This window comes from Lycium barbarum, chromosome 8 (genome assembly GCF_019175385.1).
Source record: "Lycium barbarum isolate Lr01 chromosome 8, ASM1917538v2, whole genome shotgun sequence".
NCBI classification, from domain to species: Eukaryota; Viridiplantae; Streptophyta; class Magnoliopsida; order Solanales; family Solanaceae; genus Lycium; species Lycium barbarum.
In genome coordinates, this window is record NC_083344.1 from 92,870,741 (window position 1) to 92,942,829 (window position 72,089).

The 72,089-nt window shown below is 38.5% G+C and overlaps 3 protein-coding genes across 3 annotated transcripts; 1 reads left to right on the top strand and 2 right to left on the bottom strand.

Annotated features, from left to right (window-relative positions):
• Positions 1-30,473: 30,473 nt before the first annotated feature.
• On the bottom strand, positions 30,474-31,411 carry LOC132607961 (uncharacterized). Its single transcript, XM_060322042.1, has 2 exons — positions 30,662-31,411; positions 30,474-30,578 (listed from the first exon to the last, which is right to left on the bottom strand). The coding sequence occupies exons 1-2, from the start codon at positions 31,409-31,411 to the stop codon at positions 30,474-30,476; spliced, it is 855 nt and encodes a 284-aa protein (XP_060178025.1).
• Positions 31,412-32,505: 1,094 nt separating this feature from the next.
• LOC132607962 (uncharacterized) lies at positions 32,506-33,432 on the bottom strand. Its single transcript, XM_060322043.1, has one exon. It carries the CDS (start codon positions 33,430-33,432, stop codon positions 32,506-32,508), a length of 927 nt encoding a protein of 308 aa, XP_060178026.1.
• Positions 33,433-34,794: 1,362 nt separating this feature from the next.
• Positions 34,795-37,955, top strand: LOC132606308 (5'-adenylylsulfate reductase 3, chloroplastic-like). Its single transcript, XM_060319751.1, has 5 exons — positions 34,795-34,950; positions 35,077-35,232; positions 35,449-35,578; positions 36,295-37,105; positions 37,458-37,955. Exons 1-5 carry the CDS (start codon positions 34,902-34,904, stop codon positions 37,686-37,688), a joined length of 1,377 nt encoding a protein of 458 aa, XP_060175734.1. The 5' UTR covers positions 34,795-34,901; the 3' UTR covers positions 37,689-37,955.
• Positions 37,956-72,089: the final 34,134 nt, after the last annotated feature.

Genomic DNA, 72,089 nt, shown 5'->3' on the forward strand with positions numbered 1-72,089 from the left:
TTTCATCTACTTGAAGGGAGATGCATTTAGGCTTTGGGTTCCACTTCTCGGGAAATGGAAGTTGATCGGAGGGGATGAGGTCATCGGCCTTTACTCGGACGAACCTGCCCTGCCATTCTCGATCCCTATCCTCGTTGATGCACGAGAAAGAGGCCTTCTTAGCTCGTCGGGTGAGCTTAATTAAACCACCCCGGAATACTCGGGGACTGTATAATCAGACAAGGTGGTCAACGGTGAAGGGCTGCTTCGTCGTGGCCGTGAAGTAATAGAGGAGCGTTACAATTCTCCAAAAGGAAGGGTGAATCTGACCGAGGCAGAGGTCATACCTCTTGCAAAATTCTACGACCACCAAATCAAGGGGGCCAAACGTGAAAGGATAAGTGTAAACACTTAGATATCCTTTCACGTTCATTGTGATATCCTCCTCAGGGACGAGAATGACGATGTCTTTCCCTTTCCAGTCACAATCTTCCCGGACCCTTTCGAGTTTGTCCGGGGTAATGGTGCATTTCCACGATTCTTCACCCCAATCTCCTTGCGTCAAGGGTTTTTCGACCTTAAAATCATTATCCGATGAATATTTATTGGGAATAAAATCCGACATGGGCGGTTCCGGTTTAGTAGTCGAGGAAGTTCCCTCGGTACTGGAGGCCGGAGCAACATCTTGGGGTTTGGTTTTTGAAGTGTCGCCATTTTTCTAAAAATAACAAGGATTGGAGATTGGAAGATGAAGATATGAAGATCTGGAGAAGACTTGATGAAGATATGAAGAAGATCTGGGCGAAGAGAATGAATGTATGAAGGTATGAAGACTTGAAGGCTTTAGGAATGGATTGAAAAATGATGGTAAATTGGAAGAGTTTGAGATCAATAGTGAAAAGGTGGAAGTGAAAATTTCAAACTTTTATACAGTGGAACCAAGACGGTTCACATTTAGTAGCCGTCGAGGTAACCTATCAGAGTTTGACACTTGTCCAGTGTCAGAACGATGTGATTGATGTGACGTTTGGACTTATCAACTTGCGTAAAGCTTACAGAGGAAGGAACCGAATCGGGTCAACAGTACTCGAGCCCTCATACTTCGGCCTTCAGTACTAGGGGACTATCTGTATACGGGCAAAATCGAGGGCAAATGTATCCTCGATTTCCCGTCAAGAAACTTAAGATTATAATGGTCATTACTGGATCGGACGAGTCCCAATCGGGATCAAGATCAATCGATGGATCGTAGCAAGATCGAGCACATCTGATCCCGGGTCACTGAGTTTGGTTGGAACTAGATACCGAGATAGGACGGGAAGGCAGTTAACAATGATAAACAAGGGTCCGAAATATCCGCTATCAGCCAGCTATGGCGGCGCCGATTTCTCTTATCAGTAATTGAAGATTTTGTACCTTATTTAGATTTGTACTAGGGTTAGGACTCCTCTACTACATAAAGAGGAGGCCCCCTTTTACTTTTGGCTGGTTCTTTTACATGCACAAATATACTAAGCAATACAATTTGATTCTAAGTGTTTATCAATCTCTCTAAGTGTTCTATAATTGTTCATTCATTCACCACTGTGACACAAGCCTGGTTCCGAAGACCCGAGCCAACCGGTCGGTCGAGTCTAAGGAACAATCGTTGTTATATCTTGGTTTGACTGTTCTTATTCAACTTTACACTATTATTTATTGCTCTGTAATCATTCGTATTAAATTAAACCGCATATCCTTTGAACCGCGTACAAATTTAATTGTTATCTAATTTTTAGGGTAAACACTTATAAGTATTAAAAATCTATTGTGTACATCCAAGAATACAAATAAATCCTGTAAACAAAGTTTTTTTTTACTACAACACTAATTCTAAACAAAATTTGGCAAACTGCACTAAATAGTTATGCATGAAATCAACATCCAAAGTACTGTCCGCCCAAAATACCAGGGATTGACATACGCATATGCTTATAACTCAAATCTATGCCATAAAGAATTTTCTGAATTACCAAATTTCACTTGAGAAGTTTGAACATCCATTCTTGAAATCTTCTCCTTCAACTCATCTGGCAAACCAATTTGCAGTATTGGTTCAATCTTACTCCTCTTTTTCTCCCTATCTTCCCACTTACTCTGTTCTTCACAAGAAGTAAATGTACGAAGAGTATAACCTACACATGAAATTTACTACGTCCAATTATATTCAACTTAAAGTGAGTTAACTTATTTAATTAGCTAACATTTTACACCTAATTAACTAACTAATTATGAGATCACACTCTAAAGTTTAAATATCGAGCTAAACTATCCTAATTATTTACTAAATGTGCTAAGTAATCAAAATCAAAACTCTAGCTAAACGTAGCAACTATAAAAATATCACCGACGACAAGTGAATAAATAATATCCACCCGACACCCCAAAAGTAAAGTTTTTTACTATGTTTTAGGCTTATACAATTTTAAGAACGTAAAAATAAGTACAAACGGAGAATCCAAGAAGATCTTTGAGCTTCTTTCAAGCGTATTCTTCGGAAAGTAATTCCGGATACCTGCATAAGACTTAGTAAAAATGCTAGTAGCGGAATAAATATTTATCAAAACGAATTATGAAATGATAATAAATAAATGTTGCAATTAAGATAAAAATCCGTCTTATGTGAGGGGAGGCCTCGAAAATCGACGAAAATTTCTTCATCTGCCAAAAGTGTAGTATTTGCTTGAATAAGTTGAAATATCCAAAAGGCAATAAAAATAACAGTAGCGAAAACAGATATAACAAAGCAACAAAGATTGCCGGAGTTTGGCTGATTGCAATAACCAATGCTCGGAGGAAGATGGCAGTTCACAAGTAAAACACCAGATCCGAAAAAACTCCCCTGATGGTGAGAGTAAAATTAATGGAAGAAGTGTGGTGCTAGAAAAGATTAAATGAGATGGTAAAAGACAGATGAAGATGGGAATGGAGCTTTGGTTGAAGTTTTTTTTTTTTTAGGGATATGAAGAAAAGGAGAGGTAAGAGCCAGAAGGTTGGAGTTAGAAAGAGTATATAAGGAAGAAAAAGAGTAGAGAAAGGTTGGCAAAATTTTTAGAACAAAAAAGTCCAAGATGGGGGCCTTTTGGAGATGAACGTGAGAGAGGTAAAAAGTATGGTGTTCATGGTTCGGTTTGGGTCGGTTATTAATTAAAATCATAATTAAATTAATTTAGTCGGTTTTTAAATGTCTAAAATCATAACCAAACCAAATAAAATAATAACCACCGGTTTGGTTATTGTCGATTTGGTTCGGTTTGGTTCGATTTTTCGGTTTATGACTAGCAGCCATGAGACTTATCAGTAAAACATTAAAAAGTTAAAAAAGACATGTTTTTTTTTTTGTTCAAACGATAACTTTTATTTATAGTTTAAGGTAGAACATACATCATAGAAACACTTTCACTATTAGTGATAATGTAGTACTCAAGTTATCCAAAGTTGCTAAACTATTACATATAGAGCTAAAACTAACTTAGTAGTGACTGCACCATTTTTGTCATCTTAATACACATACATAGAAATAAAGTAGAGCATAAGAGTTTTTAGTTGTTGTTACAAACATACATAATAATTAAACATAAAGACTACCTAAAATTAAAATGAAAATATATGAAATAAAAAAACTTTGTGTAATGATCACAAACTTTGGGGCAGTACTTTCATTTTTGCCCTCAATTCTCCCATTTTATTAAAAAAACTTTGTGTAATGATCCAAACTTTATATGTTTTTCTACCATTATCCCCAAGGCTAGGGTCTCGATTACAAGGAGTTATTCTTTTCTGCTTTTTAGGAGGATTACCCACGGAAGAAGTAGTAGGGCATTACCACGTGCTTGAGTTGCAGCAAATGCTGATGTTACTGAAGTATCTTCTATAATCTCCAAATCTACAACCTCTGTCCTTTTCATAAGAAAAGTATTAGAAGTTTAGGACTCATTCAGACAAGAAAAAAGAAAGGTATAAATTCGAAAAAGAAAAAGAAACAATCTAAAATCAAATGGCTGACAAAGAAAGACTAAAAATTTAAGTTAAAGATATTAGACTCTAACGTGAGCTTCTGTTAGTAGGTTTACACTTAACACTTAAAAGAGTTAAAAGACTTAAAAACATGGGCTTGGACATATTCTTAACAACATGGGGCCTTAAACAATCATATGAAATAAGTAGATCAAAAATCAAATTAATGATTGAAAGGTATAAAATATTTATAATTATTTATGAAAAACTAATATTATAGATATAAATAATTATAAAATTTATGTATATAATTTATCGGTTTGGTTTGGTTATTTATTCGATTATTTTTTAATAGAACTATAACCAAACCAAATATAATCGGCTTTTAAAATTTAAAACCAAATCAAACCAAACCAAACTAAATGTCGATTTTTTTTAATCAATTTGGTTAAATTTTCGATTTGGTTTTGATTTTAACCAAAACTGTGAACAACCCTAGTAAAAAGAACATGTGCATTAAATTGAAGTTCTGAAGAAGGGGAAACAAATCCCTTCAAATCTGCCCTCCCCCCAAAATGTCAAACATTGTTTTAAAAGGCAGTGTCAGGACTCGCCCCGAGGCTCGCCTCGGGGCAGGACAGTGGCAAAATGCCTTAGGACTAACGTGCAGGGCTTAGTTCCTATAAGGCTTACGCCCTAAGCGCCCAACCGTACGCCCTAAACACGCCTAACGCCTAACGCCCAAGGCTCGCCTAACAGTTCTTACACAAATTATATTTTAAATTCCTTAATTAAAATCATTCACCCTCATAATTGTTTAACAAAATAATGCTACTTAATAGTTTTTCATCTATAGAAATAGAAGATTGGGTGTAACTCATATAACAAGTTGTAGTATTGGATATTTACTATTTGAGAACGTTGTGAGGGTGAATATCACTTAATTTTTTTTAAAAAGACACATAGCGGAATTGTACATTTTCACTTGTCATTGATCATAAGTGTTATGTATCAGAATTATCATATAATTTTATTTTTTGTTCATGAAGAAGTTATGTTTTGATTGTAATATTGATAAATTTTATTGATTATTTGCTTATAGGGAGATAAAATGAATAGTATGATAGTAATAGTGTTTTAAGAAACTGTGTTTTTTTCCGTGTTTGAAAGTTAAAATGTTAGAATTGTTTTGCATTTCATAATAGCTTTTATTTCATTGTATTGTTTATACTTGTAAAATTAAGTTATATATAATTACAAGTTATAAGCGGTGTATAAAGGATTGCTTTGATCATTTTTTTGTGAGGATCAAGCGCGCGCGCGCGCGTTCACACACACACATATACATACATACATACATACATACACACACACACACACATATATATATATACATATATATATATATATATATATATATATATATATATATATATATATATTTCATTTATTTACAGTTTTCTTTTATTTTTTTATGTAATTTTACCTATTTAAAAATATTTATTGTAATTATATTATTTTAAGAAATACTAAAAATTAAATACCCGTGGGACTTACGCCCCGTGCCTCGAGGCTTACGCCTCCGCCTTTTAAAACATTAATGTCAAAAGAAATGTAGTAAATTTAGGAAAATAGGTAGGAAAAGTCAAAAAAGAAAAGGAGTGGGGCTGCGGAAGATAAAGAGGGAATAGAAAGAATGGGATGGGTAATAATTGACTGTACACATAGCAATATTTGGATAATTTGTGCATGGTGAATTTTGAAATATCAGCTAAAGTAATTTTGAACTATACATGTGAGTTCCCTTCGCCTAGGTTGATGACGTGGCATCAAGAGATTGACTACTCAGAGTTATTTTAGGCCTTTTGACATAATTTGATCCGTGCTTGAAATAATTCCTTCTGACCTTCATGTATTGGTATATAAGGCTAAAATATTATATATAAAATATTTACAGCTTAAAATAGATAAAGTAATAAAAATACCGATATAAATACGAAAAAAAAATGTCCAATATAATAGTATTGTATAAAATTAAAATAATTTAATATATTTACTAAATGACAATAAATTGATAAGAATCTCGGTATTTACAAAAATGGAAATAAATTGCTTCAAGTTTTTTTTAAAAATGTGTAAAAATAGTGCATTGCGTTATCAATGACTTTGAATCACACAGAAGTTAATTTTTAAGCACGGTGAGTCAAAATTGGGTGTCAACATTATTAACTCTAAGAAGCTTATATAAATTAATAATAGACTAGCAATCAAAGCAAATTAAAAACATACTAAATTTGTTCAAATTGATGACTTCATAATAAATTAAAAATATCAATTAAATCATGAGTCTGAAACTAGAATGACCCAAAAACTAAGATAGTGAACCAAAATAACTCCTAATCATCATCAGAATAGAAGTCCTCAAAATCGTCCTCAGAAAAGTGTTTTGGGTTTCTTAAGACGTATCTTCTTTCTGTAGATATTAGTTCTTTACTTGTTGATGATGTTTATTCTTCGGCCAACTTTAGCATGTAAAATCTACGTCTCGCTAGCATTCTATTGTTTTCTTTTCTAATCTTTTGTACGCAGCCTCGCAAGAATTAGTTCGAGGCATGGTCATTGAGAACCTTGTTGGGATTTGAGCGTTGAGATTTTTCAAGTCACGAACAAGACGTTCTGACTCGGTATGCCGATATGCCCATTCTCGGCATAACCCGCAATAATATTCTCATGGATCTGAATATTTCACATTGCAAAAATCATCATTACGCTCTGTAAGAAGGTGAGGCTTCAAATCGTCTATCTTGAATTCATTGTTATCAAGAAAACTTGATTCATAGGAATAGCTGCTATGATTTGAGCTATCATCACCACTGTTATTCGAATCATTTGGAGGAAATACCGACCAATCTACGTTTCTACTACTCGACATTGAATATGTTGTAGTTTAATAACAACATATTAAAAATAGGTAACTGTCCCATTACAATTAACTCCTTTAGCGCAGGAATTTACTGCGCAAAAGGTAGTTTTGTCACTTTTTGTTTAGTGGGTATTTATGTTTCAATTAAGTTGCGGACTCAGACTATACGTACATTTAACAAGAAGAACTGCAAATGAGTTATGAAACAGAGAGAAAAGTATTTGTAAAATGCTCTGATCTGATGTAGTAATAGTATATGGTAATTGTGGAATAGAAGTAAGGTGAATATTTAGAGTGTTTTGCTTGTCCGAAGGGGGCTTGTTGTTGTCTAATCAAAATTTACGAGGGCTTAAGAAACAGGGATTTTTTTAACGTTGGGGTTTCAAGAAAGTGTTTCTTGATTTCTTGGACTTAAATTAGCATTTAGCCCGGTGGTGGACTGGTGGTAATGTGTACAGTATATCCAAATGTGGAAATAAGATATATTAAAAAAATAAATTAAAATTATACATTTTTTTATGTATTTATTTTGCATAAAAGTTTAGAAAGAGGAAAAATATTTTTGTTGAAAATTTTTATTCACGCTTTTGATTAAAAAAGAGTACAAATATTTTCTGGATAATACATCTTTGAAACACTAGGAATTGGAATTGGTGTAATTATTACTAGGGTAGTAATTACACACTCTAATAACTACGACGACCTGTTTATTTGTCATAATATAATTACTGTGTAATTATAAACGTATTGTTTGGTTGTACAAATGTAATTTTTGGGCCGATCTTAGCTCAATCCATTTATTGATTCAGTCCATTTTAACTTGTCTAATCTCAGCTCAACCCACCCATTTGACACCCCTACTATTACGAATAAGAGCTTATAGTTAAGTCCTCAAATTTGCATTATTAGCTATAGCCACTACAATATTTCCAGTATGAAACTTCAAATGCAGAGTAGCACTATGCTGCCAGAAGCATCACTAATCAGCAACACATTGTGCTTGGATTTAATGAAGAAGGCATGAACATTCTTGTCTCCAAATTGCATTTAAATCAATTTCTTCCCGCTATGAAATGTTGCCAATTCATATTGATGTTATCACTTGTGAGAGAAACGGATACAAAAGTTTCCCTTGTATTAAATTTGAAGGGAGACGTCTGATATTTCCCTTGAATTAAAGCTCAATGGCCGTTAAAAGTTATCGTTAAGAATCAATTTCAAAGGATTTTAAGAACAGATAATTCAAAAGACTTCAAGGAACATCTGTTTAAAAACAAAAGATTTAAGGACAACGTGACTACAAGGCGAACAATGTGAGTTTCTACAGACACTTGTAAAAGTCGACAAAAAGTTATTTTGATTAGCTAAAGGGGATTACTAAAGTGTTCTAATAACCAAGAAAAAATCACTTAATTTTGAATGCTAACCTAATAGAAAATGCAGCAATCAAATAATACAATCCTCATTAAAATTATCATTAGTTTAACCGAAATTAAAAAAAGCCTATTATTAGTTCGAAATGATACATAAATAACGAAGAATTCCAAATTCGAAAAGAGCAAAAAAAAGGGGTCAAAATCAGACCTTGTACTATATTCAAAATCAACATTTTGTTGCCGTTAAACTTTTGGTATAATATTATTCGTTGTCCCAAAAACAATCTTGTACACCTTCCATTTTAAAATAAATGAATTTTTGAGATGTGGTACAACCTTTAAAAAGGTTAATGATGAAATTAATCAAAGGATTATTTGTCAATTTTATCCTTTTACATTTCCCAAACTTTTCTTAAAAGTAAGTTGATAGCAGCCAAGCAGCTTTTGTCCTTGGAAGGGTAATAACTGATTGTATACGGTAAAATGCGGTCTCAAGAGTTGGGCGATTTAGGAAGCGACACGTGGCAAGGATGGTTAGTCAGTGGTGACTCAACCTTGATGACACCGGATACAAACCTGTGGCCGGATAAGAAGCAGTTCAAGATGTGATCGTTATAGAAACGTTACAAAAGACTCCAAGATTCCTCCAGCCTTTATTAGCTTTTATTAGGCTTTATTACCCTTTATTATCCGTAATCACATTTTAATCACCTTTTATTGCAGCTTAATATTGGTAATTAAGGGGACATGATATGTGGATCATGCACCCCGTAGCTCTAGTATAAGTAGAGGTTCTCATTCTATTGTAAGACATCAGAATCCTATAGCAATACAACATACTTACTTTGTTCTCTATTTTCTTTTGTTTCGGATTTGAAGTGTTCCTAAAGGCAAAGTGTTCAACCGGAGTCATCCTCATTGAGAGATTCCTTCGAGTTCCAAAGGCCCGGACTTATTTTATTATATTCTTGCTTTATATTTACTTAATTTCATTACTAATTGCTACTCCATCCGTTCCAAAAAGATTGTCTTGGTTTGACTTGGCACAAAGTTTAAGAAACAAAGGAAGAATTTTGAAATGTGTGGTCCAAAACAAGTTTTAGTTATTTGTGTAGCTGTAAATCATCTCATAAAGTTAAATTATTTCTAAATATAGAAAGGTGCTAATATTTTTAGGACAGACTAAAAAATAAAGGAAGACAATCTTTTTGGGACGGAAGGAGTATTATGTTCTACTTACTTATAACAAATCAATTCACGTATCCTTTAAACTACTAACAAATTCAATTGTTAGTGGGACGGTGGGAGTATTATGTTCTACTTACTTATAACAAATCTTTTTGGGACGGAGGGAGTATTATGTTCTACTTACTTATAACAAATCAATTCACGTATCCTTTAAACCACTAACAAATTCAATTGTACCTTTTTTGGGGTAAACAGTTTGGCGCCCACCGTGGAGTTATGGATAATTGTGATATTATTTTGTTGCTCCAATCACCTTACTAATCACTCGTAAATTCGTGAAATCAGGTAATTTGAAATTATAGCAGACATTGGAAATCAAACCAACACTGCTAACAAAGAGTTGTTGAACAACACATCTGCTCCAATGGTTGATCCGGCTACAGGAGAAATTCGAGCAATGAGTGAATCTATGATTTCAGCTCGAGCGTCTAAGCGCATCGAGGATGATTTGACCTTAAATGATGATGGTGATGCTGAAGGCGAAATAAGGGTCGTCGGGTCAGATTTGATGAAAATCTTGGACTTGTTGCAAAAAAAAAAAAAAAAAAAAAAAAACAGAAGGCAATTGCGGATTTGCAAAAGAAATGTGGAACCGGTGCAAGCTTGGCTAGTGGTAACGCAGCAATCAGGACCGAGGATCAAGGAGAAGGTAGCGGAAGTGGTTCCGGTAACAATGAAGCACCAGAAATCATGAAGTATCTTCAAGCTTTATCTAGTCGGTTGAAAAAAAAGGACTTAACCAGCCGACTAGATCGCGACAAGAAAGAATTAAAGGCATTCAATACTCAGATAGACCAAATCCCGGGGGCTCTGCTAGTGCTAAAAGGACCGGACTCAAAAAGATACGTCCAGATGCTGTCCCCACCAAGTGCAGCGCCAAAATTGATCCCCAAGAGGTTCAAAATGCCAGATCTACCCAAATATGATGGAACCACGGATCCCCAAGAGCATGTGACATCGTACACTTGCGCTATGAAGGGAAATGACATGCAATCGGATGAAATTGAATCGGTTCTACTTAAAACGTTCGGTGAAACATTGTCCAAAGAGGCAATGACTTGGTATCATTTACTTCCTGAACATTCTAAAAACTCTTTTGAAATGCTGGCAGATACTTTTATCAAGGCACACGCCAGAGTGAAAAAGGTGTCAATAAGAAAAACGGATATCTTCAAAATAGCTCAGGAAGACACGGAGTTGTTGCGGGAATTTGTCATAAGATTTCAAAAGGAATGCATGATGTTTCCCTCAGTATCGGATGAATGGGCAGTGGAGGCTTTCACTAAGGGTTTGAACCCAAAAAGCTCAAGTGCTTCCTTAAAATTAAAGGAAACCTTGTTGGGGTTTCCCGCGACAACTTGGATGGATGTTCACAATATGTAAGAGTTAAAGATTTGCTTAGAAGATAATCTGGTAGATATATCGGCATCCTTTACAATCCGGAATCAAGATCAATTGAAATTTGATCGGAAGCATTCTAGACACCGGTTTGAACCATACCCATCAGGACCACGGACTGACGGGAGGCAGAAGTGTTTCTGAAGCGAGTCTCCAGAAACAACTTAGATGGAAAACAATTATGTCTATGAACACTGGAGACTGTTACATCAAAGTAGATGGAACCATAACAATAAGTACCGGAAGCATCTGAAGATGGCTCCGGAACGGAATTAAATGAGGGCATTATGCCCGAATCGTCATACTTCATGCTCTCGAAAAGATGCCGAAGACAACCCTAACTGGCTCCGGAATAAAGACTGGGGATTGCCAGAGCAGTCCTGGGGGGAAAAATATATAGAAGGACTTAGAATCAAGATCCGACTAGACCCAATAGATGTCAGCACGGCCGCAATTCTCTTGCAATCTATTTTTGTTCATTTCTCATAAACTGTCATATATGCAAAGTTGTAAACACTTGTGTACGTTCAAGGAATGGAATGAATCAAACCTACACCTTCTAAACATTTTTGTATATGTTAGAATGAACAAAATCATTCTTAAAATTGCTCTCAATTAGAAGCAAATAAGCATTACGAATTCGAACAATTATGCCCAGATGAACAGGAGACGTCCTATTCATAAGCACCATAAACATAAGAGAGCCCTCTCTTATAAAGCCATCCAATTAAATGTCTAAAAGGCCAGATGCTTTCTTTCCCGATCATGAAGTTAACCGGAGTAATATATTCTCGGACTTCACAATAACAAGAAGTTGAAAATTCCTGATCATAAACATCCCTGGTCTATGAGGTTATAAAAATTTCGGGTAGAACTAAAAACCCAAGAGTTAGAACTCAAAGAAAAGTTTTGGGTACAACTAAAAATTCAAGAGTTATAATCCAAAGAAAGGTTTCGGGTTCAACTAAAAATCCTAGACTCAAAACTCTAAAATTGTAAGTTTCGGGTACACTTAAAAACCTAAGAGTAAATATTATTGTTTTTTGGGGAAAACTAAAACCCAAGAATCAAGATTCAAAGTTTAAAAGTTTTTGGGAAATCTAATAACCCAATGGTCAAATCTCAACGATTAAAAGTTCCGGGTGAACACTAAAAACCTGATATCAAGCTTTATGTAGCGGTGGTGCTTTTTTAGCACCAACTGGCTGTTGATGGTAGAAAAACTAGTAGGGGAGTTGTCATCTGAATCCCTAAGTCCTGCACACTTTTTTCCTTGGCCCAGTTTTTGTCCCAATTGTGTTTTTCCGATAAGGTTTTTAATGAGACAGTCGCGAGGGTGATTACATGACTTTATAAAAAGAAGAAGAAAATCTTCCACTTCCCGGTCACATCTCAGTGAGTATCTGTATACGGTAAAATTCGATCCTAAGAGTTGGGCGATTTAGGAAGCAACATGTGGCAAGGATGGCCAGTTACTAGTGACTTAACCTTGATGACACTGGATACAAACCTGTGGCTAGATAAGAAATAGTTCAAGATGTGACCGTTATAGAAACGTTACAAAAGACTCCAAGATTCCTCCAGCCTTTATTAGGCTTTATTACCTTTTATTATCTGTAATCACATTTTAATTACCTTTTATTGCAGCATTAATATTGATAATTAAGGGGGCATGATTTGTGAATCATGCACTCTATAGGTCTAGTATAAGTAGAGGGACATCTTGGAATGGTCAATTCTGCGAAGGTGTGTACATAACCAAGCCAATTTTGCCGCCGTTTTATGATAGTGAGACCCTTCTCACTCTATTGTAAGACATCAGAAATCATTTAGCAATACAACATACTTACTTAGTTCTCTATATTCTTTTGTTCCGGATTCGAAGTGTTCTTAAAGTCAGAGTGTTCAACCGGAGTCATCCTCATTGAGAGATTCCTCTGGGTTCCAAAAGCCCAGGCTTATTTTATTATATTCTTGCTTTATATTTACTTGATTTCATTACTAATTGCTATTATATTCTACTTACTTATAATAAATCAATTCATGTATCCTTTAAACTACTAACAAATTCAACTGTACCTTTTTTGGGGTAAACACTGATAACATCCTTTTGAGTCAAGAATTGGTAAGGGGCTATGGTAGGAAGGGTATTTCTCCAAGATGCATGCTTAAGATTGATATGAAAAAAGCATATGACTCTGTGGAGTAGACCTTTGTTGACCAAGTGTTAATTGGTTTTAACTTCCCTAGTGTATTTGTGGGTTGGTGAATGGCATGTCTTAGGGCAGTGTCATTTTCTATCATCATAAATTAGAAGCCTTCTAAACCTTTTGATGCAAAAAAAGAGCCCGAGACAAGGGGATCATGTTTCCCCCTTCTTGTTTGTTCCAGTGATCGAATATTTTAGTAGACTTCTGAAACAACTTGGGCACAATCCTGGCTTCAATTTCCATCCTAAGTGTGCAAAGCTGAATATAATACAGTTGGTGTTTTCAGATGACTTACTCCTTTATCAGCTGTTTCTAGGTTCATATCTAATTGTCACACCCCAATCCTGATAGGGCATGACGGGGCACCCGACTCTCATCAAAGTCGAGCGAACCCTCAGACATTCGTTCTATCAAAACCTGTCATTTCAAAAACTTTTAAGAACATAAAACTTTTCCAAATAGAAATCATCTAAAATACATACTCTTTTAAGTACACAATGACTCAACCGACATCACTTTGTCGACATCTCGACAAACATACCACTGGACACTGTCTGCAGAAGTCTCTAAGAAGTAAACTGAACATTATGAGTCAGGACAGGGCCCTGAGATACCTATAATCATACATATATATGCATGACTCAGCACAGCTCTAGAATGAGGTGGAACTTGCCAATCCCAACTGACGTCCGAGCATCCTAGCTATACACTTAACCTGCCAAACAATCTAGGGCTGTGGGCATGAACGCAGCGTGCCCAGGCAAAAGGACTTCAGTACGGAAAATGTACTGAGTATGTAAGGTGGTAACAAGTCATAATCATAATTTGACTTAGGAGAGAAGAAATCACAATCTAACTCAACACCTGTAGCCTTCGCTAGAAGAAACATAAATGTGCACACGAAGTCTCAACACAATCTTTAAGTAAATAATGCAATTCAACACATATGCTGCTTCCGACATGTTAACAGAATGGTCCCTTCGGACAGCCGCTTCCGGTTAGTATCACAATAGTCCCTTCGGACGGCTGCTTCCAGCATAATAATGATAGCCCCTTCAGGCATCCGCTTTCGGCTTCATAATGATGGCCCCTTCGGGCAGCCGCTTCCGGCTTCATAATGATGGCCCCTTCGGGCAGCCGCTTCCGGCTTAATATCACAATCATGTCAACACAAACTCAATCTATAAGTATCAATTTCAATCATATCATAAGTCGCTAATCCATTCATCACAATCCAGTTATTAGCCTTAGCCTTATCAAATTTGTATCTCACTAGACTCAGGAGGACGTACTTCCAGGTTTGAGGGTAGAATATTCTACTCAATTTCATCTTGTTTCCTTACCCAAAGAATAAATGATCATATCAATACAAACGGATGATACTATGGAATGTAAACATCAATCGTAAATGAAATGAAGTAGTAAAATCTCGCACCCCCTTCGGAGTGGTTTTGAAAATCAAGCTTTATGTTTCCTTTAGTATAAAACTCATTTCCTCGAAATCGTTAGTAGAACTATATACACAACTCAACTTGGCACCTTATGGGTGTTCTCTTCGGAACAGAATAGGAGTACAATATCAATAAGCCATCATAAGAAGCATTTAGACCTTACTTGTCTAAGAATGGAATCATATGGGGTACATATAGAATGAATAACAACAAGGATCATGCCAAAAGAAGAAAGGTTTGCCTTACATACCTGGAAGCTTACATTTCACTTTCCAACTTACTTCTTGCCTTGCAATCTACGTAAGATCATTCATAGTCTCGTAATCTACATATAAAGCCATTCATACTATTGTTAGGCCCATTGTTATATACTTATCCTAAGCCTCCAAATAAATATATTTAGAATCTGTCAAAATTTCGGCAGCATCTCCTCTGTTTATATGCCTAGCCCGAAATTACAATTCAGTAACCAATAGAATTATTATACAGCTATTTAACGTTCTATCTCCGTAAATAAACCAAAATTAACATTAATAATAGGAGATTCATACCTTAATCCTAATAACATCGTTATATCTTCATTTTTTTCCCCTTAAACCTGAACCACACGCGTCGCCATATGATTCTATACTCGCAACTATACGTTGCCTGGACCGGAATTCGAGAATTATAGTCGATTTAGGCTTGAAATTTGGGTTTAGGAGTTGGGGAACTTTCTAGAGGATTTTAGAGTTGTGTGGAAGAGGTTTTGGCTGAAAAAAGAGGGGGCAAGCCCCTTTTATATTGGTTCAAATTCGAGTCAGGTCACTGTAACAGTACTGTAGCAGGTCGAGTACTGTAGTAGTTACTGTAGCACGCGTTTCTGTTTTGTCAGCCGAACTTGTAACATCCATAATTCTCTACTCCGATGTCCTATCGACGAGCGGTTTGTTGCATTAGAAAATAAACTCGAAGAACTTTATTTTAGGCTTTTACTTTGCTTCATAACACCTCATCTACTAAGATATATTCTTTCTCCAAGTTGGGCCAAAATTACCCCTCATATTTTCTTCCAAGTTCCAACAAATTTAATTTTCTTAATTCACTTGCCCTTCAATCCTTCCATAGCTTGACATGCTTACGTTCAAATTTAACAAGTGCTTCTCTGAAAGTACGGGGTGTAACACTAACCCCTCTAAAAGTTGCATTTTATTTTAGAGGCATGACTGATGAACTGCAACAAGAGATCTTATAGTTGCTTGGTTTCACTAAAGGTGACCTCTCTTTCAGATATTTAGGGGTACCCCTTGTCTCCAAAAGAGTCTCTTGTGTCCAATGCAAGCCCTTAATGGATAAGATTCTCGTAATAATCAAATCCTGGACTATCAAATTCTTATTATATGCTGGTAGAGCACAACTTATCAAGTCTACCCTACTTTCTATTCAAGTTTTCTGGGCACAGATCTTTGTTCTTCCTAAGAAGGTTGTGAAGTAATAGAAGCCAGTGACGGAGCCAGGATTTCAGCCGAGGGGGTTCAAAATATAAAAGAGTAAACATATGAAGAAGCCTAAGGGGGTTCAACTGCTACTATATATACATAAAAAATAATTTTAACCTTATAAAAATAGTGTTTTTCTCTGCCGAGGGGGTTCGGATGAACACCCTCGGCATAGTGTGGCTCCGCCACTGATAGAAGCTACATGTAGAAGCTTTTTACGGACTGGTAGTGTTGAATCTCCAAGAAGGTTTTGCTGGCCTAGGACAGAATATGTCAACCTACAACTACTTTGGGCCGAAAAATTCTAGATCTCACATCTTGGAACAAAATAGCCATTAGCAAATTGCTTTGGAACCTATGCCAAAAGAAGGACAAGCTTTGGGTGAAGTGGATACATTGCTATGGGCAGAACATAAATTTCCTCGTGGACATTCCAAAACAGACCTCATGGATCATATAGAAGATTATGAAAGCATCAAAGTACTATACAAAAGAAGGTTATGAGTTGATAGATATCCACACCATGGAGCAATTCCCATCAAGACTGTTTTATCAAAGGATTAAAGGAGAATTTCCAAATGCGAACTGGAGAAATTGGTATATAAAAATCTTGGCCCGCCCAAATGGATTTTCATGTTAAGTCTTGTTGCTCATGGAAATCTCTATACAAGGGTAAGCTAAGCAAATGGGTGTAACTAATTCTGTGATGAGCCTTTTGTGTGAAAAGAACTAGAAATCCACTCCCATTTGTTCTTCTCATGTGAATTGTCTACCCAACGTTGCGAGAGGCTTCTCAAGTGGCAAGAAATTAACAGGAGGCCTAGGGACTGGGATGCAAAGATACGATGGTTGATCAATTTTGCTAAAGGAAAGAGTGCCAGAGATGAGGTGTATAAAATGGTTCTTGTAGTTGTAGTATACTTTCTATAGAAGGAAAGGAACATGAGAGTTTTTCAGGATAAAAAGCAGCATGTGGATGTGATGATCAATCTTATAATTCAAGAGGTGTGCTTTAAAGGCAATCTGAGATCTAAAGTAGCTAGATGGTTGGCTGATTTTAATTTCTATCGTACCGAAGATTTTAATTTCTATCCTACTTAAGTATTAGTAGTTTGTCTGTTAGTTAGCATGTAGTTTGATCGTTAGTCTGTTTGAAGTGTTGAGACTTTTTGTCCAACTCTTAGTCACCAATGTTTTCCAATTCAACATTCATTTTGGTAATAAAAGATTTATTTACCAATTAAAAAAAATTATCTTAAAACTAGAGATAATCAATGTTGGGAGTTTGAATTTCAAAACCAGAGTAAATTCCATAAAAGATCACTCATGTATTGAGAATTGCCTACAAATATCACTTTTATTTCTTTTAGGACTAGAATATCACACAACTATCACTATTTTCCTCAGAATATACTAAATACACAAAACTCTCCTTCTCTCCTAGTTGGCATGCCATGTCATATCAATTTTTTTTTTAAAATAATAATGGGATAATTTCAGAGACTACTCTCACATTTAACCTTATAATACTTACTTCCCATTTGGTTTAAGATATTGCTCACCTCCCTTATTTTTAATTTTTTGTATCCAAACTTGTTTAAATGGTAATCTTACAATAATGTTCCAAAAATACCCTTTTGTGGCACTAATATAATTATTTAATAGTACTCCTACATTTTTTTTAATTAATTATGCCCATTTGGGATTTTTATTTATTTAAAAGAAAAAGGTCCAACAAAGAAAATAAAAGAGCAAATGACCAGCCCAAAATTGGCTCGATCCAAATAGGTTACATTTGACCCCCGTTTCTAAATTGGGGATATCTGAAAAGTGTTGCCCTATTTTCATGCCGTTTTGTCTGAAACTTGTTGCAACTCACTGAAACTGATCTGGAAATGGCCCTTCTCCTCGTCTTCTTTCCTTTTCTGGTACGTGTTCTGAGTGAATTTCGGCCCTTTTGTTCCATTGTTGTTTGTTGTTCCATTAATTGCATGTTGTTGAAACTGACTTAATCCCCCTCTTTCTCTGTTGGCTCGTTTGATACGAGTTGAGGATTCGACTTGATTCGTGTTTCTGATGACTCCATGCTCCCGCAACCAGCTGGATCTGAGCTTCCGCAACCAGCTGGATCTGAACTTCATTTCACCTGTAAGCTTTGTAAACTCTATTTGGTTCCCTCCTTGATTTGTCCTATGTATCTTTCTCTGATGTACCTCTCCTTCTAGCCGTGACTTATACTTGTGTAGATTTAGATTCTGCCTACTTGAATGAGCATCATATAATGCTAATGCAAATAAGGCATTAATCAAATCCGTTTTGTATATGTCATAACTTAGAATTTGACTGTGTACTCTTTCACTCTGATGAAACTGTTGTATCTGCAGTGACTTTGTACGCTCTATTTTTTCCCCATTTTGCTGTATCATATATACCTGTATCTGTTGTAAATCTCCTTCTAACCATGGCTTATACTTGTATAGATTTAATTTCTGCCCACTTGACTGAGCATCATAAGATGCTAATACCACAAATAAGGCATCCATAAAATCTCTTTGGTATAGGTCATGACTTAGAATTTGATTGTGTACTCTTCCCCTCTGTTGAACCTGTTGTATCTGTATGACACTAGCTTTGCCTTGTATATATGTGCCTTTCCTATGTTGTGACTTTTCTGATTGTTGTGGCCTGTGGTTTTCCTTGCATGATATGCCTTCCCTTGACATTGATACAAATAGATGTAGTGTGTATCCCTTTGACTGAGTACCATCTGGTACTAATACCACAAAGCAGACCCACACCATCTCTATTTGATCCCTGTCATTGTTGTACCTTCTGTGCTTGTATTGCTGTCCAGTACCTGACTTGTTGTTTCTAAGATCTAGTACACAGCAGTTGCCATTTCCTCTGTATTGTTTAGTCCTATAACATAAACCTGCAAAAATAAACAAACAGTTAGTTAAAAAAACAGTCTCATTCTCCTCCTCCAGGATTTGAATGAAATGATCTCCTAGTGTCCATTCTCGTTTTTCCTCCATCCCCTTCAGTATCTCATAATTCTTAGATATGGAATTTGACTCTTATCACTATTTAGGATCCTTCTCATCTGCACATTCAACTCCTCAAACAAGTAGCACTGCAAAGGACCTTCATCTAAAGCAAAGTTGGCTAAAGCATCAGCCAACTTATTTGCTTCCCTTAAGGTATGATTGAATATGACATCCAAATCCCTTTTATATTCCTCCACCTCTTCCATCCAACCTGCAATATTCCATGGAGGCTTCCATTCTTCAGACAAAATTTTCTGAATAGTTTGAGAATCTGTCTGAAAAATGATGTTATGAAGCCCCTGTTGCTTGCAGTACTTCAAGGCCTCCAAAAGAGCCACAATTTCTGCTTCTATATTTGTGGCATAACCAATCTCCTCAGCTTGTGCATATATTAAATTCCCTTTAGAATCTCCCAAACAAAAACCATAGGCACTCCTCCCTGGGTTACCTCTAGAAGCACTATCTGTGTTGCAAGCACACCACCCAAGTGGAGGTAAATTCCATCTAACTTGTGTTACCTTCACTCTTGACTTGCCTCTCTCCAACATTTGAATCAAATCCTTCCATCCAGCAGGAATATTTCTAATAGAGGGATTCCTGCATAATACTAGTCTTTGAATAGAGAGTAAGACTAGATAAATAACTGAACTATTAACCTTCCTATGCCCATGTTTAATACCATTTCTTCTCTTCCAAAGTTCCCACATTATAATTGATGGCACTGCAGCATATATCTATTTCAATCTGCCAGTTACTGGTGCCTTCCACCAGTTCACAATCAATTGTTGCAGCTGCACTCCTTCCATGCTTATTCCTGTAGTATTGCAGAAAAAGGACCATGTCCTTTTAGCTGTATCTGATGTTAGAAACAAATGGTGCATAGTCTCCTCCCTATGACTTATACAACACCAGCACCTAGACACCAAATTGATATTCATCTTCTTTAACACATCATCTGTAGGAATTTTGTATTTCCAGCATCTCCAAAGAAAAAAAGAAATCTTAAAAGGCAACCCCTTTATCCACATGAACCTGTAACTGTCCACTTGTGGACCCCTCAGCCTAATAAAATCCCAAGTTGATTTAATTGTAAATTACCCACTTGTGTCTAGTATTCACCATGATCTATCAATATCTCTTTCCTCCCTGGGTGGGGTTATATTCTCTATTATATGATCAATAATGTCTTCAGTGAGTACTTCCATCAATTTTCCTCTATTCCACCTCCCCTCTACTACCATTTCTTTCACATTCTGAATTCTCTCATCATAAGTATCCCCTGGATTTACATAGTATAAAGCTCCCAATCCAGTCCAATTGTCAAACCAGAACTGTGAATCCCCTTTCCTAACTTGCCACCAAATTTGATGTTCTATTAAGTCCCTGGCTTCTAACATTCTTTTCCAGGTCTGTGACCCCTGTTTCCATTGTACCACTATAGCATGTTCTTTCCTACAATATTTGTTGGTCATATAAGCACTCCACAAGGTAGGTTTTGTCTTGAAATTCCACCAGAGCTTACAAAAAAGTGTCAAAGACACATCATGAAGGGATCTAAAACCTAGGCCCCCCTCTGTAGTTGGAACACACAAATTATTCCAAGCCACCCAATGTCTGCTCTTGCCCCCAATAGTATTGCTCCAAAAAAACTGAGCAAACATCTTGTGAATTTGCCTGATGATCCCACTAGGAGGGTTAACAGCTGATAACATGTGTATTGGCATGCTTTAAAGCACATGTTTAATAAGAATTGCCCTTCCTCCAAAAGATAACATTTTACCCTTCCATCCTTGTAATCTATTCATGATTTTAAGGATCAAAAAATTAAAGAATTCCTTCTTCCTCCTACAATGATAAATAGGGCAGCCCAAATACATAAAAAGAAATTCTTTTCTATTAATGCCAGTTACAATCTCAACTGTGATACTAATGTCCCCTGGGACATTATTATGCATATAAATAGCACTTTTGTCCATATTAATCTTTTGACCAAAAGTCTGCTCGTAATTCTTCAAAATCCCCATTATCTTTTGCAAAGATACCACATCTGCTGAAGTAAAGATGATCATGTCATCAGCATAGGCAAGATGAGTTACTTTTGGACTCTATTTAGGCATAACAAAACCCTTAAACTGAATATTCTGATGAAGTGCATTCAGACTCCTAGATAAGACCTCAGCTGCTAGGATAAATAAAGTAGGGGAAAGAGGGTCCCCTTGCTTTACTCCTCTGGTAGATTGGAAGTGTCACGACCCAGCTAGGGGCCACGACGGGTACCCGGAGCAATTACCGAGCACCGCTCACTCTACTGCTTGTCTTGCTCATTTAATACTCTTTTATCAATTTTACACATCAGTTATAGGAAAATCATATTTAATCAAAACATAAATACTTTATATACATTTGCCTCTTGGCCATCAAAATAATATACATACATATGAAAACATCTTGTGAGACCATCTAACCCACACTGCGTATCTACGAGCCTCTAGAAACATAATGAGTACATAGACGGAACAAGATTCCGTCATGCCCAAAATATGCATATATGAATGTACATCAAAAGAATAGCCATAAGCACCTCCGAACAATGGAGTGCTATCTATCAGCCGACAGCTACTGAGGACCTGGGCCAAGCTCTCCTCCCTGTCTACCTGTGGGCATGAACACAGCGTCCGAAGAAAGGACGTCAGTACGAATATTGTACCGAGTATGAGAGGCATACATAATGAAAAGAGACATCAATAATATGAGAATAACATCAACATGAGACATCTGGATCTGACCGATAATCATAAATGAAGTAATGCATGCTATCTTACTCATACTCATCATCATAACATGTATGCATCATATGCAAGCTGCCCGTCCATGTCGGAACGGTGTGATAATCAATAATATTAGCCCGCGTCCAGGCCTCCCGCGTCCGGGGTACCATCTCATGCCGCCCACTAGTGGTGTCTGCCCACGCCCGTAGGTCGTGGTGTATCCGTATCACCGCCCGCCGAAGCGGTGTCTGCCTGGCCAACTAGGCCCGGTGTGAATGCAATCATGACATGCTTAACGTAAATACTCATAGTAATATGCTTATCATAAAATACTTATCTTATCATAATGCGTATACAAGACTCATGATCAACTTTACTCTATCGGGGTGACGTAAGGTCGTGATCCCCCGGTTACATTATGGAACCATTACGAACATTCTGCCTCACCTTGAAAGGACTAGTACATAAGGTGAGTGTAGGCAAGAAATAACATCATCATAATTCTAGTGTCATCGTATCGTATAACTTATCTCATATAGACATTCATAGGTATAAGCTTTTAACTTCTTAGAATATAAGAACTCATGAAAGGAGTAGGGATTCAAGATAAAAGATTCATGCCATTAGAAAGAAGGACTTGCCTCACATACCTTGGTCGTTTAGCTAAGATATCGCTCACTTGTTCTCCATCGATATCACGTCGTTACCTTCATAAGAGAATTCGTATCAACATTAGTAAACTAACTAGAAGAACGCATCGCTAATTCTAGGAAAAGTCGGACAACGCTTCCTTCGCTAATACTACTTTTCTCATGTTTTATATCAACTCCCAATATTCATAATATTATTCGCAATATCATAATCGACAATCGTCATTTACGTACATTTGGCAAAATCCACCATTTTCCTCCAATTTTCCCTTATTTCTACTTCTAGCTCATCCTTGCGTTTTCATGCATTTAATGCTTGTTTCATGATATAAACATCAGTTATAACGTATTTGTACTCACAAAACTTCAATATTCATAGTTCAATTCCACTATCATTCATTTATGTCACTATTCACTCAATAATGACCCATTTCTATGTTCTTCTACATTTCAAGTGTCTAAGCTTTCCAATACTTCAGACAACATGGAATAATCATGAAACTTACCTTGGATGATGGTTGAACAATCCTTAAGTTGAAATACTTCAATTAGCCAAAACCCTAGTTCCACCTTCTTTGAAATTTCTTCACTTAGATGATCCTTTATTGTGTTCTTACACTTGATTCCATGAATTTGGTGTTGATAATCTTAATGGTTCCTTTGATCCTTTTGAATTCTTGTGGAGGAAGTATTTGGAGAGTTCTAAAAGTCTCTTGAGTGGTTGAATGAATAATGAATTAAAATGAGGCTTAAGTCCCCTTTAAAAATCACAAAATCTGATCTTTAATGAATTCTTGTCGGGATGAACAGTGGTAGTAAACCACCATATACGGACCGTATTTTGATTTACGGTCCGTCCTCCATGGCCGTATTTAATCATTTCAAGGACAGAAAGTTTTGGCTGAGGAACATGGCATTTTACGACCTGGTTTACGGTCCGTAAACCAGTTTACGGGCCGTAAACTGGGTCGTATTTAACCATATCATCACTGGGCAGAACTTGAGATTTTTGGCAAGCTAAAGGACGATTGCACTATACGGTCCGTAAATTACTTTACGGGTCGTATAGTGCCATATACGACCACTGGGCTAAAACATTTTCGCGACTTTCTTATTTCCAAAAATTCTTAATTAGCCATTCCCGACTTAATAAAACATCATTCACTCAAACTCTTCATCATTCCACTCATCATACAAGTACGGAGAAATTTCCGAGGTGTAACAGGAAGAAACCTTGTTGCTACCCATTTACCAACACAGAGTACCAGTTATTGTTAACAATCCTGTAGACCATGTCTATAATCTTCTCTGAGAATCCCATCTGCCTAAGTACCTTAGTTAAGAACAACCAAGATACCCTTTCATAGGCCTTTGCCATATCCAGCTTAATTATAACATTTGCATCTTTTGTCCTCAGCCTTATATCAGATACAATTTCTTGAGTCAACAGTATATTCTCCACAATACTTCTATCTTTAACAAATCCAGATTGATTGAGTGATATAATATCAGATAATTTTGATACCAATCTCTCATGAATCAGTCTAGAAAATATGTTGTTCACAAAGTTGCTCAAACAAGTTGGTCTCATATCAGAGAAGGTGTTAACCATCTCTTTCTTTGGTAATAAGACCAGATTAGTATGAGTAACAAACTTGGGCAGTTCTGCTCCACAAAAGAAAGCCTTTATCATATTGGTAACATCCTCTCCAATGATTTCCCAGCAAACTTGATAAAATACACCAGTAAAACCATCAGGTCCTCCTGCACTCTCTCCATTTAGTTGAAAAACCACTGCCTTCACATCTTCTTTAGTTGGTTCTGTTTCAAACCACAAATTATCTTTCTCAAAAACCATTCTGGGCAAATGATAACGTCCAAATTCACTCCTCAAAGAGAAAGTGTACACGGTCGTATGCAATATAATTTACCCAACTATGAGTCGGGGTCGATCCCACAGGGAACAATATGCTAGGCGATTAAGAAAGTAAGGAACTTTCACCAACTAAGCTAAAGCCAAACGACAGAAAATATTTTGGTTTTTTTTTTAGAGAAATATAACTAATGCAAAAATGTAAACTAACCTAGAAAGCAAGTAAAATGATCAATGGCCACAAGCATGGATACAAGGGAAACTACGCTCAAGTAACGATTCAATGTACTTCATGATTTACAAATAATGGTGAGTTTATATTACTTAGCCTCGGATAATGACTCTAAATTAGCTTCTTCCGAAGACTAACTAGACTACCTAATTAAATATCCCTAAAGCAATTAGGAGCATTAAGAACACCCGAATATGGCTACAAGTGGTGTCGCCTATCCCTAGGTCGATTTCCATTAGATGAGGGTTAACGCCCCAAATTCTTGTTAATTAATCTTTCCCAATCCCGAGTTTGCCTCTTCCAAGTTTAAATCGAAATAAATAGGCAAGTCTTAGGGTTAGCTACTCCCTTAAGAATCATTCACAATGAGATTAATTAAAGAAACAATAACCCACTTTATTAGGAATAAAATCATTCAACACATAAGCAAAACAAGAGATTCAATCCAAACTTAAACAATGTATACTTCCATAAACAAGGTTCAAGTATTGAAATGAAATACTACACACATAAATATTCAATACAAAACAAGAAATTGAAGAAAGGATTAAGAAATATCTCATTAAAGTGCTTCCAACCTTCTCCTCCAATGGTGTTGGTGATGAAACCCTAGCCTCCATGTTTATGTGTTATGCCAAAGATGATAATGTTTTCCCCCAAGTCTTCCTTTTATGTTTCCCCCATTTTTCCAAGTCCAAAAAATGACAAAATATGCCCCAGATTTTCGTTTTTGCAGTTCTGCCTGTTTTTTGCAAATCTGTCCCATTTTTGCAAAACTGTCCACTTTTGACAGTTTTGCAAAACTGTGTAGTTTTTGTCCAATTTGGCCTCTTTTTGACTTTATTTTCGCTTGGTTTCTTCATCACTTCTAAATCACATAAACCTATAAAATGGAAGTAAACAACATTAAATGCACTATTTTTTTAATCAAAACATAGCAACAATCTAAGATTAAAGAAGAAATAAGTTGGTAAAATACCAACTTATCAAACCCCCAAACTTAAACTATTGCTTGTCCTCAAGCAAATCAAATTATAATTTCCTTCAAAGGACTCTATTCAAAAGTGCACCAACATCATACCAAGTCAAAAAGGTCTACTTTAAGCACAAACACATGACTTTGATTGGTACCAACAATTAATCCAAAACATATGAATCACCAACTTCTTCTCAAAAAAACTTCATTTTCATTTCAAGTGCTCAAACACCAAGTTAATCAAAGTAGCAATCACGTCATGACACTAAAGCTTCAAAATTTGCCTCATTATCACAAAACAACTTTCTTTTGTTCATTCCTCTCAATGGAAAAAATTCACAACTTAAATTCTCATGTGCCCTCACACTCAAGAGAGAATCCCACACTTAGAAAATATAATTCAAATGAGATATCAAATAGAAATAATTAACTCTCTCTCACACAAAGATGTTCAAATGCACACAAGTAGTACCATAAGCTTGCCCTTCATGTATTTCTCCACTAATGTAGACACACTTGGTTCAAAATCAATTAGGACTTAAAGGGTTGTAATTTAGGCTTTTGGTTAAGGTAGGGCACAATTTGGGTAAAAGTGACTCAAAACCTCCCTTAGCACTATAATTTTCAACATTCAACGCACACTTCCTTTGAAACTTTTTCACCCCTTTCTTCATTTTTTCATTTCACCACTTAGTCTTCCCATTAATCACAACTCTTTATTCTTCCTTCATTTTTCTTTTTTTTTCTTTTTCAAAATAACAAGGAAGTTTTCAAAAAAAAATTTCTTTCACCTTTTCACCTTTAAAGTAACTCCCTCATAACAACTTTTCCAACCATCACCCCCAAACTTAGGCTTTTAGCCTATGTTTGCACTTTCAACGCACTTAAAGAGGTAGAGTACCAAAAGATGGATCAATGAAGAACAAGGTAAAGCTTGTAACATGGTTTTCAAAGAAAAGGTTAAAGGCTCAAAAGGGGTTAACTAGGGAAAACATGCAAGGGTAGGATATTTAAGGGGCAAAAACGGTCTAAGGAAGGCCTAACATCATTTTTTAAACCAAGTGTAGTCTAGGATTTCGCCTTGAAACACATTCCGGGCAAGTTCTAGACCACAAGTAATGCAAAAGAACTCACAAAACCTCACTACACATGGCACATGCAAACTCAAGTGAAATATGTATCCAAGAACCAATTGAAACAAATGAACTCAAAAAGTCACTCATAGCCTAAAGAGACTAATTAGTGAAAGTAAGAGCCAAAAATTGAATCTAAAAGTCACAACAAGAAACCTTACTTCAATCATTTTTCTTTTTCAAAAATCAAGAATTCACATGCCAAGGTTTAAATAAGTTGGTACCAAGCAAGCCAAAAATTAGCCAAGGGGCAAAAAATCACATCCCAACACCATTTTTACTCCTAAACTACCTAACTAAGAACGGAAATAAAATAATAAAAGTGACTAATCTACAACATGCCAAAAGAACGAAATTTTTAGAAATTTGAGCAAGTTCCATTTGTAACGTTTATCCACAGTCATAAAACAAGCCCGACAAGGACACACAATCAAGCATAACCAAAATATAACGTGCTACCACATGTCACCCCCAACTAAAAATATTGCAGTGTCCTCACTGCACAATGACAACAAAGGACAGTTTTGCAGAAGCAAAAACTGAACAGTTTTTCAGAAACTGGACAGTTTTGCAGAAACTGGACAATTTTTTTGCAGAAACTGGACAGTTTTGCAGAAGCAAAAACTGGACAGTTTTTCAGAAACTGGACAGTTTTGCAGAAACTGGACAGTTTCTGCAATTTTCAACAGCTACTGGTTTGGGGCTGTCCGGAAATCCGACCTGCTCAAAACAACTCCAAAAATTTTGAAACTTTGCAGATTAATCAAAAACCATAAGCAAAACCATTCCAAAAAATCAAATTTCAAAAATGATTTAAAATTTTTAAAACGATGGGTTGCCTCCCACCAAGCGCTTAAGTTAACGTCGCGGCACGACGGTTACCTTTACCACTTTTCCTTCCATTTGGAAGATATGAATTTGCGCCCCAATTTTGAATCAAGATCATGATGACGCTCATGGGGCGGTGGTAAATAGATGAACAAGCCAAACGTTAATTTCTTCATTTTGCACTTCTTGGCTTTTAAATGAGGAATGTCATTTTGCCTTCTTACTCTTTCGAATTGCAAGATGTAAGGCACTTGTCTTTCTTCTTCACCATCCAACATGGATGTATGTGGCTCAATTCCCATATCACCATACAAATCCAATGTTGAAAAATGCTTGGAGTGAGACTTCAACCTCCCAATTTGCAAATTTTTCCGGATTTTGACATTCTCATTTTCCCCCAAACTAGAGTCAACTTCCACCATTTTTCTCAAGACAACGGTTGACTCCAATTTCTTTTCTTCTTTGGCATCTCTAATGAAAAAGGATTCGTTTGGAGGATTTTCAATTCTTGATTCCTCCTTTTCACGATTGGCCTCCAACATGGGCATTCTCTCCTCATATTGAGCATTTGAGAATTCTTCTTGATTTTGTTCAAATGCCCACGGAAGGTTTTTGTATTCATTCATCAAGCCATTTTGGAGACTAGTTTCCAAGTACTCCTCCAAGGCTTTTTGCTTTTCATTTCCTCCTTCAAGTAGGCATTCCATCATGGGCTTGAACTCTCCATTTTGTCCATTCTCAACTTCTTCCACTTCCATTTCCCTATCATTGTCACAACAAAAAGTAGAATCGTCATAGTGGGGGTTCGGGGAAGGGAAGGACACATAAACACAATTAGCCCAATGGCCATTTTGACCACCACATCTATCACATATGCTCCACTCATGGGTTCGAGATTGTGCGCACAATCCTCCCCCGGGAGACTTTAAACAATTTTTCCAAGAGTGGGGTCCTCCACAATAGGGACAAGGGTCATCAAAGTATGAACAACTACCATCCAACCAATTTTCATTATATGATGCCATTATTTTTTTTGGACAGTTTTGCAGAAGCAAAAACTGGACAGTTCTGCAGAAGCAAAAACTGGACAGTTCTGCAAAAACTGGACAGTTCTTCAGAAACTGGACAGTTTTGCAGAAGCAAAAATTGGACAGTTTTGCAAAAACTGGACAATTCTGCAGAAACTGTGCAGTTTAGCACAAACTGCTCAGTTTTTTTTTTAAAGATAAAATAAAGCAAAGAAAGTTTGGACCAAAGCAAGTTAGCTTAAATCCTAAACTAACCCAAATACGCCAAATTGTCCCCCGGCAACGCCGCCATTTTTTATAACGTCCAAATTCACTCCTCAAAGAGAAAGTGTACACGGTCGTATGCAATATAATTTACCCAACTATGAGTCGGGGTCGATCCCACAGGGAACAATATGCTAGGCGATTAAGAAAGTAAGAAACTTTCACCAACTAAGCTAAAACCAAACGACAGAAAATATTTTTTTTTTTTTTTTAGAGAAATATAACTAATGCAAAAATGTAAACTAACCTAGAAAGCAAGTAAAATGATCAATGGCCACAAGCATGGATACAAGGGAAACTACGCTCAAGTAACGATCCAATGTACTTCATGATTTACAAATAATGGTGAGTTTATATTACTTAGCCTCGAATAATGACTCTAAATTAGCTTCTTCCGAAGACTAACTAGACTACCTAATTGAATATCCCTAAAGCAATTAGGAGCATTAAGAACACCCGAATATGGCTACAAGTGGTGTCGCTTATCCCTAGGTCGATTTCCATTAGATGAGGGTTAACGCCCCAAATTCTTGTTAATTAATCTTTCTCAATCCCGAGTTTGCCTCTTCCAAGTTTAAATCGAAATAAATAGGCAAGTCTTAGAGTTAGCTACTCTCTTAAGAATCATTCAAAATGAGATTAATTAAAGAAACAATAACCCACTTCATTAGGAATAAAATCATTCAACACATAAGCAAAATAAGAGATTCAATCCAAACTTAAACAATGTATACTTCCATAAACAAGGTTCAAGTATTGAAATGAAATACTACACACATAAATATTCAATACAAAACAAGAAATTGAAGAAAGGATTAAGAAATATCTCATTAAAGTGCTTCCAATCTTCTCCTCCAATGGTGTTGGTGATGAAATCCTAGCCTCCAAGTTTATGTGTTATGCCAAAGATGATAATGTTTTCCCCCAAGTCTTCCTTTTATGTTTCCCCCATTTTTCCAAGTCCAAAAAATGACAAAATATGCCCCAGATTTTCGTTTTTGCAGTTCTGCCCGTTTTTTGCAAATCTGTCCCATTTTTGCAAAACTGTCCACTTTTGACAGTTTTGCAAAACTGTGCAGTTTTTGTCCAATTTGGCCTCTTTTTTACTTTATTTTCGCTTGGTTTCTTCATCACTTCTAAATCACATAAACCTATAAAATGGAAGTAAACAACATTAAATGCACTATTTTTTTAATCAAAACATAGCAACAATCTAAGATTAAAGAAGAAATAAGTTGGTAAAATACCAACTTATCAGCAAATGATTTAGAATTTCAAAATCTTTTGGATCTTCTTCCTTTGTAAATTGAGAAGTGTAGAATCTGATGGCTTCAGCAATTATCCCCTCTTCTTCTTCTTCTTCTTCTTCTTCTTCTTCTTCTTCTTCTTCTTCTTCTTCTTTCCAATTCCCATCTTCCCCTTGAATTCTTCTTATTTGCATCCTTTTCCTTCTCCCCTGAACATAGGCATGAAAAAATTTTGTATTTCTATCCCCATCCTGAAACCACTGCATCCCAGCTTTCTGTTTCCAAAATTCTTCCTCTAGATGTAAATATCTGTTTAATTCTGCCTGCACTTTATGCAATTCCTGTCTATTAGTAGGAGTTGGAAGATTCTAAAATTGTGTTTCCTTCACCTTAATGACCTCTTCAAGAGCTTCAATTTCTTGGAATATATTCCCAAAAGTTGCTTTACTCCATTGTGATAAAGCTGCTTTCACCTTTTTCAGTTTATAATGAAAAAGTATGAAAGGATTTGCCATAAAATCAGTTGTCCAATTTTGTTTAATCAACTATATAAAACCTCATTCTTTACCCAAAAGTTCAAAAACTTAAAAGGTTTTTTGATACTTTTATTGTCTCCTGTATAGGAAATTAACATAGGAGCATGATCTGACCCACTCCTCATCAGATGATTGATACCTACACTAGAATACTTTGCTTGTAGCAACTGATTACCCATACATCTATCCAATCTCTTAAAAATACAATCATCACCACTTTGGCCATTCCACCAAGTAAATTTACTTCCACTAAATCCCAAATCTGATATTCCACAGTTCTGGATGCAACCTCTAAAATCCTGAATTTCATTGATGGTTACTGGAAGACCACCAAATTTCTCATCTACTGAAGTTATTGCATTAAAATCACCCCCAATCATCCAAGGAATATCAACTGAAGTAGATAAATCCTCCAGAGAGTCCCACAACTCCAATCTTTCAGCTTGAGTACACTTTGCATACACTAGTGACACTAGCATATCCTTCTGATTTCCTCTAACCCTTAATTTAATGGTTAAATGCTGCCGATGATCCACAATTATGTAATAGTCAAATATATCTTCCACAAAAGCCCAAATCTTACCAGATATATTAACTATTGCATGCTCCATTCCAAGTCTTCTTCTATATTCCTCTATCTTGTCTGAATCTTGACAAGGTTCCATTAAGCCTATAAAACCAAAATGGTATCTTTGATTCAGTTTTATTAACCTTGTAAAAGCTTCCATGGTATTAACAGACCTAATATTCCATATAAGAGCATTCATCATGGTTTATTAAGTTTATTAATCTGCCTTCTAGTATGAACTCCACTCCCAGGTGGAACACTTGTCTCCCTTGATATCTTTTTCTTTGCTTTTCCTCTTCCTTTTTGAAGATACTTTGTTGAAATATCTCCTGCTCTAACAGCTGCTTCCAAATTATGCTCTAAAGTTTGCACATCTAGATCTCTGCTTCCCCCTTCAATATTAAATTTTGATTTTGGCATCTCCTCCCACACTGTTATCTGCCCTGATACTGTTGATTTTCCTTGTTCATGCTGCACCATATTAAGATCATGATTTTCCTTATCCTGTTGTTTCCCTTCTACATTTCCCTGATTGATTGCCTCATTTTCCATATTGTTGGTACTACTATCCCCTGCTTGTTCATTTTCCTCCTGGCTCTTCAAATCCCACCTGCTATGATTTTATTGTAATGCCAATTCTTTGCTTTGACTATCACTCTCCCTTCCCTGCAATATTTGATTTAGATCTGGAGTCTGAAATTTCACCATATTATCATGTGCATCAGATAGTAGTTTTTCCCCTCTGCTTGTGGATGTTGTCTTGCTACTGTTCACACTGGATCGATTTGTACTCTTGTTCTTATGCTCATCCTCCTGCCCTTGATGACTTGTTGTTGCATGTTTTGTTTGAATACTTTTGCCTGGTGTCTGCATTTGGGACTCATTAAGTAAAATACCCTCAACATCATCATTTACTATGTGTTGTTCCCTTGATGTTTGTATGTGTTTGTTATGGTTTTCATCCCCAGATATCATGCTGTCCCCTTTTGGTTGTTCTGTTTCTTGTGTCTTGTTGTCTGTGTCCTTTTCCTGGTTTTTGTGGATATAGAAGCTCTTCTCAATCCATGTTCTAGTATCTTCTTGTGGCACCTATTCTTGATTCACATTGTCCTGATTCTCTGAGACCTCTTCAAGTGCTGCAAATACATTGGTAGTTACCATGATTCCCTCCTTATTCTTTTGTACTGGACTCACTTCCCCAATTATAACACCTGATTTATCCTTCTTGTATTTGCTCCTTCTTTGCATCCATTCTTGTTTACCGGCATTGTACCATCCCCTTCTCCCTTGAATGCCTTATTTATTTTGTGTTTCTGTAGAACCAACTTCTGCATTTTCTTTCCTTACTTCTTCTCTGAATTGCTTTGCTAGTTCAGGATTAAGTACTCTACATTCCTTCTCCTTATGACCTTGGAGTTTGCAGTGTTTGAAATATTTTGGTAAGTAATCATAATTAATCCTTACCCATTTTGATTTAAGTATTCCTGATTCATCCTCTTCAGCAATGTTTATCCTCTTTGGTAGTGTTGCTAATAAATCAACCTCGACTTTGATTTTTGCGCAGCTTGGCCTTGTTTTGTTTGCTGTGGCCAGATCTACAGTTAAAGGTTTTCCAACTGCAGTTGCCATGGAAAACACAGCCTCTTTAGCAAAGAAATTTGGAGGCAGTTCAGGGAAGCTTATCCAAGCTACAGCCCTAGAAGTCTCTTTTTTTGGATTGAACCATGGATCCCATATGAGAGGTCTCATTTGGCAATACATGTCATGCACTTTTAGGTAGTATGCAGGGGTAGACATCATTCTAACATAATCTTCCAGAAAATTTAGTTGGATCAGAATATGTCTTTCATCAAGCAATCCTATGATTGGCACACCTTTAATTCCATATTGTATTGGAATTACCTTCTTGAGTTCTTTAATATCAATATTGTCGTATGAAAACTTTCCAATCACTGCATATTGTAATTTCTCCTTCACTGTCATCTGTTGTATCTCATTGGACTTCCAAGCAATGAATGGTTCCCCATTAATGTATGTAATTTTCTTTGATGGTATTTCGACAGTAGCTGTATCCATAATTGAGGGCTTGAATAAATTGGCATAAGTTTGATTCTGAGTGTTAGGCATAGACTTTTCAGTATGTAAAAATGTAGGTTGTGGAGTTAGAGTGTTGGTTGTATTCTGGGTTACCGGTGGAGGTTGTCCACCGGTTGGTTCGGCCATTCCGACCAGTAATGGTGGCGGCTAGGGTTTGGGTTAATAGAGAGCTTTTTTTCAATTGTGACTTTTGATAATTTTTCTTCTCTCCATTCCCTTTCCATCTAATAGTACTCCTACATGACTGGTAATTTCAGCAATATTTCATTCAAGTTTTTAATACTATGTTTGACTTTTTTGATCTTGGATTTGGATTCACTAGACAAATAAACCTTAGAAAAAAGAAAGTAAAATTATAAAATTATATAACCATTACTTTTTTCAATCTAACATAAGATAATACATTTTTATTTTGATAATTTGTTGGACTTAAGGACAAAAATTAAATCATGTTCAGATAAAAATAAGATTTTCTGCACATATGCACCAAACAATATTTTATTTTTTTGGTAGTAAACTGTTTTTTTGTACTTAAATATTGCATATGTAATTGAAAAAAATACATATAAACTTTAATATATTTAAGTTGTATAACAATTAGCAAGTTCTGTAATTTACAAGAAAATAAATATTGCATCTAATGAAAAGTTGCGCCTAATGTATCACTCTAGGTCAAATATTTTAATTCTAAAATAATATATATTTTAAAGATTTTCATTCCACAATTAAATATTCAATATAAAGCCAAGAAAGGGAAACTTTGAAATATTGGATAAGTTTTATCATTAAAAAAAGTTTGGTTACAAAAAGTTGAAAATAAGAGTGGTGAGCGTAATATCAGAAACCACAGGGGAAGTTAGTGTTATAAGACTTAACTTGAGGGTAGGTCTACGCAATTATTCCTACTTTATTGAAAAAATCATGGCATGCCAATTAGAAGAGAGGGAAAGTTTTTTGTGTTTAATATATTTTGAGGAAAATAGTAACAGTTGGGTAATATTTTAATCCTAAAGAAATAAAAGTGATATTTTTGTACAATTTTCAATACATGAGTGATCTTTTAGGGAATTTACACTCTTCTAAACCATTAGAGAGAAGAATTATTTTAGAAAAATAATTATTACAAAATTCATTAATTTTGGACCATAGAAAAAGTGCTAAGAATCATTTATTCTGAAATAAAGAAAGTATTCATAAAAAGATGAAATTAATTTTTTTTCTCCCGGAAAATTTGAATATGTGGAGTACACCACGTTACTGATAAATATGAAAAAAACAAATATAAGAGTAGGCAAAATTGAAACATTTTCAAAAAGCTGTAAAATGTCTTTCATCAGCCTTCCCACACGGCTGCATGACGGAAGCAGTGATGGACACATTGCCATATAAAATGCCACATCAGACTTTGCATTCAAAATCCAAAACACGTCCAGGTTCAATGTACCTACAAGCTAGCCCTTTTTTCCGGGCCCTTTATAATCCAACCCCATGTTTTTCTCTGTTCAAATCTTGAAATACCCTTCACCTTTTCCATACCCAAATTCATCAACAAATTAATCTTTTCTTCAGTTGTTTTATAAGATCTGTTTTGAGAAATGGCTTTGGCTTTCACTTCTTCAACTGCAATTCATGAACAATCCAAAGGTACCCTTTTCTTTCCTCTTTCCAAGTTTCAGTTTTTACCTTTTAAAATGATAATTCTATCATATGGGTTCAATTTTTCTTGGATTTTTTCCTTACTTTTTTGTTGTTTTTCTTAAATCTTTGCAGTATCCCAATTGGGTAAGTTTCAGCTATTGGATCAAGATAGAATCTCATCAAAATTGTTGAATTTTTCTACAAGGCGCTGTGCTGTGAAGGCATTATATGCTGAGCCTAAAAGGAATGAATCAATGGTTCCATCAGCAGCAAGTATTGTTGCTCCTGGTATGTTTAATTTCCCATTTTTTTTCTCTTACTTTCCATTTTAGTCCTTTTTAAAAAGGATGTCTCTTTGATTCCAACTTTTCACGTGGTACGTTTAGGAGCACAGAATTAAAGGGCATTTTGGTACATTCTATTTATCTTTAATTTAAACTGAGAACGAGACAAACAAATGGGTAATTCTTTTGTAATGAAATTGATTGTGTTGTGTACATGCAGAGGTAGAAGAGAAAGTAGTGGAGGCAGAGGATTATGAGAAATTGGCTAAGGATCTTGAAAATGCTTCACCTCTTGAGATTATGGATAATGCCCTTGACAGATTTGGAGATGATATTGCCATTGCTTTCAGGTAATTCTGAGGTTCTGATCTTTCTTAGTATTATTAATGTTGTAGTATTAAGTTGATAGCTTCAGATAAGTTTTATGCTTCAACATTTAAGGTCCTTAGCATTGATAACTCATTTTATTTTTTAAAGTTATGGCTTCATATCTACTTTGTATTGTAGTTTTTGTGTATTTTCACACATAAATTTATGTTCCGTGTTGAAAGCTGGGTTCAGATGAATGAATCCTAGTACTTTGCATACGCTACTGGATAGATTAGACTATTTCACGTCCAAATTATTGTATGAAATCCCATGTAAGTGAAAATACAAGAATTTTAAATTTGAAGCGAGGTAGCAATTTGAAAAAGCTAAATTCATGATTTGAGTAAAAAGAAAAGGTAAACTATCTAAATTTTTTAATTTTATTGAAGTTTCCAGTTGGATAATTTCACGGGCAAAGAATGTTATTGAATGCAATACATGCTTGTAAAGTTATAGATCTTAGCATTTGAAGCTAATGGAATTTTTTGTATCAGTCTGTCGTTGTACGTGTGAATTATCCAACATAGCACCGGCGATCAGTGTAATTGACTGTGTTTTTTCCTTATTGATTGGTGCCAGAGGGAGCTCATTTTGCTTTTCTAGTTTTGCTAATTTATCTTCATAGTTTGCTAGTCCATATTGTATAGAAAATTTACTCCTTAAGGTGATGTTCTTTAACATTAGCTTTATTTTGCAGTGGTGCAGAAGATGTTGCTTTGATCGAGTATGCACATTTAACTGGTAGACCATTTAGAGTGTTCAGCCTTGATACCGGGAGGTTGAATCCAGAGACCTACCAACTTTTTGATGCTGTTGAGAAGCACTATGGTATTCGCATTGAATACATGTTTCCTGATGCTGTTGAAGTTCAGGCCTTAGTAAGGAGCAAAGGTCTTTTCTCATTCTACGAGGATGGCCACCAAGAATGTTGCCGTGTTAGGAAAGTTAGGCCTTTGAGGAGAGCCCTCAAAGGTTTGCGTGCCTGGATCACCGGTCAAAGAAAAGATCAGTCCCCTGGAACTCGATCTGAAGTTCCAGTTGTTCAAGTAGACCCCGCTTTCGAGGGATTGGATGGCGGCTCTGACAGCTTGGTGAAGTGGAACCCGGTGGCTAATGTTAATGGCAAGGATGTATGGAACTTCCTACGTGCGATGAATGTGCCTGTGAATGCTTTGCATTCAAAAGGTTATGTCTCCATTGGATGTGAACCTTGCACCAGGCCGGTCCTTCCTGGGCAACACGAGAGAGAAGGAAGGTGGTGGTGGGAGGATGCGAAGGCCAAGGAATGTGGCTTACACAAAGGAAACATCAAAGATGAAAGTGTTAATGGTAATGGGAACGGGAATGGTGCTGTCCAAGCAAACGGTAGTGCCAATGTTGCTGATATTTTTGACACTAAGGACATTGTTACCTTGAGTAGACCTGGAGTTGAGAACCTATTGAAATTGGAAGACCGACGAGAGCCTTGGCTTGTTGTTCTTTATGCACCCTGGTGCCGCTTCTGCCAGGTACTGTCAAACCTTTCTATAACGGCATCATTTGCCCCAATATTTCTTTGATTGTTATAGTGAAATGTTGTTATGTAGAACATACATATTACAATATACATAACATGAAAATCGGTTCCAAAGTAAACTTGATCGTTATATTGAGATGTTGTTATAGGAAATGACTGTCATAGCGAGGTCTGGCAGTAATTATTTATTTAATATCATCCATTGAATAACTATTACATTCCACCAACACATAGGCTTAGGCCGATGGGTAGTATCACTGAACGTTTCTTGTTGATGGTTATTTTTCTTGTCAAGAATGCTTTGTGGAATCAGCTTGTTGATGTTTACTTATTAATTTTCACAGGCAATGGAAGGATCATATGTTGAATTGGCAGAGAAGTTGGGAGGTTCAGGTGTAAAGGTAGGGAAGTTCAGGGCAGATGGTGAGCAGAAAACATTTGCACAGCAAGAGTTGCAGTTGGGCAGCTTCCCCACAATACTATTCTTTCCTAAACACTCTTCACAGCCAATTAAGTATCCATCAGAAAAGAGGGATGTAGACTCCTTGCTGGCTTTTGTCAATGCTCTTAGATGAAGGCAAATGGTGCTTCATATGTCAGAGTAGTTAATAGAAGAGACACTTGGGTTGTCAATAGAGGTCTTGTATATGTTTGGTATGGTGGCCCTTAACCGCCCCCCCACCCCACCCCACCAAAAAAAGAAAAATTCTGCCATTTATTTCTAAATTTTTTACTTCTTTCCACCCTTTCCTAGTCAAGAGTCTCTGGGGCCTCAATTTTGTGTATCTATGGCAAAGATCTTGGTCTTGCTGCTTTGTCAATATACAAAGGTCTTCTCTGCATTTCTCTCTCTTTCTTTAGTTCTTTTATGATAAAATGTCTTTATGACTGAATAAGTACAGGTTTTTTTAAGCACAATTCGCAGGAGTGCCCTTATTTTGGGGTGGTATTAAATTGGTGGTTTTTAGTTTGTCTTTCGTTAGAACTTTTTGATTTTGGGTTCGAATCTCTGATCAATTAAATTTTTTTAAAAAAATTGCAAGGCAGAGTTTGAATTCGCAAGGTTAAGGCAGAATTTTGCATGATTTGGGCAGAGTTTCAAACTCAACCTTGAGGTCGAGTTTTGGGCAAAATTATTGTGCCTGAAAATTCTACCTTAAAGCAATATTTTAAAGGCAAAATTTTGTCTTGCTAATTTAAACATCTGCTTTGCGAATTTTTTTTTTACTAAGCTGAGGTTCGACCTTAGAATCTCGAAGTATTAGGCGAAGAATTAAAATTAAAGACCACCAATTTGAGGGATTAAAATTAAAGACCACCAATTTGAGGGACAAAAATTAAAGACCAGCCCAGAAGGAGGAGAATACGCGCATAAAAAATGCCAATTAACATGCATATCACTTACAAACTCGGGTCACTTACCGCGCCTCGTTACTTTGGCACATTGCACAAACTAGAGTTTTCGGATAAAATTGAATCATAAAGAAACAGTATCAAATTGCCTTAAACTTGTACTTTTAGAATAAAGCGACAATCCTAACGGATTTAGGCCTCAATTGTTTGCACTTATTGGAGGTCTGAATTTGAATGATTCAGATTTTAGGCTATTAAGTTCATTTATTTGTATTAAGATCTAAGCATTTATTGGGTCTGAATATGTTTTAATCATTAAGATCTTAAACCAAGTCTTAATATCATTAAGAGGTATTCTTGTATGATTTTTTTTTACCACAAGCTCCACCCCAACCCCACCCCTCTACCTCAACTCCACCCCTACCACCCACCCTCCACTCCAACCCCACCCCTCCACCTCAACCACACCAACCCTCCAGTCAACCCCACCCACCCTCCACTCTAACCCCCACTCCCTACCACCCCCACCCGACCAACCCAAATCCCACACTACCCACCACCCACCTCGCTCCCTACCACCCACCCTACCACCAACCCCACACCACCCACCCCACTCTCACTCTCCACTACCCCCATCTCCCACCACCAACCCCACTCCACACCACCCCCACTATCAACACCACCCCCACTACCTCCCACCCCTCACACCAACCACCCACCCCTCCACCTCCACTCACCACCCACCACGACTACAAATCATCTCCATCATTACTAGTGAACATAAGTGTTTCATTTTTTATCAAATAATATTTTATTTTATTGTATTTATTTTATGATATTTAGTTATTTTTTATTTGAATTGTATATTTATTATGTTTAAATGGATACATTATGCACATTCAGATGTTGAAAAACAAATAGCCTTAATCATTCAGTGTTCAGATCTAGAGATAACATCTTAATCATTCAGATGTGCATTCATATTCAAACGTCTTAATGAAAACAAAAGAGGCCTTATTTTGCAAAGTCTAACCAGATCTAAATTAAGTTGGGCTTGACTAAATATATAAACAATTAATCCAAATTGTGTAGTTCATACTAGTAGTGTTTTCAGAGGCGTTTTTTGGGCGAGTCCCACGGCGGGGCTTGCCAAAAACTCTCCGGAGCGCAAATAAAAGGCGTAGATCCAAAGGACGTTTTCCTTTCTTTCTTTTTTGAAAATACATGCTATGCTGCCTCTGCTCTCGTTCGGGCTCCGGGAATCCCTTGCTTTTGGCTAAGGTCTTTATTTACCTTTTTTCATTCACCCCCTCAAAACTACAAATTCACAAACACTACTAGAACGGCACGACAGCAATACCATAACAGATATACTTACCGACAAGAGAGAGCAAGACTGACCTACCCAAGAATGTCCTAGAATTTGGGACGTAAGTCCAGGGCATAAAAGTGTAAGCCCAGGGCGTAAAGGCGTACGGCCTGGATGTTAATTTAATTTTTATTGTTTTAAAAGTATTTTTGCTATAGATTATGATTTTTATTATTATTGTAATTTATCATGTTTTCATGTTGTAATGGTTTTTCTTACAATATATAAATAAAGAAAGTAACTCTCATAGAAAATAACACTGCCATAAATATTTTTCTTTTAGATGATTATGTCTGAAATTGATATTATAGAGATTTCATAAAACTATGTCCTGAAGCAACTTCACCCATTTTTTGTCATTGCTTTTACACTTTTTGTTGCCGTTCTCCTTCTTTGAATATATGAATAAAAGTCCGTGCAAATATTAGTTGAGCGTGGGACAAACTACTAGATTTGGAGATTGATGATGAAGTGAATGAAGATATCATTTCAAAAATTATCTAGGCTATTATCATTTGTTGTGTTGTGACCTTTGTCAAATAATAATTATAATAATTCTTTTTATATTATTGGTGATTTATTTGAATTTACTTGCAGAATTTTAATGAAAACTTTACATTTGCTTATTTTTTTTAGTAATAAAATTATAAAATTGAAGATACATGAGACATACGCCCCATAGATTCATGAGACTTATGCCGCGTGTCTCGGAACTACACCTCGCCCCGTGCTGCGTAAAACGCCTCGCCTCGTGCCCCTGCCTTTTAAAACACTGGTTCATAGTCATATTAATTTGGACTCAAATTTGAAAGTCTTAAGGGATCTACGTTATAGATATCTTTTTAAAGTAGCAGAAAATTATAGGCGTAGAGCTAAAGATAAGTACATATTATTCCTAAATAGACATAAAATGTAAACATTCAAACTTCCTTAGGAAATGCATCTTAATTATTTTTCAAACGTTAGAATCTATTATTAGTAATTCTCTTAAACCTGTCATATTATGCCCTAATTCAGGCATAATAAATCCGAAAATCATTTCCTTTTTCTTTATCTATGCGCTTGGCAATATTAAAAGTGCTTACAAGCTAAAGTAAGTCAAAAATCATAAACTGGTCATCCACAACTTATGAATTTTCAGCTTATAATCAGATACGATTCGGCTTGGGATAAACACCAAATCAAACAACAAATGCGGAAATTAAGATAGATAGAAATTTAGTGATGAGAATAGAAGAAAAGGAGATGAGATTTAGAAGAAATAAGGGAATTAATCAACTACAATTGTGACTAATCAACATAGGAAAGGAAACCTACACCTATTAATCAAGAATTTAAGATGAATTCATTCCAAGGAAGAAGAGACTCAAACTCATACATGGAAATCTAATCCTAGATTATCCAAGAGAAATTCACGGTAAGAGTTAAGGGAATCCACCCACTAATCCTAATGCTAGCTAATCATAGCTAAACTAGCTCCATACAAGGAGAAAACACACTCATAAGAATTTGATCATAAATCTCAAGCTTGAAATGAAAATAGGTTAAGACAAGCTTATATAGTTTTTCTTTTACATGCATAGCCACAATTATTAAACTACTAGTCATATTTGGCATTTAACTACTAAGCCCTATTACAACAAAGGCCCCAAAGTGGCCTTTGCGAAAATAACCCCACATGAGCCCTTTTTCACTTGAATTGCAATCCTAGCCTCTAATTTGCACTCCTAGCCACGAATTGTATTCCTAGCCACGAATTGCACTTCTAGCCACGTGTGCACTTCTAACCACTTTTGTGGCTTCCATCGTTTGGCCTTCATCTCAATCCCCTTCCAAGAAATCATCTACACCCTTGTGGTTTACTCTTCAATTGCCTCCAAAGGCCCCATCTTGCTCATCCAAGGGTGTGTGGAAAGGAAATGTGCATCCAAAGCTCTAGACAGGTTTTAGCCTTCATAATCACCCATGAGCTTCCTAGAATCATATCATCTTCCCCTTCTTCAAAATAATTGGTCCTAAAAATCGAACCTTGCAAAAACCAAGGGAAAATATACGAAAACATGGTCCTCATAGCATGAGGGTTAGCACAATTGACGATAATCTTATTCTCATGCCAAGGATGTGCAAATTTGTGGTACAACCACGTATCAATGATCATCACAAACAATTTCTCCACATATGAGGTATCAAGAAGTTGATTCTTCCAAATATCATGAAATGAGGGTAAGGTAAAGAAGCTAATGGGTTTAAGACAAGAAGTATGCAATGCTACATTGGCCCTAGAATACATGAAGTACATTTGACCCTCTATTTCCAAATTATACCAAGCGCACAAATTCAAGGCATCTCCGGGTCAAAAGGAAAGAGTACCCACATGTCTTGGTCAAGGCAACAACAACATATCCTATTGAGACCCATATCGACATAGGATGCATTCCTAATACAAGTATGGGCATCATCATAAGCAAAAAGATAGTAAAGAAATGTGTCATGCAAAATAAATTTTAAAGAAAGTTGTCATGCAAAACAACTTTCTCATATATAGTGTCATCAAATGTAGCCTCATTACTAGGTTCATGAACAAAATCAAGCATGCGACTAAGATTTTGGACACACAAGGAAGAAGTAGCAATTTGTAAACCAGTCTCACCTTCCTTTCCTAAACATTCCTCCCTAATGAACACATCATCTCCCTTCAAGAGGATGTTCTCATCACAAGGGGGAGGGTCATCATCCCATAGAGGGTTCCCATAAACTTTGCAGCAGCTAAATGTGGCTACATCATCCACACCACAAGACACGTAGTCGTGCACTTCACTATCAATCAAAACATCATTCTCAAGGAGAGAGTAATCAACTAAAGGTGGTGAATTAAGGCATGTAGTTTCACTCTCTAAAAGATTAATGGCATGACTCTCTACATGGCTCACAACACCAGTATGACCTTGAGTGTCATCAAATGTCAACAAGGTAGGATCAAAGGACTCATCTTCATATGTATCAAATAAGGGTGGGGTGTCATATTCACATCCTTTAACATCATCAACTAGGTCAAGATCATCACTATATTGAGGTTCATAGAACACACCATAAAGTTCCTAAATTAGTGGATTAACAGTACAATCTAGTTGATCAACACACATAGCAACACTAGTTGTTAGCATGTCAAGTTCCAAGATTTATCATCATGGTTAGCACAATTAAAGTCAACTAGTGTTTGATCATTTCTATCATATGACAATGTACTATCATTAGAATCACATGTGTCAACACTAGGTGGACAAAAATTGATCTTGCAAGAAGAATCAATTTGGTCATCAAAAGGATCAACTAGTGTGTGAGCACTCTCAACAATGACATCATCACTACTTAGCAAAGAGCCACTATGCACACAAGACAAAACTTCATCCAGACTCAATTGACTACTAGTTATACCATTTTCCTCCAAGTCAATAAAGTGTAAGGATTAGCTTTGTTACCTTGTAGCTCGTGCACATGGTCCTCGCTACCTCGATCAAGTTCCTTACATTAGCTTTCTTCTTTGGAAGAGGTTTGGGTTACTTCACTTCCTAAAAGAACTTGGGATTTTCCGGACATTTTTTTTTCCTTTGAACGATTATACTTATGAGTACATGAGAAAGAAACAAGACAACTAGAGGAAGTAGAAAGATTAGAAGAGTTAGAGTGATGTCGTGACAACTCTCTCACGCCACTCCACACAACCTCTCATTTTTCCACTCGGGAGTTGTCACTTGGCTCTCCCTTTCTCCTCGCAATTTTGTATCTCTTATATTCTTTAGAAAGGGGATGAGCTCCCAAAATTCCTTCTGAAAGGTTAGGGCGACCCTTCACTTCTAGTTTCCACTTGGGTTCATGTCACGACCCGTCTAGGGGCCGTGACGAGTACCCGATACTTGTACCGAGCACCCCTTGTCTATCATTTTACCTTTACCTCTTAGCAAGCCATGTAAACAGAGCCTTTTTTTTTTTTTTGAACATTAACATTAGCGGCGTCATTCTGAACATAGACTAATAAACTTCGTTATCACTTATACATCAACATTAGCATGCCAAAACACCATATACCTAACTATACTTAACTGACTGTACATATCTGTCTACGAGCCTCTAGACGTAGTACACTTATACATAGAAAAGGCTGAGTACTGCCATGCCCGAATATATATACACAAAATAGTACCAAGGAAGTGAGGCTCCGGAATAACTGGAGCACTGTCAACACTGCTGGTAGAGCTTCTAAGGATCAAATCCGCCTGTCTGCTGACCTGCGCGGCATGAAACGCAGCGTCCACAAGAAGGGACGTCAGTACGAATAGTGTACCGAGTATGTAAGGCATGAATAGTAATATACAGAAAATATGAATCATGTATAATGACATAAGAGAGTTACAACACATGTCCTGGGATAGAAACATAACCTGTATATATATATACCCTTGGCAGGTGCTATGCGTACTTAGCTTTCCTTTAAGAATCTTTCCTTGTTCATATACATATACATATAAAATAGGACATCTCATATTGCCGAGGCGTCGGCAGCCGATCCATTTAACCATAAATATACACATCCCGCGTCCGGGCATCCCGCGTCCGGGACGATATCATATCATGTAATGCCAACTGATCAGGTGGATATGTGTTCATAACGCTCTGCCCTTACCTCCATTTTCCCCGTATACACATGCATATATCATGTACATATATCAGCGTCTATAGCGCTCTAGCTCTTTTATCATATACATATACGTGTGTCATGTAGGTACATCAGCGTCTATAGCGCTCTAGCTCTTTCGTCATGTGCATGTTTTAAAAAAATATATACACATATCTTACATACATTTACATGTCTTATATGCATTTACGTATCCTATATACATATGTCTCATAGGCACGCAGGAAAGCCCAAAGAAGAATCATGTAGTCATCGGAGTGACGTAAGGTCGGTGACCTCCAATTATATTATAGAATACTCGTGATCGCTTTGTCTCACCTTGAAGGAACGAGTATTTTAAGGTGAGACTACCAACGGGGAATAATATTAAAGTAAACGTAGAATGAAATCGGGGCATCATAGATGACGGTTCATAGACTTTGAAATCTTTTAGAAAATAAAGTCATAGCTAGGAAATATAAATAAGATTCAAAAATTAGTTTATCATTTTCATGTTTACATAAGATACTTAGCTTAGTCATCTTAGTCATAGAGTCGTTCCGGTAGTACGTATCATAGGCATATTCTCTTATCTAACATCATTGTTATCATTATCGTCATGGAAGTGCCCTCGTTAGAGGAGTCATAGTATTTATCATTTGGTATCGAAATCGGGATCAAAGGTTCCCTTTGGATTCACTTCAAGTAAGTCAAGCAAGACTGTAAGGAAAACTCCGAGAGTAGCGGGCCCACCTCGGGCCGGATGAGGTAGCGTATACGATTTACGTATGTTACGTGTCATAGCGTTACTTGTGAGGGTCTTAGGGTAATCGGGTCCCATTTATACAAGTTCTAAGGGTGTAGGAGGTTTTTCCAACAATTGGCACACTTTCTAGTTCAATTCTATTGAACAAAAAGTGGAAAACTTTAGGTGCGGATTCCGGGGAACCGAGTTGTCCCCGAGGCTCGTACCCAACTTATTTCAACTAAGACATGCCATGGAAAGAAGGGTGAAGCCTTACATACCTCTTTCCGCTTCTTTTGCTATTCCGAATTCACGTTGCAATCTCGTCAAAATCTGCAAATTGGTCACATTTACCCAAACTTTCATTAGGGTACTTAGAGTTAGAATCTTAAGGAACCACTTGGCTACCGAAATTTCGGCAGCACTTCCTCTGTAAATATACCATCCTCAACATTCAACATAGCCAAATTCTCATCAATCACAATCCGGGAATTCAAACCCGGCCAAACTATTAACATAATTCAACAATCACACTAAAAATTCACATATTCCATTCAAGGTGCATTCCAACACTTCAATTAACATTCTACCTCCTTCAATACTCTCCAATTCCAATGAAACAACAATAACCTTATACCATTACATGTCTTCCATACAAAAACATTATTTTCAATTTACACAAACTTCCAATTGCCAATACTTCACCAAACTTGTCAAGTCTTTATTTGCGATATAACATGTACAACACAACGATTAAGATATTAATTACAACTCGCTCATTATTCTTTCACAACTCACCAATATACACGACTATACATCAAGTATACACGGCCACATATACCATGCACACTCACACGGCTCCAACATGTATACACCACTACAATCTCTCCAAACTCATTCAACTTCCATTTTCCACATATCATTCACAACAATAACAACTAAACACTAATTAAAATAATTGAATCATGACTCCCACACACACATATATATATACACGGCCATATACTATATTTCTCTCCTTCATGAATTTCATCCATTTTAGCATACTACAACACATATAAACCATATATAACACATAAAACAAGATCAAAACTCACCTTTCTTCTTCAACTTCTCACTTGACTACAACTTGACAACTTGTATGATTTTGAATTTTTCTTGCTCCAACAACAACTCCACCTTATTAATCACCCTTTACTTGGTAGAAAATGATTTTTGGAGAATTTTTGTAAATTTTTCTTGTGAAAATTGCTCTTGGCCGAAATGGCCTTAAGTTTTTCTCCTCTCTCACTTGTTCTTGCTTTTCTTGAAATTTCTAGAACATTATGTGGAATAAGATGACTTATTCATCTTATTTATTGACCAAATTTTATTTAATATGGGCTTGGGCCATAACCATGGCCGGTTGGGCCTCACAAATTTGGGCCTTATTATTTGTTTTTGATTTTTTTGGGCCAACTCGGTTTGGTCCCGAGTTGGGCCTAGCCCACTGACCTTTCGACCTTAAAACATTCATATCTCCTTGTACCGACGTCACCTGGGCACCCACGACCTATGGTTGGAAAGCTAATTCAATTATCTACAACTTCTAGTTCTTGGTACTTTTCCAAATTTCAAACTTATAATACCGTTTTTGCCCCTTGAAGTCAGATCACCCGAAAACGTTTTCTTAAAATATTCGTTTGGAGGACTTCCACTTTGATTTGGCCCAAGGGTCCTTCTTGAGTTGTGTTTAACTTCTCATATGTGATTCATATGAGTTTTCAGATGTCCCAAAAAAATCTCGATGTGTGGGTCCCATCTCAGCAAATAATCTGACGTTCAAAAATACGGGATACAACATTCTCCCCCCCTTTAGAACATTCGTCCTCGAATATTAAACTGGCCTCATAGTGTATCATAATACTTCGGGGAGATCTCCTTCGTAGACATCTCACATGTCGCTTAGGTCGCTTTTATGTCGTAAGTGCATTGAGTAAGCTCTGAACGTTGGCCCTACGTTAATAAGTCCCCTTTCTGTCACGCTTTCTCCTCTTTCGTTAGTCTTGTCCGTCTCAGCCTACATGACTTTTATAGGGTTTGTAACCACTCCACACACTCTAATTTACATTGGACTACCTAGCTTCACATTCGTCTCTTGTTCCCACATTTGTGAAAATTTCAGCATATTTCTCAGGGGGTCACCCTTCATGAAATTACTCTCACCCTAGCACGCTTAACCTTGAAACTTTAGTGCATTTCAGCGTCTTAGCGTTAGTATTTTCGCCCGCACTCCCTCGCACTACTTATATCACATATTATGGAACGAGTTGGGGTCTTAGCAGTTTTCGATACGCCGCGTAACACATCTCTTCGCTTATTTACGGTTCTAACCTCCGCAATCTCTAGTATTCGTCTTTTTACCTGTGCGTATGGCTACCTTTCGTCCTAATTTCTGAATTCTTAATATGATCAGCAATATAAAGGCAACGTAGGATAGGATAGAATCCGAATCAATTAACATACACATCATAGAAGGTGCCGAAAAAGTACCTGTGGCCGCGTCTGCGGAAGGCTCAGGGTCCTGTCGTCCTGTCAATGCATATAGGCGGTGCGGAGGACCAGCTGAACTAGGTGTCCCTCCTCTACCTCGGCCGCGGCCCGCTGGAGCTTGGGAGGTCTGTCCAAGAGGGCGTACGGTCGACGATGAACCAACCGCGGACCCGACGGGCTGGGCTTGGTCTCCCTCATACCTCAGTGGGCAATCACGCATCAAATGGCCAACCCGCCCACAAGTATAACATGCACCTGTACCTGCGCGACACTCTCCAGAATGTGGTCTACCACATCGCGCACACCGTGGCGGGGGTGGCATCATCCTGCTAGAATCAGCTCTATACTGGGATCCTGACGCCTTAGTACCCTGATCTGGTCGTGAGTGAGTAGAACGGTCAAGTCCCCTATCCGTAAATCGAGGCGGTGCACTGCTCGCCGGTTGTTCTGAATGCCTGAATAGCTCTTGTGCCTGTCCCCCTCTGTACTCGCTTCTACTCCTGGAAAACCTGCCCCTTTTTCTGGAACCCCTATCTGGGTAACGCTCCTCTCGCCGTGGCTGATATTGTTCCTCCAGATTTTGGGCGTGGGCCTGGATTCGAGTAATAGTCATCCCGTCCTGGAGTGAAGCTATCAAACATTCCTTAACCAAATGTGGCCCTAGCCCACTCACAAATCGGTGTACATGATCTCCCTTATCCGCTATCATGGTTGGGGCATACCTGGCTAATGAATTAAAACGGAGGTTGTATTCTCGAACGCTCATATTTCCCTGTCTCAGGTTCAAGAACATATCGGCTCGAGCCAGTCGAACCTCTGGCGGTAGGAAATGTCGCAGGAACGCCTCAGTGAACTCCTGCCAAACCGGAGGGGTGCATTTGCTCCCCTCGATGATATCCAGCTACTGTACCACAGAACTGCCACATCCCGCAGCCTGTATGAAGCCAACTCTACGGACTCCGTATCCGAAGCATGTATGATCCCCAGAGTCCTCAGCATCTCATCTATAAAACTCTGCGGGTCCTCCTCTGGTTTTGATCCATAAAACTATGGAGGCTTCAGGGTGATAAAGTCGCGGGCCCTTGCACTTATCGCTCTGCCTCCCAGGTCTACATCTTGCCGCTGAGCCTGTGCGGCAACAAGCTGGGTTAATAACTAGATGGCCTCTGCCATCTGCTGGCCCGGAACTGCTGGCGGTGTAACTGGAGGTGCGGGGGCTGGAGCTGGAACTCTTTCCTGCTCTGCTGGTGCAGGGGAGCAGGAACAGTCTGAGGGGGAGCCTCATTATGAGATTCTTCTTCTTCTAGCTCCCGTTCAACTCTGCTGGCCGCCACCCCCTTGGCTTTCTCGGCCATCGTAGCCTTTTTCTTCGGCGGCATTACTGAAACCATAACACAGGTTTAGGAAAAGGAATATGGAAGCCTGGCAACTTAGCTCTATCGCACGATTTCAGAATGCAAAGAAGGTCACATTTCCTAAATGCCCTGTAGCCTCCTGTTTATAAGTGTGGCGCGCTACACACCCATAAACAAGACTCTACTGGACACGGCTCGTAGACAAACCCCTAGGACCGAACTGCTCTGATACCACTTCTGTCACGACCCGTCTAGGGGCCGTGACGAGTACCCGATACTTGTACCGAGCACCCCTTGTCTATCGTTTTACCTTTACCTCTTAGCAAGCCATGTAAACAGAGCCTTTTTTTTTTTTTGAACATTAACATTAGCGGCGTCATTCTGAACATAGACTAATAAACTTCGTTATCACTTATACATCAACATTAGCATGCCAAAACACCATATACCTAACTATACTTAACTGACTGTACATATCTGTCTACGAGCCTCTAGACGTAGTACACTTATACATAGAAAGGGCTGAGTACTGCCATGCCCGAATATATATACACAAAATAGTACCAAGGAAGTGAGGCTCCGGAATAACTGGAGCACTGTCAACACTGCTGGTAGGGCTTCTAAGGATCAAATCCGCCTGTCTGCTGACCTGCGCGGCATGAAACGCAGCGTCCACAAGAAGGGACGTCAGTACGAATAGTGTACCGAGTATGTAAGGCATGAATAGTAATATACAGAAAATATGAATCATGTATAATGACATAAGAGAGTTACAACACATGTCCTGGGATAGAAACATAACCTGTATATATATATACCCTTGGCAGGTGCTATGCGTACTTAGCTTTCCTTTAAGAATCTTTCCTTGTTCATATACATATACATATAAAATAGGACATCTCATATTGCCGAGGCGTCGGCAGCCGATCCATTTAACCATAAATATACACATCCCGCGTCCGGGCATCCCGCGTCCGGGACGATATCATATCATGTAATGCCAACTGATCAGGTGGATATGCGTTCATAACGCTCTGCCCTTACCTCCATTTTCCCCGTATACACATGCATATATCATGTACATATATCAGCGTCTATAGCGCTCTAGCTCTTTTATCATATACATATACGTGTGTCATGTAGGTACATCAGCGTCTATAGCGCTCTAGCTCTTTCGTCATGTGCATGTTTTAAAAAAATATATACACATATCTTACATACATTTACATGTCTTATATGCATTTACGTATCCTATATACATATGTCTCATAGGCACGCAGGAAAGCCCAAAGAAGAATCATGTAGTCATCGGAGTGACGTAAGGTCGGTGACCTCCAATTATATTATAGAATACTCGTGATCGCTTTGTCTCACCTTGAAGGAACGAGTATTTTAAGGTGAGACTACCAACGGGGAATAATATTAAAGTAAACGTAGAATGAAATCGGGGCATCATAGATGACGGTTCATAGACTTTGAAATCTTTTAGAAAATAAAGTCATAGCTAGGAAATATAAATAAGATTCAAAAATTAGTTTATCATTTTCATGTTTACATAAGATACTTAGCTTAGTCATCTTAGTCATAGAGTCGTTCCGGTAGTACGTATCATAGGCATATTCTCTTATCTAACATCATTGTTATCATTATCGTCATGGAAGTGCCCTCGTTAGAGGAGTCATAGTATTTATCATTTGGTATCGAAATCGGGATCAAAGGTTCCCTTTGGATTCACTTCAAGTAAGTCAAGCAAGACTGTAAGGAAAACTCCGAGAGTAGCGGGCCCACCTCGGGCCGGATGAGGTAGCGTATACGATTTACGTATGTTACGTGTCATAGCGTTACTTGTGAGGGTCTTAGGGTAATCGGGTCCCATTTATACAAGTTCTAAGGGTGTAGGAGGTTTTTCCAACAATTGGCACACTTTCTAGTTCAATTCTATTGAACAAAAAGTGGAAAACTTTAGGTGCGGATTCCGGGGAACCGAGTTGTCCCCGAGGCTCGTACCCAACTTATTTCAACTAAGACATGCCATGGAAAGAAGGGTGAAGCCTTACATACCTCTTTCCGCTTCTTTTGCTATTCTGAATTCACGTTGCAATCTCGTCAAAATCTGCAAATTGGTCACATTTACCCAAACTTTCATTAGGGTACTTAGAGTTAGAATCTTAAGGAACCACTTGGCTACCGAAATTTCGGCAGCACTTCCTCTGTAAATATACCATCCTCAACATTCAACATAGCCAAATTCTCATCAATCACAATCCGGGAATTCAAACCCGGCCAAACTATTAACATAATTCAACAATCACACTAAAAATTCACATATTCCATTCAAGGTGCATTCCAACACTTCAATTAACATTCTACCTCCTTCAATACTCTCCAATTCCAATGAAACAACAATAACCTTATAATACATATATTCCAACAACATCATAGTAATACCATTACATGTCTTCCATACAAAAATATTATTTTCAATTTACACAAACTTCCAATTGCCAATACTTCCCCAAACTTGTCAAGTCTTTATTTGCGATATAACATGTACAACACAACGATTAAGATATTAATTACAACTCGCTCATTATTCTTTCACAACTCACCAATATACACGACTATACATCAAGTATACACGGCCACATATACCATGCACACTCACACGGCTCCAACATGTATACACCACTACAATCTCTCCAAACTCATTCAACTTCCATTTTCCACATATCATTCACAACAATAACAACTAAACACTAATTAAAATAATTGAAGCATGACTCCCACACACATATATATATATACACGGCCATATACTATATTTCTCTCCTTCATGAATTTCATCCATTTTAGCATACTACAACACATATAAACCATATATAACACATAAAACAAGATCAAAACTCACCTTTCTTCTTCAACTTCTCACTTGACTACAACTTGACAACTTGTATGATTTTGAATTTTTCTTGCTCCAACAACAACTCCACCTTGTTAATCACCCTTTACTTGGTAGAAAATGATTTTTGGAGAATTTTTGCAAATTTTTCTTGTGAAAATTGCTCTTGGCCGAAATGGCCTTAAGGTTTTCTCCTCTCTCTCTTGTTCTTGCTTTTCTTGAAATTTCTAGAACATTATGTGGAATAAGATGACTTATTCATCTTATTTATTGACCAAATTTTATTTAATATGGGCTTGGGCCATAACCATGGCCGGTTGGGCCTCACAAATTTGGGCCTTATTTTTTTTTTTTTTGATTTGTTTGGGCCAACTCGGTTTGGTCCCGAGTTGGGCCTAGCCCACTGACCTTTCGACCTTAAAACATTCATATCTCCTTGTACCGACGTCACCTGGGCACCCACGACCTATGGTTGGAAAGATAATTCAATTATCTACAACTTCTAGTTCTTGGTACTTTTCCAAATTCCAAACTTATAATACCGTTTTTGCCCCTTGAAGTCAGATCACCCGAAAATGTTTTCTTAAAATATTCGTTTGGAGGACTTCCACTTTGATTTGGCCTAAGGGTCCTTCTTGAGTTGTGTTTAACTTCTCATATGTGATTCATATGAGTTTTCAGATGTCCCAAAAAAATCTCGATGTGTGGGTCCCATCTCAGCAAATAATCTGACGTTCAAAAATACGGGATACAACAGTTCATAAGAAGTGGCCTTATCCTTTTTCATTTGTTGCTCCTTGGACAAGAGTTCCATAATTTTCTTGAAACTTCTTTGAAGTTGTTCCCAAATTTGAAGGCTCGGGATCACTCACTTTAGGAAGTGGTTCACTTGTATTTGCTTCTTTTACTTTTGGATTGCGTTTCGTGTTTATTTTCTTTCCATGGGGATTGAAAAAATGTCACCTCCAAAATAACTTCAAGGCACTCTAAGTCTCAATTGGGTTTCCCTTAACCTTCTTATGTTCCCAATGCTTTATAAGTATCCTCTTTAGGGTGATAGAAGCTAGCTCCACTTTCTTCTCTTCTACGAAGCTATATCGTTCAAAGATCTCATCCAACTTGTGTTCCCATTTGAAGTAACCTTCTTCATTAGATTTTGGAAACAAATTTGGCCACTCAACGTGGGAAACACTCACTTTTGTTTCAAGAGTTCACCTCTTCGGGTCAATCCTCTCTTAAAACATCGAATTTTCTCTTTTCGTACCTACAAAACGGGAAACCAAGTTAGTAATAAAAGTTCCTCGCCACACTCGTGTTTGCACTCATTTGTGCTTGGCCAGCACCACTCAAATGTTCTTACCCTTTTGCCTTTTACCAATCAAGATGTATCCCTTAACTCGTGAACCACCAGCTTGAATAAGTCTAAGATAGCACCATGTATCGGTTCGGAATGGAATTTATTAGACACCAAGAAACGAACTAGTAAAATCAAATAGAAAAGAGCCAATAAAGTTTCAACGATATTAAAACAAAGAATAGCTTGAAAGAAATTAGCAAGAAAGAATTTCGGACACAAGAACTAATTAACAACAAGTAAGGACAATTACGAGTCGGTAATTAGCTTGGAGGATCAAAGAAATGAAAAGGAATTGGGGCGGAAAGAGATTGAAGTAAAAAAATGTTACACCTCTCGTTTTCATCGTAGTAGAACCTATGGTTTTCTAGTCGGGTATGCCTTTGGAATAGAGACCCAAGCCTAAGCTTGGAGGTAGAAAGTGTCTTGCCCCGTGTACAAGGGTACCAGTAGGTATTCCTGGCAATTTGCAGGATTAGAAGTTGAGCGAATCGAATCGACGCGATCTAAACTGAATCTGAGAAATCCGTAGACATCAGTCATCATCGACGGGTCACTGACATGGTCGACGGACCGTTGATGTGCGGCATCGACAAGGCTCCGCAGCCTTGCATCTGCTGGCGCAGTTCAACGGAGCAAGTCGATGGACCGTCGACACGTCGATGGGTCGTCGACCCGCTCGTCGAACCGGACCGCTGTAGCTTTTTGGCTTCCAAGTATAAATATGTGGTTCACAACCTTATTTTTTATTTTCCTCCAATCCAAATCAGAAAAATCATAATATTTTCTCTCCCAATATTTCCCATCATTATTAGTGGAGATTTGGTAAGATCCGAGCCCGTAAACCCGTGCTTGTCAAGAAAAAGGTTGTTCCTAGGGTTTCTTCAAGTTGTGAAGCTTAGGGGGTTGGAGTTGAAGTTGATCTTTGGAATCTTAGACCTCTCAAGGTTTGTAAATGATTTCTACCCTTGTATTTGAGTTCATTATCAAGAGTTTTAGTGATTTTAAGTAAATAGAAGGTATTTGTGGAAGTGGTAAGTTAATTAAGGGAAAGGTAGTGACTTGAGACTATTTTAAGAGAAGATTGGGGATAAATTTGAGTATATATTTATATATAAGTGTTGTTATTGTTGTTGTGGTTGATGTTGGATTGAATGGGATGTTGAAGGGCTGTTAAGCTTACAAGGGAAGGGTTGTCCATAATTCGTTAAGCTCTATATGCGTTTAAAGATGGTTAGTAAGCGAGGCAAATAGTCTAATTAAGGCCTGTGTTATCTCAATTGTAGATTTACAAGTCGAAGAGGTAGAGGTTGGACGATTTGATATACGTCAAGGTATGTTAAGGCTATCCTTTCTTTCCTTTGGCATGATCCTATCATATGAGCGAACAAGCTCGTAAGCGAGATTCCATATTACTTTACTCTTAGAAGCATTAGAAGTACTTCAGTCTTTAATGTTCATGTACCTCGTTTATGAGTGTTCCTTCTGTTCATGGGTCCAGTCTTATGTAGCCAGTTATATGTATACAGTCTACTCATGCATTATATTCATTATATATTTATGTACATTGACCCGTGACCAGAAGGCGTTATACACGCGAATATTAGATATATGTGAAGTACGAGAGGAGATATAGGCGTTATACACGTATTACCACTATGATGATGATATGAGAATAAGGCTGCAAGTACCGCAACAATATATATGATGATGGCCGCAGAGAGGCCAATATGATATGAGAAAAGAGACAGGCGTTATATACGCACATATATCAGGCGCTATACACGCACACATATATAGATGTATGACCATTATTGATAGGCATGAGCATTCATATTATGCGCCCATAGTGGCATTATCAGTTATATAGATTTATGCAGATACATGCAGATACTAGTTCATACAAGTACATGCAGATAGTCATTTTGGCTTATGAGTTCAGATCTTATTGATGATTCTTATATATGTTGCTCTTATGCCTTACATACTCAGTACATTACCCATACTGACTCCCCGTTGCTCGGGGGGCTGCGTTTATGCCCGCAGGTACAGGTAGACAGACAGGTGGTCCATCTCAGTAGGACCTCTAGATCTAGCAGTGGTCAGTGCGCTCCATTTGATCCGGAGTTGCAGTCAGTTTTGGTAAGCCACCCTTTTGAGATGTATATGCATATGGGTATGACGGGGACCTGTCCCGTCCTTTCTACAGCTTGTATTCCAGTAGAGGTCTGTAGACAGTTGTATGTAGTAGTCAAATGATGTAGCCTTTTCGGCTCCCATTCTATTGTGTCCAGTATACGTAGCGGCCTAGCTGGCTTGCACTGTTCTTCAGTATGTATGTGTATATACAAGTTGTATAGAGCTTTGTTGTTTTGCTTTTATGATATCAGTTTATGCCATTTATGGGCCCTTGATGTTCAGATATGTGTTTAGGGGTGCTTGGTCGCTAGAGGTCAGACACTCATCACGACTCATCGGTTTGGGTCGTGACAGAAGTGGTATCAGAGCAGTTCCGTCCTAGGGTTATCTGCAGACCGTGTCTAGTAGAGTCTTGTTTATGGGTGTGTTGTGTACCACACTTATAAATAGGAGGCTACAGGACATTTAGGATGATGTCATTCTTTCTCTCTTAGATTGTATGATAGAGCCATGTGTTAAGCGTTCGCTTCTGATGAATTGTTCTGATTTTAGAGATGTCTCGCAAGAAGGCTACAGCTGCCCAGAAGGGCAAGAGAGCGACAGGTGAGGCCACTAATCCCACTCGGTAGGCTACGAGGGCTCAGGATGAGATTCAGAGTGAGGGGCCGTCTGAGACATCGCATACCCCACCTCCAGCACCTGCCCGTGTTCCTCAGCTGGATGCGCCAGGCCAGGATATGCGGGATGCTATACAGTTATTGACCAGATTAGTAGCTGCCCAGGCTCAGCGGCAGGGAGTTGATGTTGACCAGGAAGATAGGACTGGTAGTTCGAGGGTCAAGACCTTCCTTGGGTTAGGTCCTCTAGAGTTCTCGATGGTAAAGAAAAATATGGACCCCTAGGATTTTATTGATGGTATGCAGAGGACCTTGAGGGTTATGCACGCGGATGAGGTCGAGTCCGTGAAGCTGGCTTCGTATAGGCTCCGTGATATTGAAGTACAGTGGTATCAGACTTGGGAGTTATCTAGGGGAGAGAATGCCCCTCCAACTGTTTGGCGAGAGTTATCGCATGCTTTTATTCGCCATTATCTACCTCCTGAGGTCTGGCGAGCCCGAGAAGATAGATTTCTTCGTATTGACCAAGGTAGTATGAGCGTCTAGGAGTACTGTGCATATTTCTATTCTATAGCCCGATATGCTCCAGCCATGGTGGTTGAGATGGAGGACATAATTCATCGCTTTGTGGCTGGTCTAGGGCCACATTTGATAGATGCTTGTACGACTGTTGCATTACAGCCATGTATGGATATCTCCCGTATACAGGCATATGCACAGAATTTGGAGGACCGCAAGCGTCAGTGAAGGACAGACGTTACCGGGGCCATGGCAAGAGGGCCAGATCTTTAGATATTGGGGGTGAGTCTAGGGGAGGACAGAGACAGCAGTATCCCCGCTATCCATTCCATTCAGCAAGGAGTGCATCTTCGCGGTTTTCAGGTCCGAGGTTTGATCGGTCTTCTTATTCCAGAGCGGGCCAGAGTTCTAGAGCATCAGGCTCTCAGTACAGACCGGAGTCAGGCCAGGCGAGGCCACCCTTGCCGCGGTGTGCTCAGTGCGGTAGGCTATACGCTGGGCAGTATTGATTGGGGATAGATAGTTGCTATGCTTGTGGTAAGTTAGGCCACAGGGTGAGGGAGTGCCCGATGAGGGTTGGTACAGGTATGGTTCAGCCCACAGGGTCTGTGGCTAGTTCTTCTTCTGTGGTGTGCCCTTCAGGGCAAGTTTTTTCAGACGCCAGCAGGGCGAGGTAGAGGGAGGAGTGGAGCATCCAGCTCGAGCGGTCCTCAGCACTGCGTGTATGCATTGGCTGGTAGACAGGACCGCGAGATGTCTCATGATATTATTACAGGTATATTATCAGTTTCCTCCCATGATGTTTATGCACTGATTGATCCAGGTTCCACTTTATCATATGTTATGCCCTTTGTTGCCGGCAAGTTTGGGATAGAGCCTGAGTTGATTAAACCCTTTGAGGTGTCTACACCAGTTGGTGATCCGATTATAGCTAAGCGAGTATACCAGGGTTGTGTTATTTTAGTTTGTGACCGCCACACCGTAGCAGATTTGATTGAGTTAGATATGATTGATTTTGATGTTATTATGGGCATGGACTGGTTGGATTCCCGTTATGCTAATGTTGATTGCAGAACAAAGATAGTTAGATTTCAGTTTCCCGATAAGCCAGTTCTAGAGTGGAAGGGCAATGCTGCTTCGCCTAGGGGTAGGTTTATTTCCTACCTTAAGGTAGAGAAGATGATCAGAAAGGGTTATATTTTTCACCTAGTTTGATTTCAAGATGTGCAAGCAGAGTTGCCGACTGTTCAGTCTGTTCGTGTGGTTAATGAGTTCCCAGAAGTGTTTCCAGATGAGCTTCCAGGCATTCCCCTAGAAAGAGAGATTTATTTTACTATCGATCTATTGCTAGATACTCAGCCAATATCTATTCCTCCGTATAGTATGGCACCTGCGGAGTTGAAAGAATTGAAGGAGCAGTTGAAAAATTTGCTCGAGAAGGGATTTATTAGGCCTAGTACTTCACCATGGGGAGCAACAGTGTTATTTGTAAGGAAGAAGGATGGCTCTTTGCGAATGTGTATTGACTATAGGCAATTGAATAAAATGACTGTAAAGAATAAGTATCCTCTCTCGAGGATCGACGATTTATTCGATCAGTTGCAAGGTGCCAAATATTTCTCGAAAATAGACTTGAGGTCAGGATACCACCAGGTTAGGGTGAAGGAAGAGGACATTCCGAAGACGGCATTTCGGATTAGATATGGCCACTATGAGTTTCGTATTCACAGATTTAATGAATCGTGTATTCAGACGCTTCCTAGATTTGTTCGTGATTGTGTTTATAGATGATATTCTGGTTTATTCGCCATCAGAGGCTGACCATGCAGAACATCTACGAACAGTGCTTGGAATTCTTTGAGGTAGAGAGTGGTATGCCAAGTTTTTCGAGTGTGAATTCTGGTTGAACTCTGTGACTTTTCTGGGTCACATTATTTCAGAGGAAGGCGTTAGAGTGGATGCCCAAAAGATTGAGGCTGTGAAGAATTGGCCAAGGCCCATGACACCAACAGAGATACGTAGCTTCTTAGGCCTGGCAGGATATTATAGAAGGATGTTCCTCTCTTTCAGCCCCCATTGACTAAATTGACTTAGAAATCAGTTAAATTCCAATGGACAGATGCTTGTGAGCAGTGTTTTCAGACGTTGAAGGATAAGCTGACTTCAGCACCTGTGTGTTGATGCAGCACGGTAAGGTTGTCGCTTATGCTTCTAGACAGTTGAAAAGGTACGAGAAGAATTATCCAACCCATGATCTTGAGCTAGCAGCAGCGATTCATGCTTTGAAAATATGGACGCAATACTTATACGGTGCCCATGTTGACATCTATACTGATCATAAGAGCCTCCAGTATATCTTTAAGCAGAAGGACTTGAACTTGTGTCAAAGGCGATGGCTGGAGTTGCTAAAGGATTATGATATGGATATTCTGTACCATCCTGGGAAAGCTAATGTAGTATCCGATGCCCTTAGTGGTAAATCCATGGGTAGCTTGTCATATGTGCCGCCAAAGAAAAAAGAAATGGTCCGTGAAGTTCATCAATTAGCTAGCCTCGGAGTTCGATTGATAGATTCAGGTGATGCAGGAGTTACTGTTCAAGACATAGCGGTGTCATCTTTGGTAGTAGAGATAAATGAGTGTTAGTATGAGGATCCCATTTTAGTTCACTACCAAGACACGGCACCTCAGAAAGAAAAGACACCCTTTGTGATTACAGGTGATGGAGTACTCAGGTGTCGAGGTAGGTTATGTGTTCCTAACGTTGCAGGACTCCATCAGCAGATTATGGGGGAGGCACATTACTCCCGCTATTCTATTCATCCAGGCTCAATAAAGATGTACCATGATCTCAAGGAAGTTTATTGGTGGGATGGTATGAAAAGAGATATAGCTAAATTTGTTGCCTAATGCCCAAATTTTCAACAGGTCAAGATAGAGCACCAGAAGCTTGGAGGTCTATTGCAGGTTATAGAGATTCTGACTTGGAAGTGGGAGGTAATTAATATGGACTTTATCACAGGCTTGCCCCGTACTCCGCGGAAGTATGATTCCATATGGGTTGTAGTTGATAGACTCAGCAAGTCAGCCCACTTTCTGCCTGTCAGAACTACTTATGCAGCCGAGGATTATGCGAAGCTTTATCTCAAGGAAATTGTACGGCTTCATGGTGTTCCTATGGTCATTATTTCAGATAGGGGAGCACAGTTCACAGCTAAATTCTGGAAGTCTTTTCAGCAGGAATTGGGGACTAAAGTGAGTCCTAACACTACATTTCACCCGCAGACAGATGGACAAGCAGAACGTACTATACAGACACTTCAGGATATGCTTAGAGCTGGTTTACTTGACTTTCAAGGCAGTTGGAATGATCATTTGCCTCTTATCGAGTTTGCCTACAATAACAGTTATTATTCTAGTATTCAGATGGCTCCTTATGAGGCCTTACATGGGCGGAGATGTAGATCGCCCATAGGATGGTTTGATGTTGGATAAAATTAGTCAGTAGGCCTAGACTTAATTCAGCAAGCAATTGATAAGGTGAAAGTGATTCGAGAAAGATTGCTAACAACTCAGTGTCGACAGAAATCCTATGCGGATAATCGACGACGTAAGCTAGAGTTTGAGATAGGCGATTGGGTGTTCCTGAAAGTTTCGCCTATGAAGGAAGTGATGAGATTTGGAAAGAAGGGCAAGTTGAGCCCTCGATATATTGGGCCATATAAGATCATTCGTACTGTGGTCACGGTGGAATATGAGCTAGAATTTCCTTTTGAGTTAGAGTCGGTACATCCGGTATTTCATGTATCTATGCTTCGTAAATGCATCGAAGATCCTTCAAGAGTTGTACCGGAAGATGATATCCAGGTGACCGAACAGTTATCATACGAAGAAGTTCCAGTGGCTATATTGGATAGACAGGTTCGTCGATTGCGAACCAAGGATGTAGCCTCCATTAAAGTCTTGTGGAGGAATCAGAATGTTGAGGAAGTGACTTGGGAAGCGGAAGAAGCGATGAAAATTAAGTACCCGCTTCTGTTCCCAGCAGTACAGGAGGTGCAGTCTGAGGCACCATCTTCCCCAGGTATTATTGCATTTCAGTTATCGTGATTTGGTCATGTGAGGCCCTAGTATCGTATGTTATAGTATGTGGACCTGTGTGGCATTATTTTGGGTTACTGTATGCAGGATGGATTGGTATAAGTAGAGGGGAAACTCTGCCAAATCTTTTATAACCTATGACTGTTCCAACATTCGAGAACGAATGTTCCTAAGTGGGAAAGAATGTTACACCTCTCGTTTTCATCGTAGTAGAACCTATGGTTTTTTAGTCGGGTATGCCTTTGGAATAGAGACCCGAGCCCGAGCTTGGTGGTAGCAAGTGTCTTGTCCCGTGTACAAGGGTACCAGCAGGTATTCTTGGCAATTTTCAAGATTAGAAGTTGAGCGAATTGAATCGACGCGATCTGAACTGAATCTGAGAAATTTGCAGACACCAGTCATCGTCGACGGGTCGTCGACTTGGTTGACGGACCGTCGATGTGCGGCGTCGACAGGGTTTCGCAGCCTTGCATCTGCAGGCGCAGGTCGATGGAGCAAGTCGACGGACCGTCGACACATCGATGGGTCGTCGACCCGCTCGTCGAACCAGACCGCTGTAGCTTTTTGGCTTCCAAGTATAAATATGTGGTTCACAACCTTATTTATTATTTTCCTCCATTCCAAATCAGAAAAACCATAATATTTTCTCTCCCAGTATTTCCCATCATTATTAGTGGAGATTTGGTAAGATCCGAGCCCGTAAACCCGTGCTTGTCAAGAAAAAGGTTGTTCGTAGGGTTTCTTCAAGTTGTGAAGCTTAGGGGGTTGGAGTTGAAGTTGATCTTTGGAAATTTTGACCCCTCAAGGTATGTAAATGATTTCTACCCTTGTATTTGAGTTTATTATCAAGAGTTTTAGTGATTTTAAGTAAATATAAGGTATTTGTGGAAGTGGTAAGTTGATGAAGGGCAAGGTAGTGACTTGAGGCTATTTTAAGAGATGATTGGGGATAAATTTGAGTATATATTTATATATAAGTGTTGTTATTGTTTTTGTGGTTGATGTTGGATTGAATGGGAAGTTGAAAGGTTGTTAATCTTACAAGGGAAGTGTTGTCCATAATTCGTTAAGCTCTATATGCATTTAAAAATGGTTAGTAAGCGAGGCAAGTAGTCTAATTAAGGCCCGTGTTATCTCAATTGTAGATTTACAAGTTCAAGAGGTAGAGTTTGGGCGATTTGATATACGTCAATGTATGTTAAGGCTATCATTTCTTTCCTTTGGCATGATCCTATGATATGAGCCAACAAGCGCGTAAGTGAGCTTTCATATTACTCTACTCTTAGAAGCATTAGAAGTACTTCAGTCTTTGATGTTCATGTACCTCGTTTATGAGTGTTCCTTCTGTTCATGAGTCCAATCTTATGTAGCCAGTTGTATGTATACATTCTACTCATGCATTACATTAATTATATATTTATATACATTGACCCGTGACCAGAAGGCGTTATACACGCGAATATTAGATATATGTGAAGTATGAGAGGAGATATAGGAGTTATACACTCATTACCACTATGATGATGATATGAGAATCAGGCTGCAAGTACCGCAGCAATGTATATGATGATGGCCGCAGAGAGGCCAATATGATATGAGAAAAGGGACAGGCGTTAGATACGCACATATATCAGGCGCTATACACGCACACATATATAGATGTATGACCATTATTGATAGGCATGAGCATGCATATTATGCGCCCACAGTGACATTGTCAGTTATATAGATTTATGCAGATACATGCAAATAATAGTTCATACAAGTACATTCAGATAGTCATTTCAGGTTATGAGTTCAGATCTTATTGGTGATTCTTATATATGTTGTTCTTATGCCTTACATACTCAGTACATTACCCGTACTGACTCCCCGTTGCTCGGGGGGCTGCGTTCATGCCCGCAGGTACAAGTAAACAGACAGGTGGTCCATCTCAGTAGGACCTCTAGATCTAGCAGTGATCAGTGCACTCCATTTGATCTTGAGCTTCAGTCAGTTTTGGTAAGCCACCCTTTTGAGATGTATATGCATATGGGTATGAAGGGGCTCTGTTGTCACGATCCAACCGGAGGGCCGCGCCGGGCACCCGGTGCTAGCCCACCCGGGCACCACTAACATACCTTTACATTTACATCTAGGTGAGACACATATTAAATCATACTTTCTATCCATTAATCATACTATTCCCATTAGGCAACAATACATATTTACATATCACCATTAATAGCAATTCCCATAGCAATGTACATAAGCCGACGAGGCTAACAAAATGATATCCAAAATATAGGCCGACAAGGCCAAATACATCTAACCATATACACATGTCTACGAGCCTCTAAGGAGAGTATGTAATATCATATAGGCGGGAAAGGACCCCGTTATGCCCATAAATATGTACACAAAAGAATCAATACTAAAAGCTATAGCTCCGAATAAAATGGATCTCCGCTATGTAGTCCCTGAGTAATCTAGCAATGGATCAAGTCTGTCTCCCTGGCCACCTGCGGGCATGACGCAGCGTCCACAAACAAAAGGACGTCAGTACGAAGAATGTACTGAGTGTAAAGCATAATTAACATCATTATAGGAGCACAATATGCAACATAAGAAATAGCATAAGATGGGAGACAGTAGTATCATCGTCATAGGCACTAACTTGCTTCTCATAGGGACTTTCCATTTCTAAGGCGAGATTGTGTACATACATCCATATTCGTATCCGTACTCACTTACATTTCGTATCCAGAGTCGTATTCATATACATATTCTTATTCGTATTCGTATCATATTCGTATTCATACTCATATCTATATCATATACATATCCATATCATATACATAGCATTTACATAGCAGACCCGAGCACGAAGGTTCGGTGTTTCACGTACCTGACCATGGCTAGGCTCGGTTATCATACGTACCTGGCCAGCCAAGGCTCAGGGTTACACATACCTGGCCCTACCAAGGCTTCAGGGTTATCTGTACCCAACTGCAGAGGTGCGCGCGCGTTACATACATATATATTTTACCCGACCATATAAGCTCGGGGTTCCATAATAGTCATACATAGACATACATATACATAAAAGCTCATAAGCATCTTTAGCATCATTACTATTATCATCGTCATCATTATCATTATCATTATTATCGTCGTTCATTACATCTATCTTTATAGGATTACTCGTCATATGAGGAATCTAGTATAATCGTAACATATCGAGAATTATAAGCTTAGAAGCCTTTGAAGATAGCATAATTTGGAGGACAACGTAGGCTCATAGAAGATTAGATATTTGGCCAAAGAACCATGCCTTATGAAAGAAGGGTTAGCCTTACATACCTTTCCGTTCAACTATTCTATCATTTGCACGTTCTCCTTCAATGCTCGCGTTTCTACCTTTATTAGAGTTATACTATCATTAGAAAATCGATAACTTAGCATACATGACTAAAGCTAGAGAAAACTGGACAGTATCTCCTTTATTTATACGACTTCCTCCATATCATATACCAATTCCCAAACATCAATAATACATTCACAACATCATAACAATAGTCTTTATTCTCCTACATTATCCATGTTTCTCAATTCACGTCAAGTCATCCATATCCATGGTCATAGCACGCGATTACATTCATTTATATACAATGTCTATACCATGTCCTTAACATCATTTATAACATGATTACAATCATATCATATCACGAATCATTACTCAATCCAAACTATTACTCAAAGATGACACTATTCCCGCATTCAAGACCCATTTTCTATATTCTTCTACAATCCAAGTATTTCAACTTTCAAACACCTTAAACAACATGGAAATATCATAAAACGTACCTTAGATGGTGTGGGAATGAGTCTTGAGTGGAAATACTTCATTTGAACCAAACCCCAGTTCATCTCCAATGGAATTTCTTGTAGTCCTCTAACCCTTGGAAGCTTTCTAACACCTAAACACTTGATTCTAGTCTTTGATCTTTGCGTTCTCTTGGACTTGAGTGGAATATGCTTAGATAAGGGTTTTTGAGCTCTCAACACTTGTAGAATATGAAAAATGAAGTAAAAGAACCCAAGGCATCTATTTATACAAACATGAAAAATCAGATCGTCGGGACTTCCACGGACATTTATACAGTCCGTATAATCTTGTGCGGCCCGTATAAGTGGTCGTGGTTCACCAACCAGAAAACCATCTCCCTGCTAGGAGTTATACGGACACCTTATATGGACCGTATAAGTTGTCGTATAACTCCATTTCTCTGAAATGGTTTCCGTCGTTTCGTTCGATCTCCAATCCTTATGGAACCTTCTTAACACTTGTTTATCACCTCATTAACAATCTATGGGATGCTATAAATCTTCTCCACATCATCATTAAATCATTAATAACTCGTTACTCGTAATTCCTTTTCGATACCTATCGTAAGCCTTGCCTTCTCTTGGCAAACTTTCTTCTCTTAACTCGAATGCCTTTGAAATCTTAATTAGGGTCATCAAACGTCATTCCTCACTTATTGAAATACCGTATACTCGTGCTCTTCGTTAGTCTATTCACTGTGCATCAACGGAAAAATTTTCGAGGTGTAACATTCTTCCTTCTTTAAGAACATTCGTCCTCGAATGTTAAGTTCTCGGGGATTCTATAAGAATTTCGCTAGAGTTTCTCCTGTAATATGGCACTACCATCCTTTCACAATACCCATAACAACAGGGCCACAATATGATAGCAATAGAATTTGGCCACACACGACCCAAAAGCATAAAAAGAAAATATGCATACCTTATGATCTTGATGTCTCGTCTTGGATCTCTTCTAGGGGATGAAATAAATGTGGGTACTTGGATCTCATATTTCCTTCCGCTTCCCATTTCATTTCTTCTCGGTTATTGTTTCTCCATAAAACCTTAACTGAGACCACTTCTTTGTTTCTAAGCCTCCGTACTTGCCTATCTAATATGGCAATGGGTACCTCTTCATAAGTTAACTTTTCCGTCACTTGTACATCATTTACTGGCACGATCCTAGTAGGATCTCCAACACATTTACGAAGCATCGAGACATGGAAAACTGGGTGAACTGACTCCAAATCAGGAGGTAGATCTAATTCATAGGCCACTTTGCCAACTTTGCGCACAATCTCATAAGGCCCAATGTACCGTGGACTAAGCTTCCCTTTTTTGCCAAACCTCATTACACCCTTCATTGGTGACACTTTCAAGAATACCCAGTCTTTCACTTGGAACTCTAAGTCCCTTCAACGATTATCCACATAGGACTTTTGACGACTTTGGGCTACTAATAACTGATTTTGTATGAGCTTAACTTTATCTACGACTTGCTGTATCAAGTCTGGCCCTATCAATTTAGTCTCCCCTACCTCGAACCACCCAATTGGGGATCTACACTTTCGCCCATATAAAGCCTCATACGGTGCCATTTGGATGCTAGAAAGATAACTATTGTCATAAGAAGATTCAATAAGTGGTAAGTGATCATCCCAATTACCTCCAAAATCTATCATACATGCCCGTAACATATCCTCAAGAGTCTGAATGGTACGTTCAGCTTGTCCATCAGTCTGCGGGTGAAATGCTGTGCTAAGGCTCACTTGAGTCCCTAAACCCTCTTGAAAGGACTTCCAAAAATTAGCTGTAAACTGAGTTCGTCTATCTGAGATAATAGATGCTGGGACACCATGGAGTCGCACTATTTATTTAACATAAAGCTTTGCATAATCTTCCGCCACATATGTCATTCTGACTGGTAAGAAATGAGCTGACTTCGTGAGTCTGTCTACAATCACCCATATAGAATCATATCCACGTCGAGGACGGGGTAAGCCTGTAATGAAATCCATGTTAATCACTTCCCACTTCCAAGTTGGAATTTCAATAGCTTGCAACAATCCGCTCGGCTTTTGGTGCTCGATTTTCACTTGTTGACAGTTGGGACATTGAGCTACGAATTCCGCTACATCTTTCTTCATCCCATTCCACCAATATATAGATTTAAGATCATGGTACATTTTCGTCGCTCCAGGGTGGACAGAATAACGGGAGCAATGAGCTTCTCTCAATATTTGGTGGCGTAAACCTGCCACATCAGAAACACATAATCTGCCTCGGCATCGGAGAACTCCGTCTCCTGCAATCTCAGATGATGACTTCTCCTTCTGAGGGAGTGTATCTCTGTAATGCATTAGCATGTGATCTTCGTATTATCGCTCCTTCACCTCCACTACTAGTGACGAGACTGCTAAATTCTGAATGGTAGTTCCCTTGCTACCTGAGTCCAATACTCGAACTCCCAAACTAGCTAACTGCTGGAGCTTACGAACCATTTATCTTTTCTCTGGTTGTACATCACACAAACTTCCCATGGATCTACGGCTAAGAGCATCAACCATAACATTTGTCTTTCCAGGGTGATATAGGATATCAACATCATAATCTTTTAGCAATTCCAACCATCGTCGTTGCCGCAAATTCAACTCTTTCTGCTTGAAGATAAACTGAAGGCTCTTATGATCTGTGTAAATATCCACATGGACACCATATAAATAATGTCTCCACATCTTTAATGCATGAATCACTGCAGCCAATTCTAAATCATGGGTTGGATAATTTTTCTCATGTTTCCGTAATTGCCTTGAAGCATACGCAATCACCTTACCATGTTGCATCAACACACAGCCTAGCCTAATTCCTGAAGCATCGCAATAAACAACATAACCTTCCAACCCCTCTTGAAGTGTTAGGACTGGGTCAGAAGTCAATCTATCTTTTAGCTCTTGGAAACTACGTTCACAAGCATCTGTCCATTGAAACTTTGCTGATTTTTGGGTCAGCTTTGTGAGTGGTGTAGAAATAAAAGAAAAACCTTCAACAAATCTCCTGTAATAACCTGCTAAACCCAGAAAGCTACGAACTTCAGTAGGAGTTATGGGCCTTGGCCAAGTCTTCACGGCCTTAATCTTTTGGCTATCTACCCGAATACCATCAGCTGCAATAATGTGCCCCAAAAATGTCACTGAGTTCAACCAAAACTCACACTTAGAAAATTTGGCGAATAGCTCTCGAGTTTGAAGAACTCTGAGGACAGTACGCAAACGATCTGCATGTTCTGCCTCGGATCTAGAATACACCAAGATATCGTCGATGAATACAATCACAAATAGATCTAGGAAGGGCCTGAACACATTGTTCATCAAATCCATAAATACTGCCGGTGCATTAGTTAGTCCAAATGACATCACCCGGAACTTAAAATGGCCATATCTTGTTCTGAAGGCTGTCCTAGTGATATCTTTCTCCCTAACTCTCACTTGATGATACCCGGACCTCAAATCTATCTTTGAAACCATTTGGCACTTTGTAATTGGTCGAATAGGTGATCAATCCTCGGAAGAGGATATTTATTCTTAATCGTCACCTTATTCAATTGCCGATAGTCAATGCACATTCTCAAGGATCCATTTTTCTTTCGGACAAACAATACGGGTGCTCCCCACGGGGATGAACTAGGCCAATAAAGCCTTTCTCAAGCAAGTCTTTCAATTGCTCCTTCAACTCTTTCAATTCTGTGGGAGCCATTCTATAAGGAGGAATAGATATAGGCTTAGTGTCTGGCAACACATCAATAGAAAAGTCAATCTCCTGCTCAGGAGGAAGGCCTGGAAGCTCTTCCGGGAATACATCCGGAAACTCATTCACTACGGGAACTGACTGAAGAGTCGGCGGTTCAGCTTCTACATCTTGAACCCGCACTAGATGATAAATGCATCCTTTTGTGATCATTTTCCTTGCCTTTAGATAGGAAATAAACCTACCTTTTGGTGACGCAATATTCCCTTTCCATTCTAAAACTGGTTCTCCCAGAAATTGGAAACGAACCATTTTCATTCTACAATCAACATTGTCATAGCAAAAAGCCAACCAATCCATGCCCATAATAACATCAAAATCTACCATTTTTAACTCATGCAAGTCAATCATAGTACGACGATCACAAATCATAACTATGCAGTTTCTATATACTCGGCTAGCTATTACCGATTCACCAACCAGTGTGGACACCTCAAAAGGTTTGATCGACTCCGGTTTGACTCTAAACCGACCCGCAATATACGGAGTAACATATGACAATGTGGAGCCTGGGTCTATCAAAGAATATACATCATGAGAAAATACCGATAATATACCTGTGACCACATAAGGAGAAGACTCAAGATCTTGGCGTCCAGCCAAAGCATAAATACGGTGCTGAGGACGGCTAAAACTGGGAACTTCCCTCTGCCTCTACCATGGCCGACTGGCGCATGTGAACCTGGCCCCATAGGGCGTATGGATGACGATGATCCGGCTACTGACCCTGAAGGCTGGGTCCTACCTCTACCACCAACTGAGGGGCAATCACGCATAATATGGCCTGGTCGACCACATGAATAGCAAACCTCTGAACCTAATCAGCATGGACCCTAATGTAACTTCCCACACTGTGAACATCGTGGCATGGGTGGCCTCACCTGACCCGAATCACCTTTGAACTGAGATCCCGAAAAGCTCTGACTCGGTCTAGAATGAGTAGATCTATCAAGTATCTGGCCTAAACACCATAGAGGCGCACTAGTCATAGAAGGGCCTGCATGCTTAGAAAACTGTTGTCTGTGCCCGCCTCTATACTCACTCATCAGACCCGAAGATCTAGCCCTCTTGCTATGTGCCCTATCATGCTCACGCTCACTCCTTTGCTGCTGTAGGCTTTCTTCTAAGTTCTGAGCATGGGCCTGAATGCGTGAAATATCCATGTTGTCCTGAAGGGACGCAGTCAAGCACCTATCCATCAAATGTGGCCCTAGGCCTTTCACAAATCGGTGCACTCGGTCACCCATATCCGCTACCATGGCCGAAGCATACCTAGCCAAAGAATTGAAGCGAAGACTATACTCTAAAGCACTCATGCTTCCCTGCCTCAAATTCAGAACTTATCGGCTCTATCTCGCCGAACCTCTGGGGGAAAATAATGTCGAAGGAAAGCATCTACAAATTCTTGCCATACCGGGAGAGGCGCATTGGCTCCCCGTGAAACCATCCAAACCGTGTACCAATGAATCGCGATATCCCTCAATCTATAGGATGCAAACTCCACTGATTCGGTGCCTGAAGCATGTATCAATCGAAGCGTCCTCAACATTCCATCAATAAAATTCTGAGGGTCTTCATCCTGCTTCGATCCAAAGAATTCCGGAGGGTTCAAACTAATGAAATCACTGGCCCTTGCACTAACAGCCCTATCACTTTGCCCTGTGCTTTGCCTCTGATTCTGGGTAGCAACCAATTGAGTAAGCAAATGAATGGCCTCTTTTACATCTTGGCCTGAAGCATCCGGTGGAGGAGCCGGAGGTGCTGGAGCTGGGGTTGAGGCTCCCTCACGCTCCTCAGAAACAGGCACTGACTGGGAGGACTGAGATTGAGCCGCATTCTGGGACTCACTTTCTTGTACAACTGTTAACGGTGCTCTTTCAGCCCGCTTTTCTGCCATTGTCTTGCCCTTTTGGGCTGTCGTATCCTTTCTCTTTACAGACATCTCTGAAATACATAACACATGGTTAAGGAAAATAAGTTCTTATGTCATAGCTCTATCGCACGATCTTATGAAGAAAGAAGGTCAATCATTCCTAAAATGCCCGCAGCCTCTTGTTTATAAGTGTGGCGCGCAACACACCCATAACCAAGACTCTACTGGACACGGCTCGTAGACACACCCTAGGACAGAACTGCTCTGATACCACTTTTGTCACGACCCAACCGGAGGGCCGCGATGGGCACCTGGTGCTAGCCCACCCGGGCACCTCTAACATACCTTTACATTTACATCTAGGTGAGCCACATATTAAATCATACTTTCTATCCAACAATACATATATACATATCACCATTAATAGCAATGCCCATAGCAATGTACGTAAGCCGACGAGGCTAACAAAATGACATCCAAAATATAGGCCGACAAGGCCAAATACATCGAACCATATACACATGTGTACGAGCCTCTAAGGAGAGTATGCCATATCGTATAGGCGGGACAGGATCCCGCTATGCCCATAAATATGTACACAAAAGAATCAATACCAAAAGTTATAGCTCCGAATAAAATGGAGCTCCGCTATGTAGTCACTGAGTAATCTAGCTATGGATCAAGTCTGTCTCCCTGGCCACCTGCGGGCATGACACAACGTCCACAAACAAAAGGACGTCAGTACGAAGAATGTACCGAGTATGTAAAGCATGATCAACATCATTATAGGAGCACAATAAGCAACATAAGAAATAGCATAAGATGAGAGATAGTAGTATCATCGTCATAGGCACTTACTTGCTTCTCATAGGGACTTTCCATTTCTAAGGCGAGATTGTGTACATACATCCATATCCGTATCCGTACTCACTTACATTTCGTATCCATAGTCGTATTCATATACATATTCTTATTCGTATTCGTATCAAATTCGTATTCCTACTCATATCTATATCATATACATATCCATATCATATACATAGCATTTACATAACATACCCGAGTATGAAGGTTCGGTGTTTCACGTACCCGACAATAGCTAGGCTCGGTTATCATACGTACCTGGCCAGCCAAGGCTCAGGGTTACACATACCTGGCCTTACCAAGGCTTCAGGGTTATTCGTACCCAAATGCAGAGGTGCGTGCGCGTTACATACATATATATTCTACCTGGCCATATAAGCTCGGGGTTCCATAATAGTCATACATAGACATACATATACATAAAAGCTTATAAGCATCTTTAGCATCATTACTATTATCATCGTCATCATTATCATTATCATTATTATCATCGTTCATTACATCTATCTTTATAGGATTACTCGCCATATGAGGAATCTAGTATAATCGTAACATATCGAGAATTATAAGCTTAGTAGCCTTTGAAGATAGCATAATTTGGAGGACAACGTAGGCTCATACAAGATTAGATATTTGGCCAAAGAACCATGCCTTATGAAAGAAGGGTTAGCCTTACATACCTGTCCGTTCAACTATTCTATCACTTGCATGTTCTCCTTCAATGCTCGCGTTTCTACCTTCATTAGAGTTATACTATCATTAGAAAATCGATAACTTAGCATACATGATTAAAGCTAGAGAAAACTGGACAACATCTCCTTTATTTATACGACTTCCTCCATATCATATATCAACTCCCAAACATCAATATTACATTCACAATATCATAACAATAGTCTTTATTCTCCTACATTATCTATGTTTCTCAATTC

Coding starts and splice junctions, on each gene's coding strand:
- LOC132606308 (XM_060319751.1), top strand. CDS start 34,902: ATGGCTTTGGCTTTCACTTCTTCAACTGCAATTCATGAACAATCCAAA. Junction 35,233..35,448: donor AGCAAGTATTGTTGCTCCTG/GTATGTTTAATT, acceptor GTGTACATGCAG/AGGTAGAAGAGAAAGTAGTG. Junction 37,106..37,457: donor CCTGGTGCCGCTTCTGCCAG/GTACTGTCAAAC, acceptor TAATTTTCACAG/GCAATGGAAGGATCATATGT.
- LOC132607962 (XM_060322043.1), bottom strand. CDS start 33,432: ATGGCCGAACCAACCGGTGGACAACCTCCACCGGTAACCCAGAATACA.
- LOC132607961 (XM_060322042.1), bottom strand. CDS start 31,411: ATGATGAATGCTCTTATATGGAATATTAGGTCTGTTAATACCATGGAA. Junction 30,579..30,661: donor ACTTTTGGGTAAAGAATGAG/GTTTTATATAGT, acceptor AAACTGAAAAAG/GTGAAAGCAGCTTTATCACA.